Source organism: Harpia harpyja, chromosome 10, assembly GCF_026419915.1.
Source record: "Harpia harpyja isolate bHarHar1 chromosome 10, bHarHar1 primary haplotype, whole genome shotgun sequence".
NCBI lineage: Eukaryota > Metazoa > Chordata > Aves > Accipitriformes > Accipitridae > Harpia > Harpia harpyja.
Genome location: NC_068949.1, coordinates 1,835,903 through 1,902,242, shown reverse-complemented (window position 1 = coordinate 1,902,242; position 66,340 = coordinate 1,835,903). Strand labels below are relative to the sequence as shown.

The window sequence follows — 66,340 nt, the reverse complement described above, 5'->3', positions numbered from 1 at the left end:
GGATGGGCCCAGCAGCCGGCTGCCATGCAGAAGCACGGCAAAGCAGCAAAACGTCCCTCACTCACCAGTCTGCAGCAGCGGGACCATGCACACCTCATCAGAGGTCAGTGGAAGGCTGTCTTCCTCTTCCTCTGCCTCCCAGGCCAGCCGGGGCTGGCTGGGGGGTCTCTGCTCAGTCCTGGGGAAAGAGGAGAGGCCATGTGGGGTGGGCATGGGGCAAGGCCATGCCGCCTGGCCCCAACTCTGCACTGCCTGCAGGGAGAGCCTGGGGGGCCAATGGGGCTGTGCGGGAACCGGGAGATGCGTGGGACAAGCTTTTCAAGGAGCAGCAAATCTGGGGATGGAGGTTTGTGGGCCGGCTGTGAATATTCACAGCCTCACAGGGGGCTGGGCAGAGGCTCATGCCAGAGAAATCACAAAGGGCTTTCATGTTCCTGCACATCTCCCCCCACAGGGTGCCCACCCGGCCCCAGCCCCTCCCTCTTACCCATGTTGGGGACTAGGCGACTTCAGGGAATTGCCTTGGTCCCGCGGGGATGCCGGGGGTGACGGGGAAAGACGAGACATCGCTCAGGGCTCCTTGCCAGCCCTGTGCTCCTGCCCTATCCCGTTGCCGTCCTCCCGGACACTGAAGGGCCGGAGCCACACTGGCACTAGGCAGCACCCACAGTGTCACAGAGGAGGTCACAAAGGGCTCCATTGTCACCTGCCACCCGGGCTGCGTGTGTCCACTAGCACATCCACGCTGTGGCATATAAGCTACACATGAGCATGGCACCCACGGTGCTGCATGCACAAGCTCCTTGGCTTGAACATCTAGGAAGAGGTATCTTTGCATTTGGGAGGAGACAGCATAAAGGAGGAAACGCGGTCCCCACAATACCATCACTGGTGCAGCAGCTCGTGATTCTGCAGCCATCTACACCAGCCTCAAGCTTTCCCTTCCTGACAGGGTCAGTCACATTCATTCCCTGTCATCTTGCCGAACACCCTGTCACTTTACATTCTTGCCCCCTGCTGCAAGTAGAGAAGGAGCAAACATCCCACTGCTAGTGTAGGCTGCAAAACCTGACCTGTAGATTTCTCTCAGTCCTTCTCCAGACCCTCCTCCTATATTTGAGACAGAAAGTTGTAGCTTTGTCTCTTCTACACCTCTACTTCCTATAGAGCTCTGGTTTTCATTTTCCAAATGGCGGGGGTGGGACAGAGCCACCCTCAGCAAGGTGTGGGGTGCCCAGGCAAAGTGGGGCAAGAGACAGAGACACAAAGACACAAATGGTACAAGATCCAAAGTCACAACAGGCAACACAGGCACAGGGTACAGGGCTTATCCGCCAGGTAGGGGTGCTGCCAGCCAGGGGGACCTGCGAAATGGGCCGAGGAACCACTTGGGGGTCACCAAAGGGACCTGCCAAGTCCTGGGGAGGAACAACCCTGTGCTCTCGAGCGAGCTGGGGGGGTGACCAGCTGGAAAGCAGCTTGGCAGGACAAGGTCTGGGAAAGACGTGGACCTTTGCAGGAAAAGACCTTTGCTTCCCAGCCCAGTCCAAGGGCAGGTGAGCAACCGTCGCTCTGCGAGGACATCCATGGCACTTCTTGGATGCTAGCTCATACCCATGTCACCTGATCTGGAAGCAGCTGAAGATCAGACCTACTAGTCAGAAAGCGAGCTGGACACTGTTTTGCTGAGGATTAGCTATGACCTGGACTGCCTGCCATTGTGGAGGGCACATCTGGGCCATCAGGCTGGAGATTGCACAGGCTGTTGCCATCCACATGAGACCTGCACCTTCACCGAAAGATTAGGCAGATGAGGGACAAAGGCGATGTCATTTGGTCAGGCACTCTGAGGCTGCAGAGAGGACAAATGGACGTTCTTACTCCCTAGGAGGTGCTAGTGTTATCTACAAAAACTGAAATGACTCAGAAAGGTCAAGAACAGACTAGCCAAAAGGATGCAAAACCCCTCCTTTGTGTTCACGGGGACAGGACATAGCATATATGGCAATACTATCCTCACCCGTCCTTTGTGTTCATGGCCCAGGACATACCATACAAGGCAATATTCGCCACTCTGCTGCTGGGTCGATGACACTGCTATGCTCGACGGTGGCTCAGCAGAGCTTGCGCAGCCTCAATACCCCTTCCTTTCCCCATGCAGCAGCAAGTGGGCTGGGGGGCACAAAGCCAGGAGGGAACATGGCTGGGATAACTGACCCAGGCTGTCCCTGGGGACAGCCGACACTGCCTGACATCGTGCTCAGCAAGAGAATCTGGGGACAGGAGGAGGAAGGGGGACGTTTAGGGTGACGGGACATTTGTCTTCCCAAGTCACCACTACGTGTGATGGAGCCCTGCTTCCCAGGAAGCATCTGGACATCTGCCTGCCAAGGGAAGGGGTGACTGAGCTCCTCGTTTGGCTTGCGTTGTTCATACAGCTTTGCTTCACTTATTAAACCGCCCTTTCGACCCATGAGTTTATCTCCCTTTACTGGAACTAAGCACATTTGGGAGACATATGTGGAATGACTGCTGGTGGTAACTTATTCGTATGTGTCCCCTCCTCTTAAGGGAAGATAAACCTCCAGGGTGGAATGCAGTGGATATGCAAGGAATCTGTTCCATAACTATTTCCTAAGCAACACAACCTGCAACCTTAGATGTTAGTAACACCAAGGGAGCTTGGTGTGCTGACCCTAAGAGAAGCAACACGGAGGGCGGAGCAGAGTGGACACACCGCGGCCAGGCTCTGTGACATCACCGCAGGGGCAGGGAACTGGAACTACTGGAACAAGAATGGAAGGTCCCTGCATTGAATCCACGGAAGCAAGGAGGTGAAATAATGGGGGTTCTGTCAACCTACTGCCCTACTTCTGGTTTATATCATAAGTGCCCCGTTCTGGAGTACTGACACGGAACTTTGCTCATTATAATCTCATTATAATACCAAAACACACCTCCAACCCCAAAACTACCCGCCTCCAAGGGGCGATCACCCCTCACTGAGCATGCACTCTGAATTTTCTGTAGCATGTACCTTTAAAAGTAAAGCGAGGAGATTTTACACCACTCAGAATAAAGGTATGTATGAATAGAGTCACTCAAGCTCCACCTAAAAAATAAGAAAAGGGCTTATGAGAGGAGGGATGTTGGGGAAGACACGATCACAGACAAGCTGGAGGACATCGCTGACTTCTGGAATCAGTCGACGGGCTGAACCTCTCTTCCCCCCCAGAGGGACGATACTTGGGTGAGATGTGAACACTCAGCTGTACCGAGTGCTTCCCCGGGAAACTCAGAAATCCCTGTAGAGTTTTTCCATAATTTAGTGCGCTTGTAGTCGACTGTATTATTATTTGCACATACTTTGCAGAGAGTGTATTTATCACCGGCAATCCGAAAGAACCTGTACTCCTGTTGCTTTAATAAACTGTACTATTCATTAAAATCTAGCCATGATAGTTTGTTCGTGGGGGTTCATTTCTTCTGTTCTGCAGACCATACCGAGGGGTGTTCCCCACCCCTGAACGCACCCTGCACCACGCGCTGCCTGCACAGTTGGGCTGTGGGGCTGGACGGGTGCAGGGACAGGAAGGCAAACAGGAGCCGCGGTGCTCCAGGAAGCTCCCACACTGCCGCGACGTCAAAATTACCTTCACCCGGGGCCACTCAGGTGACTCTGGGAACCCCAGACATACCACGAGCGGGAACCGCTCTGACCCTGCTTGCGGGGCTGTCCCTGGGGCCGAGCACGCGGGCCCGGGGCTGGCGAACTGGGCCACGGCAGGGCCCGTGGGTGATGACCGAGGTCTCCAGGTTTTCCCCCCAGGACCCAGCCGCCCCGGGAGATACATACCTGCTGATGCTCCTGCAGCTCCCCTGGCCCTTTCCCTGGACCCCCCCTTGCCCCGGCTGCCCCCAGCCCACCTCTCCCCCATTTCTCCTCAGGCCGCTGGGGCTCTGCCCCCTCCGGCCCTGCCCCAGGCCGGCTGTGACTGACAGGCCGCCTCCGGCTCCGCTGATTGGCTCGGCCATGGCCAATGGCACAGCTGTTGCCGGGCGGGCAGGGGCTGCCTCTCCTCACCGAGCCCGCCCCCCTGCAGCTGCTGCTCGGCCAGCCGGGGCAGTGGGCCTGCAGAGAGAGGGCAGGAGGGGAGCTGCCCTGCATTTGCTCAGGGTCAGCACGTCTTTCCCAAAACGCGGGTCTGTCTGTGCTGCCAGCCACAGCCCTGGGCAGGAGGAGCTGCCTGACGGAAGCCACTCGCATCGGCCAGGCCGGCACCCGGCCGGAGACGGGGCTCTGCCCCCGCTGACACCGCCCGTGCTGAGCCCAGCGCCCAGGGCCTTCCTCAGGCCTCGCCTTCCCCCGGGTGGTGAGGAGGAGAGACGCCCTGTCCTGGCGTGGCCCAGAAGGAAGGACAGAAGAAGCATTGCGCTCCCTCAACGGGCCCCCGCTGGGAGCAGTGACTCTTGCGGGCACTAGTGTCATTCTTGGCCAAAGGCTGGTGGGAAGAAGTATGAGGTGTTGGCCTTGGCTGATAAGTAGCGTGGAGTCGGTCTAGAGGCGTGGGTTTTCTTCTGCTTCGGTGGGTCTGGGGCATGAAGAAAATGCCAGTGTCGTTAGCTGCAGTCTGGAAGGCTGTGAAGCATCATTCCAGGGGTATTTAGCGCTGCTGCAGATCAGTCTTCCCCTAACCTGCTGTGATTGGAGAGTTCTTGGGGTTTCTGGCGGTGGTGCTATTTGGACTTGTTTTGTTTGATTGGGTTGGTTTATTTTGCGTTTTGTTTCTTTTGCCAGGGTTTTCCTTTCAGCTCTAGAGTTGGTGCTGGGCAAATGCATGGCGCAGAAATGGATGCAGCTGCTCGTGAATTGGGGAGTGTGGGCTCGCCTGGAAGACCCCCTGGCTTACCCTGAGGGGGTGTGTCTCCTGAGCAGGTAAGAGCCCCAGGGATGCATCTGGCCAACTCCTGCAGGGCTGTGCCCAGGGAAATGGCCGCTGGGACCCTCCCGGCGTGCCCGGGAAGCCGTCGGGAGCTGAAGAATAGTGTCTGCATCGGCGCAAGTGAATTTTGGAGGCCCGGCCTGTGGCCTTCCTGGGTAACTGTGTGTCCCTCGCTTGTGACCCCTGCGCAGGGTCCTGCTCCACGCTGGGCTCGTCTCCCCCCATCTGGTGAAGAACCTCTTGCCGTGGCTGGATTCCTGCTCAGTTAAACTGCGGGTGACAGCTACAGCTTTCTTTGCTGAGGTAAGGCAGGAGATGGGGAAGGAAGGGTTCAGAGGACTTTTACTGAGATACTGCTGCTTGGGATGTCTCTTTTTGTGGGAAGATCCCTGGCGAAGGGCTCCCTGGAGCAGGGTGGCCAGGGGAGCACCTGGCCGGGACCAGGTCCCCACGGCGCTGCCTGTGGTGTTGTTCCAGATCTCTCGGGACCGCAGGACGACAGGGACCTCCGAGTGAGGCAGGCGCTAGAGGAATCCCTCCGCAATGCCTGGCCCCAGCCAGCACCACGGAGTTAATTAAAGCTCATCAAAAGACACCGAAAGGGGAGCGTATCTGTTCTTTCCCTAATAGCACCCCCGCGGTTGGTGAGACAACGTGTGGGTGACACCCAGGCTGGGGGCTGCCAGCTGTGGGGCCCCTCTCAGATCTTCCCGGGCTGGGGACAATGGAGTCATGCCGGGACAGACCCCAGAGCAGGGGTCTCCCTGTGGGGTCCTGGGGCCTTGCCGTGCCCTCCCACTGCCCATGGGGATCTCCTCGCCACCCCTCCCACCGCGGCATGACCACCTCCAGCACCAGCCCGCGCTGGTGCAGGGAACAGCCCAGGACAGCCCCGACCGTATCACCAGCATCTGGCTGGCCCATCGGACCCCTGCCCGTTAACCCAGGCCCCACCGGTGCTGTTCCTCACCCCCAGCGAGCCTCTGCACATCTGCAGGGGGCAGGGGCAGCTCCACACAGGGAGACCACCAGCAGAGACGGGGCTTTGTCCCTTGGGCTGCTGTGCACGCTGGCCCGGCTGCGAGCCCCTGTGAGCCTCAGCCCCCTGTCCCGCGGGTCCCACCCCACGTGTGATCCAAACTGAACGCCTGTCCTTTGTAGTGCCCAGAGCCTCATGTTTCGGGCCGAAATCCCCAGGTTTAGGGTCCAAACCCGCCTTTGATGACCCCCAGCCTTTCCTCAGGGCCCACAGCTCCATCCTGAGGCTCTCAGCCCTAAAGGTGGAGTTGGTTGCCTGGCAACCTCCCCCCAGCAGTCCCTGGGGAGTCAGTGGACCCAGGACAGCCAATCACATTTGAGGAGGCGGGGGCAAGGCATGTGATCGATAGGTAACCCACCAGTCAAGGTTCGAGGCCTGCAGGAAAGGTGGCAAGAGTGCAAAAAGCTGGGCACAGTGCTGGGGGGGGGGCGGTGTTGGTTGGAGGCGGGGCATGCCAGCTCCACCAATCAGAGCTGGCAATAGCAAAGCACACCGGTGACTGATAAGCCGCCTGCCCCATCACGGGATGGGAGGAGCAAGGGAGCAATCTCATGCAGCCAATCGGAGGAAACATCGCCTCAGGGGAGGGCGGGCAGCACACCGCAGCAGGCGGCCAATCACAGAGAGCATCACCTCAGGTGCACCTGGGCAGCCTGAGGCCTGGGGCCAGTCAGAGGCCGCCCTGAGGGAAGGGCGGGCCCCAAACCAGGGCACAGTGACAGCCGAGGGGACCAATCCGAGGCAGCACCGCCTCAAGGGAGGAGACTGACAGCCCTCCCCACCTGTGCTGCCCCATGGGAGAAGAAGGTGGGCTACGCCGGCCACCAGGCCTGGTGCTGGGGCCAGGAGTTTCCTTTAGGCACCTGCAGTGCCGAGGGCTCCGGCAGTCCTGGGAGCTGAGTGTGCCAGGCACAGGGCAAGCGACTGAGCTGGACGTTCTCCAACGGCAGGCATTTGTAGGAGGGGGGCTCGGAGGGAACCCATCTTGCCCTACCGCTGCAGGGGGTCGGGTCCAGGCACGCGGGAGCCCTGGCCCCCTGCACGTCGGGCTTTGCAGTGCCCTCACATGGCCTGAGCCTCCTCCCAACCGCACAGAGCTGCTCAGACCTGCTGCTAACTCCTGGTTCCCCGCCGCTGACTTGCTGCTCGCACCGTAGGCAGTAGCTCCAAGGGGCTGAGCTCTGCCTGCCAGCCTGTTGTATTAGCCGGGACAACATCAAGAGCAACCACGGCAGCTGCTGAAGACAGGCTATTTAGAGAGCATACTCTCCTCTGAGCAAATACAAACCTAACTCTTGACAGCCCGGTTCCCCCAGCAGCCCCCTCCTGCCCCACTCGTGGGAGAGGAGCAAGGTCTGGGCCAGGCGAGGGGCTGGTGGGAAGCTTGTGACACTGGTCAGGAGGTGAGGACCAGCTCCCACAGGGGCAGAGTGCCCCCAGGAGCCCCAGGCCAGCACGGCCCTACTCCTACAGCCGTGGTCCCCCAGGGCATGGCCAGGCTGCACCGTCCCACTGTGCCAGCCCACCTCCGTGGGAGGTGAGGGGTCCCCAGGCTCTGCCTGTGCATGGAGGGCTGGGAGGGGGCCAAGCTCTTGGGGTGCTGGGACCCAGAGCTTGGGCTGTGGGACGTTCCCTGCTCTGGGAGCAGAACAGGCACCATGGGTGACTCACTCCGATGTGGCTGTCCCTGTTGCTGCTCTCAAAACTTCAGGCAGAAATCCCTCCAGAGGCCAGGACAAACCCCACCTCACTTGGGGTGTCCCCGCAATGGCCGGCAGATTTCCCTGCCTTCCCGCCATGGTCTGGCCCCATCGCCCTGCGCCCCAGGGAGCAGAGACGGGTGGGGGCCTTCCAGCAAGGAAGGAGGGCTGAGGGGAAGTCTGCTCATCCAAGGGCCGAAGGCTCTGGGGCACACGGGGGCTTCCTCACCCATTGCACCTCAAGGTGAAGGGCGAGGGGCAGAGCACAGCTGGAGCCAGAGGAGCACAGCTGGAGCTGGGGCTGCCTGACTAGTCCGGGGGGTGGAGGGAGGAGAAGGAGTGGGGAGGGATGTCCATGACTGTTTCTGGGAATGCTGTCTCAGGACCCAGCCTTCACCAGGGCCATGCCTCCCCGTACCCCTTGCCTAAACTTCCCACCCCTTGTTATTGCCCACGACGCTGCCAGCTGGTTTCCAAGGCTGGGCCTGGCAGAGGAGGGAGGAGAGTTGTGGTCGACCCTTTTTGCTCCTCAGGCTGGAGAATGACATCCTTAGCTGAATCAAGAGGGCAGATGCAGAGAGAGGGATGATACTGAAACAAGGAGTTTGGAGAGAGCTGTCTAAGCCCAAGGTCTGCAAGCAAGACTAGGGCAAGGCCTGCCTCTGGTGACTTGGCTTCCCAGGTCACTATGGGATGGAAGGGGACCTTCTGCTGAAGATCTCTCATGGACGGACGTCCCCACCGCAGACATGTAGAGCTCCTCCATGGGGGTTACTCCGGGTGCCTTGGTGGAGGGCAGAGGTGGCCCTAGGCCTGAAAGACCTAGATGAAGGGTGGACAGTGAGGGTTGTGGTGTTTCTCTTCCCAAGTCACCATTACGCGTGAGGAAGCTCCGCTTCCCTGGCAATGGCCAAACATCTGCCTGCCGTTGGGAAGCCCCAGGGAGCTCCCTTCGGGAGTCTCTGTGGCGCAATCGGTTAGCGCGTTCGGCTGTTAACCGAAAGCTTGGTGCTTCGAGCCCACCCAGGGACGCCTCTCCCCTCTTGCCTGCCTATGCCACAGCCTTCTAACATTTAAGGTCCCTTCCAACCCAAAGCGTCCTATGGCTCTAGAAAAAAACACAGGCTCTTCAGTCCCCTCAGCAAAGCCAGCGAGGGAAAGAAAACTGATGGCAGCAGTTCCTTATTCTGATTTGCCTGCCCAGCTTGGGGAGCAGGGCTTAGCTCCCACCTGGGCTCAACCCACCACATAATTTGCCTTAGTTCTACTTTCACTAAAGACACTAACAGTAGCATGCTCTAAAAACATTTCTTCTTCTTGATGGTCATAAGACTCATTTCTCTACTCTTAGTAAACTTAATTGCTTTAATGTTCTGCCTTTCACCTGACTTGATCCCCACCCACTGCTGCTTGTTCTTCTCCAGACTCCTGCCTTCAGGCACAAGGGCCTGGGACACCCCACCAGTATCAGTCCCCTGCCTAAGGAAAAGTCTTCTCTTTTGAGAGAGAAAAGAAGTCCCAGTCTTCCCAGGGACAGAGCTGGGAAGGGCTGTCTAGAGAAAGTCTTTGCTAAAACTGTTTGAGGACCATGAGCAAATTCAAGTGATGGAAAATCCTGCATTTCTGGGCTTGGGGGGGTCCCCAGGGTGCTGCTGCGTCCCCAGCACATGTCCCCATGTCGCAGGAGACCTCTGTGAGGTCACAATGGTTGGGCTCTACATCTTCCTCCTGGGGCTGGTGCTGCCCCAGTTTCTCATGGCTTTTGCCTGGAGGAGCAGCGTGTCGATCCGGGGGATCCTGCTGCCCATGCGGAGGATGAGAGCGCTCACAGGTGAGGGGCTGGTGGGAGGTTGGGGTCTGATACGTGCTGGAGGCAGTGTCTGTCCCAGCCGGGTGCTGGGGGCTGCGTCCCCATCACCACTCATCCTGCTGCCAGGCACGTCCCAGAGGGTCCTGGCTCCATCCTCTCCCGGCCCTCCGTGAGGCAGCTGGGGACCGCTCAGAGGTGACTTGGGCTGGCCGGCTCTTGTCAGGGCTGCCCAGCCCCAGCCCTCCCGGCCTCTCCTTGCGGAGCCCATGTCCATCCCCTGGCCAGCTCAGGGCCCCTGTGCTGGACTCGCTCCAGCGCATTGCTGCCGTTCTGTCACTGAGGAGCCCAGAATGGGCCCAGTCCCCCAAGGTGGTCTTCCCACTGCCGCGGTGAGGGGAAGACTCCCTCCCCTCATCCCACTGACTTCCCTCTTGCCAGTACAGCCCAGCACAGGCTGTTAGTGCTGGGGCAGTCTGGGAAGATCCTCACCCCTCCCTGGTGCGAAGCCCTGCAGCCAGCAAAGCCTTTTCTTTCTTTTCTTGCAGCTCTCTGCCCATGCGTGCGTTCCCAGTCCAGACCTGCGCGTTCTGAGGACAGAGGCAGGGTGACGGGGACTGTCCCTGCGGCCGTCACTACCTTTGTGGCCATCGGGACTTCTCTGCTCAAGCGACTGCAAGACCATGAGGTGAGGTGGGGGTTGAGGGCTCCCCTCCGTGCCCCTGGCTTCCCCGGGTGCCGTGGCAGAGGGGCGTCTCACCTGACAGCACCTCTGCCCTCCTGCAGGCACTTTGTCCCCAGGCGCTGATCCTGCTGCTCAAGCTGGACTAATGCCATTGCTCCCCACTCCTTTCCCCGGGAGCTCCCAGTGCTGGGGCTCCTGCCCGTGCGAGGAGCAACACTGTGCCCCAAGGCGCAGGGTGCTCACGGCTTCCCCTCCTCGGGGCACGGTCTCGTTCCCATGCCTTCCCCTTTGTCACGGTCCATTTGGATCTCTCAAATGTACAGGACAACATATGCTGTGATTTAAACTTTATTTCATGAGCTCATTAAGAAATACAATAAACAAACATGACAAACGGGGGCTCAATTCCCCTTTCCCAGACTCGTCTATCACGTGAAGTCACTTCTTCACCAGTCAAGTCATAAGGTTTCACAGCTTATAATCTGTAACTCTTAATATCGTGCACCTATGAGCAAAAAAAAGCATTAATTACCCAGCCAACGGAGAGAGCGCTCACCCTTCCTCCTCCATCACGGTGCGGGCGTCCCCTGTGTCACACCAGGAAGCATGAAAGCCTCAGCAGTTCAGCTGCTGTTGGATCTGCTTCAAAAGCTTTTTGAGTAAGCTGATGTTTTATACCCTCCAGCTTGGAGGCTGGGTCTATACCATTTCCTTACGTTAGTGGATTCTGAGGAAACTGCCAGACAAAAGGTAATGGCTGCCGGAGACAGCCATCTGCAGCTGGTAATGGCTGCATCATGGCCCTTTAGCTCTCTCTGGCCACCTGTCCTGCCTACGCGGTGCTCTCGCTTTGACCTAATGGTGCTGCTCCCAGCATACATCAGGCCTTAGCATGAGCTGGGTTAGCCAAAATCTAGGCAGGAGTTGAGTGAACAGTCACGCCCTTCCTTGTCCGGCACTTTCCCCCTGACCTCCGCCGTCCCCCGTTTTCAGGAGTGACCTCCCAGGCTCCCACATGGCCTTTTGCCCCGGTGGAGTCGATCTCCCTGTCTGACTCTCTGCTAGTGTCAGAGGCGCCGCGGAAGATCCTGCTGTTCCCCGTGGCTGTCCTGACCGATGCCTGCAACTCGTCCCTCGTGCCTGCGTCACGCAGATGATTTGGGGGGCAGCAGGTCTCTCTCGCGGCTCCCTGGGAACAAGGGCAAAGCAAGTCCCATCCCTCCCCTTTGTGGTCCGTCCCCAGGGTGACCGAGTGGAGACGTACCGGGAGCTGGAGAGCGTCTTGTGGGGAGACGACGGCTGTTTGACGAGTGGCGTTGTGAACCGCCTGATAGCAGAGGCGCTGAGTGACATGCGAGCGGCCCAGGTGAGCTTGTTCTCTTTCAAGGCCACCAAAGCAGCCTGCCTCTGCCCCTGGTTTGGGGGGAAATACAGAGTGGCGCAGAGCTGTTCCTCGGTTGTTCAGACCCGGCAGAGGTCCTAAGGGAGAGGCTCTGGGGACTCGTCATGACAGGGAATTTGGAGAGGGGAGTGTTGTGTTAAGGGGTAAAGCCTTTTGGCAGAAAATAAACCCCCTTGCGTTCCAGCTTGTCCTTAGATGTCAGAGGGGCTGGGGGCGGCTAAACTTAGATTCTGGGTGATGCCCAGTTCAGCACTGTAAGTCCGGTCGCGTTCAATACGTTGAACTATCACGATTACGGATGCACAAATAGCGCATTGTACTTTCAGTTTAGTCGCGTTCAACGAACTATCACGGCTAGATTTTAATGAATAGTGCAGTTTATTAAAGCAAAAGGAGTACAGGTTCTTTTGGATTGCCGGTGATAAATACGCTGTCTGCAAGGCAGGTGCAAATAATAATATAGTCGACTACAAGCGCATTAAATTATGGAAGAAAAAGAGCTCTAAAGAATTCTAAGTTTCCCGGGAAAGCACTCGGTACAGCCGAGTGTTCGAATCTCACCCAAGAGGTGTCCCTCTGGGGGGAAGAGACTGACCCCAGAAGGCAGTGCTGTCCTCCCAACTTGTCCATGATGGTATCTTCCCTAATAGTCCCCCTCTCTTTGGGACTTTTTATACTATTTTCCTATTTAGCTGGAGCTTGAGTGACTCTAGTCATGCATGCCTTTACTTTGATGGGTATTAAGTTCTCTCGCTTTGCTTTTAAAAGGACATGCTAGAAAAAATTCAGAGCACAGGCTTAGTGAGGGGTGGTTGCACTTTGGAGGCAGGTAGCTTTTGGGATGGAGGTGTGTTTTGGTATTATAATGAGCAAAGTTCACCCAGAGGACGTGATTTTGCGTGTCAGTACCCCAGGACAGGACACTTAGGAGATAAATCAGAAGTAGGGCGGCAGGTTGACAGAACCCCCATTATTTTACCTCCTTGCTTCCGTGGATTCAATGCAGGGACCTACCGTTCCTACCGTTCCAGTTCCCTATCCCTGCGATGATATCACAGAGACTGGCCGTGGCGTCTCCACTCCACTCCACCCTCCGTGTTACTTCTCTTAGGGTCAGCACACCAAACTCCCTTGGTGTTGCTAACATCTAAGGTTGCAGGTTACGTTGCATAGAGAATTATTAGGGAACCAATTCCTTGCGTGTCCACTGCATTCCACCCCGGAGGTTTTGCCTTCCCTCAAGGGGGTGCGGGCAACATATTGGTAAGTCACTTCTAGCAATCACTCCACAGGGAGGCAGAGAACTGTGCAGAGAAGCGGACTCGGGGCTCTTTCTACCTGAGCGACAGCTGGGTTCAAGCTCAACACTGTCCTGCTTTGAGGAAGAGCCGTGGCAACCCACCAGCCCCACAGAGGTCCCAGGGGGGTCTTGAGTCTGCGGCAGTTTGTTCCTGGCATCTCCATGGAGAGGGAGAGGGGGCAGCAGCACAGGGCTGTTCTGGGGAAAAGCCTCCCTCATCTCGCCAGGGAACTGCTCGCCTGTCCTAGGGTACGAGAGGCAGCAGCTGCTCGGCCCCGAGCACAGCTGTCCCGAGGGGTCTTGCAGAGGAGATGGGGTCATTCAGCCTGCCCTAGTGCCTCAGCCTTTTTCTCCGGAGTGTTTAACCTGTGACGCTTTTGCAGGGTGTGACAGGTGACGTGAAGATGGCCGCGAGTGACGTCCTGGTAGCTCTGGCCCGCTCCCACTTCCACTTTGTCATGTCGGAGCTCCAGAGCCACCTGAAGGCCATGAGGAAGGTCCCTGATGAGATTGTGCTCCTCACCTTGGGCAAAATGGCCCGCAGATATGGTATGGCACCCTGGGCCTTGGGTAGAGATCTGTGGTAACAAGGAGAAGGGATCCTCCCCCTCCCTAAACGCCCTGTGTTGAACTGGGGGGCTACGGAGTTGCCGTGCCTCCTTGTTCCGTGCCAGGGCCAGCTGGCAGCTCTGCCTTATCAGCCCGATCCCAGTTCCCAAAGGGCGGGAACCTGTTGGAGACAAACCCGCGGGGTCTTGGCCCCGCACCGTCCTCCCCATTTCCCCAAAGGGCTTCCCTGTGTCCCCCCTGGGGAAGGCAGCCCGTCCCACGCCCTCCGGCACGTCCTGCGTGGCCCAGCAGCCCCAGCCCTGGCAGGGATGGACCCCAGTCTCCCGTGTCTCTCACCGACCCTCTCGGTCCCTCTGTCCCTGCCTCCTCTGCAGCCCTGCGGTGCATCCCCTTTGTGGGAATGACGCTGCTCGCCCTGCGCGCCGTGCTGACCCAGGTGGGGAGCGGCGAGGTCCTGCATGCCGTCTGCAGTGGTGAGTGTCGGCTCCTTGGCTGGGGTCCTAGGGGCAGGGGCGGCCTTCGATGCCTCCCTGTGATCTCAGAGGGAACGCGGTGGGTGTGAGCCCGCGGCAATCCCAAACTGCAGCGAGTGTGTAGGAGGAGCGGGGGAAGGCCTGGAGGTTTCTGTGGGCAGGACGCGGCAGCGCTGCACAGAGAAACTCCTGGGTCCCTTCCCATGGTTTCTGTTCCCCCGCTTCCCTCTGGGATTAAACTCCCTGCTCTGAAAGGGCGAGTATGAGGGAAGGGAAGGGAAGGGAAGGGAAGGGAAGGGAAGGGAAGGGAAGGGAAGGGAAGGGAAGGGAAGGGAAGGGAAGGGAAGGGAAGGGAAGGGAAGGGAAGGGAAGGGAAGGGAAGGGAAGGGAAGGGAAGGGAAGGGAAGGGAAGGGAAGGGAAGGGAAGGGAAGGGAAGGGAAGGGAAGGGAAGGGAAGGGAAGGGAAGGGAAGGGAAGGGAAGGGAAGGGAAGGGAAGGGTCTGCAGTGAGAAATGCTAGAGGGGAAGGGGCTGTTGAGGAGAAGGTGCGATGGGTGTGAGGAGGAGAGAAACAGTGGGGTGTTTGAATCCAGGCACCTCAAGAACACAGATTGCCCTCGGATCCAGATCTAGTCCTGGGCTGAGCCCTGCCGAGCCTGGGACTGTCCTTAAAGCAGGCTTGGGCGTGAATGCAAGATACCGTCCCTGCTGCAGACTCTCACATGTTCCCTTCTCCTTTGTCCTGCTGCAGTTCTGGAGCAATGGTCGAAAGGAGTCCATACATACTTGTGCAGCTGGGAGCAATGCCCCTTCCCTCGCAAGGGGGTGGCACAGTTCTGTGAAGCCATTTACCCGGTCTTCCGCTATGTGGTGGCAAATTGGCTGGACTGCAAGGAGGAAGAGGTGAGAAGTGCTGCTTTCCACGCCTGGGGCTGCAGCAGGGATGTCCGTGCCAGTGGGTCCGTCTCTGCCCAGTGGGGTGCGAGCAGAGGGGCGAGGGGCTTCCCGACGGGAAGCAGCCGAGCCTTGGGGCCTTTCTGCAGGGAGGGCTGGGGTACCAGGGTGGGGAAGTGCTCTCTCTCCTCTGGAGCGAGCCCTTCTTCTGCAGGGCAGAAGGGAAAGGGAAACCCCTCCCAGTGGGAAGGGCAGACCGGTGTCCAGGGGATGCTGAGCACTAGGCAGACCTTCAGCCCTCCGAGCGGAGCCTCTCCCTTCCCTCTTCAGGACAAGCAGGCTGTCCTCGGGGCAGTGGCTGCCATGCTGGGGGTCCTTCTGCATGAGGAGCAGCACCGAGAGCATACCTGGGAGCAGCTCCTCTGGCTCCTGCAGCAATACAAGGAGGTCCGAGACACCTCCCGGGTCACCAAGGTGAGATGTTGCGCAGGGCCCGGCGTGGCTGCTGGGGTGGGTCTGTGCGAGTGCTAAGAGGCACTGGGGAGCTGTGGGGTGCCAGGAGAAGCTGGGAAGCCCTTAGAGAAGGAACAGGAAGAGCAGAGGAGGCCTGAGGTTTCCTGGGCTCTTTGGGCAAGAAAAGAGAAACCCGGGGCAGGGCGGGAGGGAGGCAAGAGTCCCTGGGGCTCATCTGCTCGGGAAGGGAGGCATTGCCAGCTCCCTGGGGCTCTGTGTGCAGGAAGAGCTTTGCCCGAATGCCCAGGGCCATGTCCAGTCCCATGCGGTGACTGGCGAGGTCTGATGAGTGGGAAACTGAGTTGTCAAGCCCGGGCTCCGTTCCGAGGAAAGAGACCCTCTTGATGCTGCTCTGCTCATCGGGGTTTTCCCTGGGAGCTGATGTTAGGGACTCCCCTTATCCCAGATGTGCTGGGTTTCTCCCTTCCCAAGTGCCTTTAGGTGGCTTTAGCCTCCTCTTCCCCCCCGTTCTCTTGTAGAGCCTCAGCTATGTCCTGGAGATACTGGTGGGAGTTCAGACCCCAATCCCGCAGAGCACGGCTCTTGCCATCAGCACCGCTGTGCACCGCCAGGTAAGGGGAGCCCTGCGCCCTGCCGCAAGCCTGGGGCCTGCACCCGTGATTGCCGCGGAGGGGAAAGACCTGCCGGCTGGCAGGGCAGAGCAGGGCGTTCCTCCGCTGGGACCTTCCTGCAGGCCCGGAGCACGCCAGGACTTCGATCCAGGTGCCACCTTAAGGCTGCAGGAGGCCTGACCCTGGCTGTTTGGAACGGGCCTGAGGGGCAGCCCAGTTCCCACAGCCATTTCCCTCTCGGCCAAGTCGCAGGAGGACTCTGGAGCGCCAGCACCCTAAGGGCAGCCTTTCAGCGCTGCTCAGCCTCAGCTCCTGGGCAGCCTGGGCTGCCGCAAACCTCTGTGCGTGCCCGGGGCCACCATGGGGTGGGCTGGGTTTCGGCTGTGGGTCCCACGCCCAGAGTGCCCAGGGAGAGGAGAACGGAGAGCACCGTTTCTTTTCAGTCCCTCTCAGCACTGATGCCACTTTCTCTAAAATGGACCTTGTTCCCACAGCTCTCTGATGTGACCGAGGAGCCTGGCCTGGCCCAGAAGGCAGTGCTGTCCCGCTGCATCATGCTGCAGGGTAAGGAGAGGAGACTGGGCGATGGCCCACCGTGCCGTGGCAGCTCTCTCCCTGTCCTTGGCTGTTGGGGACAGCTGCCTGCTGATGCAGAATGCGATTTCTTCCCCGCAGCACGAATGCGCCCCGAGGAGACAGGCATGTTTCTGCACTCCCAGCTGAGCGGTGGGAGTGAGGCCGGTCGCGTGGCAGCCCTGGGCCTGCTGGGAGTGCTGGCCCACTCTGACGGTCAGTGCCACAGAGCAGGGACGCAAGGCAGGGGTTGGGGCTGCTGGGCTGACGGCAGGAACGGGCCGAAAGTGGTGCACCTGCACCCAAAGGGAGCTGCGAAGAGCGGGTCCCCCAGCCGAGCTGACGCCCCGCAACAGGGCTCTCCCCCGGCAGTTAGAAATGCCGGCACACCAGGGACGACGCTCCAAGCTCTGTAACACGGGCAGGCTGGTGGGCGGGCAGGTGGGCTGCTTTGCACAGGAGCTGCTCGTACCCGTGCTGTTTCTCGTGTTCTCTGTGTTGCCATAGCCTTCAGTCCCTGTAAAATAGCCGTGCCTCTGGAAGTGGGGTTGCTGCGGCCACGCCGCTGCTTCCCGTGAAGGCCCCGCTCTTCTGTCCCATTGGAAGCTTCAGGGGATCCCTTCTGCCGCTGGGGCTCTGCCTCAATGCACACCTCTCCGTATCTCTTCCAGGACGTGCGGCGAGAGGGAAGCTGCCCCAGGTGGTGGAGGCCATGTGCTCGTTGTGCAGTGACCCCAGTGCCCAGGTGAACTGGTTTGGGAAGGGAGGGTGCCACCAGGGGAGGCAGAGAAACCCTTTCCCTTGGGACAGAGCCAGGGGGCCTGGGGAAGTGCTGGCGCGTTGCCCAGGTGGTGGCTGATGGCTCGTCCCTGGGGAGAGCTGGCAGAGTGGAGCGGGGAGGTCACTGTGCTCTGTGGGGCAAATGCCCGTCCAGCCTGGTGCTGAAGCCCAGCCCTGACGCCAGGAGCGAAAGCTTCTGCCGTGGCCTTGCCACCTCTCTGCGAGCCACAAAGGCTGCCCCCAAGCAAACCCTTTGGGTTTTGAACAGGAGGGTCATAAGCACACTCCCCCCCTGGCAGGTGCGGAGGGCAGTTCTGGAGTTCAGCAGGGAGCTGCTCAGCTCCGGATCCCAGAGCTGCTGGCCATGGGATGTGGTGGGGCACATCTTCAGCGAGTTCAGCCGGACCTCGGGCAGACTGGTAAGGGCAGAGCAGGACACCCAGGGCTTTTTTTTTTGACCAGTGCCAGGACCCTGCTGAGAGCTCCTGCCGGCGGCCTTGGCCTTGGAGAGCTCCATGCTGCAGAGCCATCGGCGCTGGCACTGCCATCAGAGCCGCTTCCGAATGGCCGTTCCTCGTGGGTGTCTGTGCCGATGTTGGTGGAGATGTCAGTGGATGACGTGGGTTTACACCTCGGCATGCCACCCGGCACTGTGGTGCCGAGCTGTGCCCACAGGCGCCTCCGGCAAAGCCGCCTTGCAAAGGGAGGGTCTTGTAGGGGCAGGACATCTTCCATCCTTAAATGCTGATGGACGGTGAGCAAAACAGAGGCAGTGCAGACAGGCGGGCCTGGCTAGAGGAGCTTTCTGTGGTGTTCTCGTGCTCTGGCCCTCCAAAGCACACCCTGCCCATCCAGTAACAGTCTGGGGGCCCACATCCCTTCTGGCAAGGGGACGGGCCGTTTGGCAGTCCCTGTGGTGAGCATTTCCCAGCATTCAGCCGGGTGCCCAGGAGGTGAAAGCTGGGGACGGCCGAGCCTCCCGCTGACTGGCCGAGGACGTTCCCTCTGGCCGGACCTTCCCTCTAGCTGGGAGATCCATGTGCGTCGCTTTGCTCTGAGGCCCGGGGAGGCTCTGCTTTGGGAGCAGGGCAAAGGAAAGGGCTTCTGGGTGCTCCTCCACATCCGTCGGGCTGGGTGTGCTGCCTCCAGGGCTGGCACTGAGCACAGCCTTGCTGAAGGGCACGTTCCTCACCTCTGCTTTGGTGGCACGACAGCAGCATTTGGGCCCCAGGGGCCCGTGTAGACAAGCAGCGGCACTGTCTGCTCCCAGGCTTCCCAGTCCTTCCCAGGGTCTGGGACCCGGTCCTCGAGCTGGGTCCGTCTGGCCTTCAGGAGGGAGGCGGGCACAGGAGCAAGAGGAGCACTGGTGAGGCGTGCCTGAGCCTCATCAGTTGGGAGCCGAGAGGAACTGGGGGTTTGCCAACTCTGTCTTACAGGTGGCAGGAGGCCTTTTTGCCTGGGAAAACCCAGAGGATAAAGCAATTCGAGCCCTGTGCATGGACATCCTGGGCTCCCTGGACGTCACTCTGAGAGGGATGACCAAAGTAAGTTGCCCTCTGCCCTGCTGCTGTGGCCACTTCTTGCCTTCAGGACATTTTTCCTTGTGCTCCCCCAGGCCCTGAGCCTGTCCCCTCGTGCGCTGAAGCGCACCAGGCTCAGGGAAATGCAGCCCGTCCTTTTCGTCTTCGAGCTGAGTGGAAATGCCAGTGTGGCGAATTGCCCGGTTCTTCTCTGCAGCTCCTGTGGCCGAGGCTGCTGCAGTACGTGGTGCCAGCCCAGTACAGCGGCATGCTGATCCCGCTCTCCCGCTGTCTCCGAGCCCTGGTTGAGAGACGGGAGAGAGCGGGGTGCGAGGAGGAGGAGGAGGAGCCGGATGCCATGGACTCCCAGGAGCAAGGTAGGAGCCCCAGCGAGTGCTGCTGCTGGGTTTGGCCAGGGGTCAGGCCAGCCCGCATCTCCCTGCGCCCCACCAGCCCTGAGCAGGAGCCCAGGAAAAGCAAAGGGCAGAGACAGGCTCTGCTGCTGGGCACGAGGCGCTCTGCCCTGCGTGGCCCCTTGCCCGGCGCAGAGGCCCGGCTCTCCTGCTCGCAGCGCTCTCCTGGTGAGCCGGGGCTCGCTCCTGGCCGTGCTGGAGCTGCCTTCATCTCCTGCTGGGCAGCCCTGGGGAGCCCCCCAGCCAGCGCTATTGCAGCGCAGCTGCTCTCAGCCCTCAGCCCTGTGTGGGGCTATCGGAGGTGTGAGGCTCGTCGGCTCAGCCAGCCTTTCTGCCTCCCCACAGCCCGGCTGCCGGCTCCCCAGGCCCTGCTGGCTCGACTGCTGGTGAGTAGCGGGGCCCTGGGGAAAGAGCTTTTCTGGCCAGGGGTGGTGGGAGATCCTGGGGTAGAGATGCTGTTGAGGCCAGTGCCGGGAGCCCCCAAGCAGGAGGCAGCATGCCCGAGCCCGTCAGGGATCCCACTCCGTTCTCAGGGCTGGCAGCACCCTGGGTGAAGCCATCGGCTGCCTGCTGCCAGCCAAGCGGCACCGAGCTCCCTCCCGAGCTCCCTGCTGGGAGAAGCTGTGGCTCTGGCGGCAGGAGCGACCCTTCTCTCCTGCCCTCCTCTAGGTGGTGGCGGCAGCTCCTTACCCGAGCCGCGAACGCGCAGTCGCTGCCTTGCAGCTGCTGCAGGCCCTCCACGGCAGGATCCACAGAGGCTTGGGGGTGGCGTGGGCGACCGAGATCCCCCTCCTGCTGCAGTACCTGGAAGGTAAAGTGCAGGTGGGGAGGGAGAGGCTGGAGGGGAGGGAGGGGGGCAGGAAAACACAGCTGCCCGGCGCGACGGAGGGGAATTGCCCCCAGTTCCCCAGCACTTGCTCCGCTGCCTTTCCCCTTCCAGGGAGCCGGTGCTGAGGCTGGGGGCAGCTGTCCCCTGGCACCACTTCGGCCCAGGGGATGGACGGGGCCGTTGATGTTCCCTCGGAGGGCAGGTCTTGGCATCACCCAAGGATGGTGTCTGGGAGAGGGACGGGACTGGTGCTCCTGGCGGGGGTGCAGCCCTCGGCTTTGGAGGACCAAGTCCCCAGGCCAGGCGAGGTTTGCAGCAGCTGTCCTCGGCAGTAGCCTGGGAGAAGGGCTGGAAATGGGCAAAAGGCAGTGGGTGGTTCGGGAGAAAACCTGTGTTGGGACCGGGTGCTTGGAGTTGTTCTGGGAGCTGCAGTCGCTCAGTGGGGATCTGCTGCGGTCAGTGCGTCCTTCCCCAGATTGAGTCAATGCCTCTGAGGACTGCCCCTGGGATCCCTCCCGTGTCTTTGGCCTCGCAAGGGCTTTCGCGTAGGCCCTCTCCGGCCTGATGGCCTGGGACTTTTGGGAGGACGGACTGCAGAGGAGAGCGCCGGACTCGTCTTTGGTGTGAGCTTAAATAGCTGCGAGAGCTTTTGCTTCCTCTTGCTTCCTAGGCAGAACTGAGAGCTCCCTGGCCTCTGCAGAGTGGGAGCGCCGTGTGCTTAAGGTACAGCATCCTCGCAGGGGGTGTCACAAATCGAGGGGGGAGAAGAGGGAGCAAAGTTGTGGGAGGAAGCTCGGGGCTGCCTGTGTAGGCACCAGGAGGTGGGGGCACCTCCTGAGCACCCTGCGCCTCCCCCGGCAGTAGGTGCCTGCCCACTCAAGAGGAGCTGCTGCCTGCACACATGCCACGGCTGATGGCTAATGCCTTCTAAGGCTGTGGCATGCGCCTTAGCACTGCCTCCTCCTCTAAGTCCGGCCTGCCGGGGGGTCTCACATGAGGCGTTAGGAGAAAAAAGAGGGCTGGGTGGGGTGGGGGAAGAGACTGCCATTCCCGGCAGCTCTCCCCCGCAGCGTCCCGGGACACGTGAGCCTGGAAAGGTCAAGTGGAACACTCGCTTCCTTTCCTGTTCACCACCAGTTTCTGCGAGCGTCGCTGGAGCCCGTCGAGGACGAGGCCTGGACCGTAGGCCTGAGCCAGGAGCTGAGCCAGCGGCTGGGCAGCTCTGCTGCCGGCTCCTGGGAGAAGGTGTGTGTCCTGCCCGGCACTGGGGCTGGAGCTGGCGCTGGTGCTCTGCCCACGCAGGCAGATTTCACTGCTTTCCTTTCCCTCGTCCCCAAAAGGCGTTTCCCCTGGGCTGCCCCAGCGGCTGGCCACAGCCTGGCATTGTGGCTGGCTCTGCCTGCTCCCGGAGGTGGTCGGGTCCATCTGGGGCCAGCCCTCTCCTGACGGGTCGGGCCGTGACTGCATCTCGGGCTCGGCTTCTTCTCTTTCAGCTTTTCCTGTACAAGGCTCTTGGGACGGTGCTGGCAGCTTGTCAGGACCTCAGACACGTCCAAGGGCAGGTGCTGAGGTTCCTGCGGGACACAAACCCTGTGGAGCTGTCTGAGGCCAAGGTGAGGTGATGCTCCTGTCCTGAGCATCCCCTGGATTTTCCTGGGGGAGAGGGAGGGCTGCTCCTGGCCCAGCTCCAGACCTCCTTGCTTTCCCCGTTGCTGCTGTTTCCTGCTTGCTGCAACGTCCTGCCTGGCCACTGTCGCTGGCCACAGCTGAATGCCTGGACTGGAACCGACTCCCCGTTTCTCTGTGGTTGCAGGGAATGATTTCTGTTGTGTCCCACGCTGCCGAGAGCCACTTCCACCTGGTCCTGGGCACGGTGACTATGTTCTCTGCCGCTTTCACCAGAAACTGGTCCTACCAGGCTTCCACGGGCTGGAAGGTAAAGGAACGAGGGGGTTGCTGGTTGGCTTTCCTTTTTTGGCCGCCTTTCCACTTGTACACCTGCAGCAGCCACACTGTGGCAGCTGCCTTTAGATTAACCTTCTTGGAAGAGCTACCCGAGACCTGTGTTTCAGAGGGGACATCCTGGCCTTGGGGCCCCCGAGGTGTCTTTGGAGAGGATGGGGTTTGGCACCTGGTGGGTCAGAGCCACCCAGCTGGGGCAGCTGCAGCGGTTGCTTGCTTGCTTGCTTGCTTGCAGCCACGTTGCCCTGACTTAACTTCAGCAGGAGCTGGTGACAAGGGGGTGGGCGCAGTGTGACACTCTGCCCCTTCCTCAAAGCTGAGGGCTGGGAGCAGGAGCCTGGTGAGGTCTCGTTGGCTCTGCTCCCCACCTGGGGGCTGTGGGGAAGCCTTTCTGGGCAGGGCAGGGCCCTGCAGAGAGAGCAGTGCAGCCTGGCCTGGGGAGGTGAGCAGACCGGGCTCATCTGCGCCACTGACCCGCACAGGCTGCACGGTTCTGAGCAGGACCGTGACAGGCTATGTCGGGTACCTGTCCGCAGAAAGGTTCCAGACAGCTCCCCGACCTCTCGAGTCAGTGGTATAACAGCCGGCAGCGTGTGCGATGCTGGCTGCACCTCCTCCCTCTCCAAGAGAGAGAACTCAAGCTGCGGGGTGGGAACAACTCCCAGCCCCAGCCCTCGCAGCTTGAGGAGTGGCTTGGGGAGCTGCTGGGAGGTGCTGGGGGAAACAAGGAGCTGGCGAGGGTGCGGGGCAGGGCCTGCCGCAGGAGCCCGCAGGAGTCCCGGGGCTGACGTCTCAGGGCATCTCTGTCGACACAGGTACAGCGGCGGCAGAAGATGGAGAGAACCCAGACCATTCGTGCTGCTCTCATGCGCACCTACGGCGGCATCGCACTGCACGCCCCCAAGGAGCAGCTGCTCACCTGTGTGGATAAAGACATCATGGGCAACATCCTGAGGCTGTCCAGAGATAAACAGAGGGTAGGAGCACAGGGCGCGTAGGGTGGGGATGCCCGGGTGCCCCAGCTCCGGCCCCTCGGGGCTGGGGTGTACCGAGATGGGCGGTCTCTTCCTAAAGACCTCCCAAGGAGGGGTTTGTCCTCAACGTCCAGATGCAAGCCCTCCGTGGGTTCCCCCTGCCCATGCTCCTCTTCCACCTCTCAGCCCTTCAAAGAGTTCAAGGGGTGCTTTGCTCTCTTTGGCCTCAGGACTTGCAGCTCAAGCTCGCCCTGGTGCAGAGCATCGCCGAGGTCAGTTGTGCCATCCAGGCTGTGGGCGACTGCGGCAGCTTTGAGCTCTCCTTAAAGCAGGAGGCGACGCGGACCCTGCTGGTGAGTGTCCGCAGCTGGAGCCGTCACACGGGGGAGTTGTGGGCTGCGCCGTCAGACTGGTTTCCCCAGAGGCACGATGGTCTCTCGGCTTCACGCGAGCTCCTGGAGCTGTGTCCGGAGCTGGTGGGGCCCTTGGGTGCTGGTCCTGGGTGGCTGTGGCTGAGGAGCAGGGTCCCTCCTGCAGTGCCTTTGGGGTTCCGTGGGGGAGATGGGGCAGCATCTGCCCAGGCCTGGCAGCAGAGCCTGTCCCCGGGGCGGCGGGAGGGCTGTCCCGTGTCCCTGCCCGCTGCCAACTCTGCGCTTGTCTCTGGGACTTGCAGGCCTGGATAAAGAGGGAGCCCTGGGACTCGCTGGTGTATGGAGTGTTTCAGGCCCTGGAGGAGTTGAGGTGAGGTCTGTTCCCCAGGCTCTGGGCACTCCCAGTGTGCCCCAGCCCAGCTTGAGCATGGGGCCAGGAGCTGCTGGGGCTGTGGAGTGGGAGGGTGTTCCCCATTCCAGGTGTCTCCCAGAAGAAGGGAGCCCCAGGGGTTCCTTAACCTGCTGGTGGGGGTTTGCCTGCTGCCTGGGAGGAGGTAGGAATTGCTGGAGCTGAAGGCAGTGCTCGCTGGCATGGGCTGGGGGCGTTGGATTTGGGGCCCTCGATTAGGAGGGACCCAGTTGTGGTTTAAGCCACCCTGGAGAGGGCTAGTAAATCCCCTTTCTGTTTTGTCTCCCTTTTTCCTCTGGCCAGCAAGCTGAGGCCGCCTCTGAGCGGGAAGGAAAATCGCAACCTGCTGGCAGTGTGCTGCCAGAGTGTTTTGTCCCATCCTTCCGAGGAGCGGATGAAAAAGGGAAGGAAGAGTGTGAGGGCAGCTGTGAACATGGAGGTACGCACCGGCCAGCGCCTGCCCACCTCTGGGTCAGGATCCCCCCTCAGCACGCCCTGGCAGCCCCCATGATGCATAACCTCAGCTCTCCTTTGCTGCTTTTAGCTTCTGCACAGGAGAGGCATGGAAGATCTGGGCCACCTCATAGAAACCCTTCTGGAGGCTGAGGCGACCTCTGCCTGCTTTGACGACGTGGTCCACGTGAGTAGCCACGGGGCAACAGGGAAAGCGTTGCCAGGGCAGAGAATCGAGACCTTAGTGGGTGATAGGAGGTGGATACCTTTCCCACAGACAAATGGGGCTTTGGCTCCTTGCTCTGGGGCTGTGCATCCGGCCGGGGCTGGGGGACAGGAGCGCCCGGCCACTGCAGCCTCAGGACAGGCAGCGAAGTGGGCCCTGATGGAGGGAAAGCCAAGAGCCAGCCCTGAGCTGGGCGAGAGCAGCCCTGGGGGGAAGGCCAGAGCGGGGAGACGCCAGCAGGGCAGCAAGACCTGACGCAGGGCAGAGGCGGCTGCAGAGCGCGAGGCGGTGAAGGCTGCAGGGCCAGTGCTTGGTGGGGCGGGGGATGCGCCAGGAAGGGGCCAGAGAAGAAGGGAGAGGGAGAGGGATCTCGGGGAGAGAAAGATTCCCGTTGCGAGAGAGATGCACCCTGCCCCAGGTCCTGAAGGGCTGGCTCACCTCAGCCAAAGAATGGGAGCGGGAGAGAGCCCTGCAGGTTTTCACCCACGTGCTGGGCGCTTGCAAGGAGCGATGCGAGCTCATGGTGAGTAGGGACCCTCCGCGTGCCCTGGTGCCCCCTTCCCACCATTCGTGGCCCTGGAAAGGAGCCCTGCCCGGCTGGGTGCTGGGTTTCGGGGCCCCTGGGATTACGGGGCAGCCCTTCTGCCTGCCCTTCTGCCTGGTCGCTGCACAGGGCAGTAGAGGCGGGCGGGCGCTGGGGCTGCCTGCAACCTTTTTCCTGCTGCTGTCCCCTGCAGAGAGGATGTCCCTACAAGCACTTCGGCTCCCTGGTGGGACTGCTGGGGTCTCTGACCAGCGACTGCCTGGCCACGTGCCGCCAGAGGGCATGGGTCTGCCTTGGCTACCTTCTCCAAATGCAAGGTGAGGAGAGCAGGCGCTTCCCAGCCTCGCTCAGCCCGATCCTCCCTGCCTTCCTGGCCTGGCGCCACCGGGGTCCCGTGGAGGGAAGGGGGAGGCAACGTGCTCGGCTGGTTTTGTGCCCCCACCCTGTTAGCCCTCTGCCTCCCGGCCCATCTCAGGAAGGATCCCTGAGAGAGTGTTGTTGAGTCCCACCTCCCCGGGGCGTGCGTGAGGTTGGGTGGTCAGGGCCATCCCTCACTGCTGTCTGAGAGCAGGACATTGTCACCAATGCTGGGGACTGTCCCCCTCCACGTTGCAGGAGAGACAGAGGGTGGTCAGACAGCTCGCTCGGATGAGGTCCCCGACGTTTCAGAGGCGGCCTTCCCCCTCGCTCCCTGCCTTCAGCCTGGAGAGACAGGCAGCTACCCAGGCAGTCTCCAAAGTCATCCCTGGCAGGGAAGAAATCTCCTGTTGAGCACAAGAGAGGAAACCAATTTGCTGCCCAGAGCAAACTGGGCAGGGAGGAGAGATCTGAGCTGCAGGCCCAGAGCGTGCTGCAAAGGGTTGTGTTTGCACCCTTTCCTCTTCAGGCAGCAGGGTCTGCCTGTGCTGAGGAAGTCACAGGGAGGTTTCCTGCCTCCCAGAGACGATGGTGGCCTGTGTGGGAATAGGGGACGCAGCTGCTAGGAGCAGAGGCTGCTGAAACCCTGAAGCCCCAGCAAATGGTTTAAGGAGGAAGAGGGCTCTTTCCAGCCCGGGATATGTCAGCCATTTATGGGGCTCAGGAAATCCCGCTGCCCCACGTTCAGGAGGGCCCTGGCTTTCCCTGTGGCCTTCCCTGCCACCACTTGGGTTCTCCTTTATTGGTATCTGGGGCCAGAGGTTGGCTTTCTGTAGACGTGACTCCTCTCCTGCTGTTTGTTCCAGCCAAGAGAATGAAGGTGCCGCAGACAGATGAGATCTGGTGCCTTTGTGAGGAGCTGAACAGCCCGCACACCGAGACTTCGGCAGAGACCTGCACCGAAATAACAAAGGTAACTGGCCCCAAAACAGTGGGGTGGGGGCCCAGCTCCTGGGCTCCTGCACGTCTCCCTGCTCCCCTCCAGAGTCTCTGTCTCCAGAGCGAGCTGTCCAGGACAGCTGTTGTTAGCAAGTAACAGGAGGCTTTGAGACAAGACCGTCCTTTAGGCACGCTGGAGCAGACACCATGATGTGTGCGTTTGCACACACGTGTGTGTGCGTGAGTGCTCTTGTCAGAATACAAATTCAGTATATAAGCAAACAACAAGGGGTAGACACTTCCAAATCGCTTAGCGGCACCAGATGTAAGCAGCACTGTAGGCACAGCAGGAGGGTCAAGTGACTGGCCCCTCTGTGACTGCTGAACTAACGGTCCCGTCAAGTTGCCTTTCCTTTCGGAATCGCTGGGGCAGAGCTGTGACGCGGGCTCTCCTGTTCCTGACTTCTCTCCAGGCTGTTTGCAGATGCATCCCTGCAGCACAGGCTGTGGACTTTCTGACTGCCGTCCTGGGCAGCTTGCTGCATGTCATGCCCCCATGTGCAAGAGCAGTGTGGAAGTGGGTGTTCGTCTTCCTGGTGGAATGCAGAAAGGAAATAGTCCAGGAGGTAAAGGAGAGCTTTTTTTCCATTAGACTTTGTCTTTTCTCCTGTTGGCTGTTGCACTACACCCTGTGCAGTTGGCATGGGCTCAAGAAATGCCGCCTGTGTGCCGAGCCAAGGGGCTACTGATGGTCCGAGTCGTGCGTTAGCACCCGCTGCTGGCGCCTGCTCCAGCTGGTGACAAGGCTATGGGCACTTCTTGTCCAAAGTCTGCCATTGGTCCGGGTCCTTCCCATGAGTGAGGCACTGGGAGGCACCAACCTTGCCATTCCTCCCCTTCCTCTGGGGTCACTGTCAGTCCTCCCTGCCCCGGGACCCACCTCACCCTTCTCTTTCTTCACTGGTCCCCAATTCCATCTACTCTGAGCTTTGCTGGGCATGCTAGGTTTTCCACAGGTTGGATAGTTGTTCATTGCTCTCATTGCTTTCCCCGACTGTGGGGTTACCCAGCCTGTGAGGTGCCCTTCCTTTAGCCACTAGTTGCTGCCCATCTGTAGCCTGGGAGCCTCTGGCCTCGTGCTGTGCCTGCCCTTTCAAGGCTCCTGTTCTCCGCTCACGCTCTGCTGCGCTCCACTTGGGCTCTAGGGCCACCAGTGGCTCAAGCAGTGCAGACTAACTCAAGTTAGTCTCAGGAGGGTAGAGGCAAGGAAAAGCATCCCTGGAGAACTGGGTTCCTCTGGAAGGAGACACGTGCCCTTGCAGAGGCCCTGCAAGGCATCTTCAGGGTCTCGAAGAGCGTGTTTGTTCGTGGCCTTGCATCGCTACAGACGCATGGGGAGAGTTAGCCAAGCGTTGAGCGTGAAATGGGTCCGAGTCCTCTGTGTGCACACAGGGCACGCAGCTGCTCATACGGTTGGGCCCAGGCACACGCAGCGACTGAGGCTGTGCGTGTGAGCGTGTGCACGTGTGTGCGTGTGTGCGTGCATGCGCACGACTGCCAAGAGCACACTGGGCTCCAGATGTGAGCCAGGGTCAGGCAGGGTGGAAGGCGTGAGGTTTCGAGCTGGATCTGGACTCTGTGTCAAGGGAGCAGGCATCGCTCATGTGCTGAATGACTGTGTCTGGGCCCCACAGGAGGGGGTAAAGGATGCACCGAGCCCTTCTTTCTCCTCTTCTTCCATTCAGGTGCCAAAAATCTTGGACACCCTTTACAGCTACATGCAGCAGAGCACCCACAGGCCCTTCCTGCTCCATGCAGTGTTTCTCCTCACCCGCTTTCACCAGGAGCCCGTAATCAGCAGTCTCCTCCAGAAGAGTCTCTTCATGGACAGGTACGTGCACTACCCACCTCCCCACTGTAGTCAAACAGGGACCCTGCAGCTTCCTTGCCCTGGGGGGTCCCGTTGAGAAGCAGGTCTTTTTTTTCTGCCCGAGCAAGACTGCGTGCTTGTGTCTCTGCTGTGAGTGGGGCGTTGTAAGCCCCATTGCAGGTGAGGAGGTTTGAGGGCACCGCAGGACCGCAAGGATGCGGGCTCAGGGGTGAACGTCTCTTCCCTCGCAGTGACACGGTGGAGCTGTGGAGGAGCCTGGGGAGAAGCATCCTTGGGATTCGGATCCTGAGGTGCTTAGCGGAGAAACTAAACAGAGCAGGAAACGACCGCCCGGGGACGGGCTCCTCCACTTGTGAGCGGCACGACCGTCAGACTGCTCTGGAGACTCTGACGGTACGTTCAACGGCAGACACATTTCTGCAGCTTGGCATCTGCTTGCTAACTCATACTTGGGCGCAAGGGAGTCGGGTGCCCTTTGCGGGTGCCCGTGGAGATTCGCAGGGCGCTGTGCTGGGCCGGCCTCAAGGAGCGTGGGGAGCCAGGCCAGTTTGGTACTCCTGACGCACAAGGCTGTCGCAGAAGTGACAACTGCGGACAGTGACCCCCCACCCCGGGCACGCGGGGGAACCAGGCTGGTGGGAAAAGGCCTTCCCTGAACAGGTGGTTCTTGGTCACGTTTCTCCGCAGATCACCTGTGCCATCTCCGAGGTGGTGCTTGCCCTGAGGAGCACGGAGGAGCTCAGGCAACTGCTTCCCCACCTCCTTCCCAGCCTCCTGAGGTGGGCCAGTGAAATGCTGGGTGAGGAGAGGCTGCTTTTGCTCATGAGCAGCTGGGGAGAACTGTTCCTCGAGTGCCAAATGCACGTGGAGAAGCCGTGCAGGTAAGGAGCCGAAGGGGCAGATGGAGGGGCTGGCTTCAGTTCCCCGTGCCAAGGCATGTGCCTTTGTGCGGCTGAGGGAGGGCTTCGCCTGCCCCACTTCCTACATGTGGAAAGCGGTCGTCGTGGTTGCTTTTACTTCTGTTCCTTCATGGAGAAACTCCAGCTCCCAGGCAGGAAGGTCTTACGCAGCTCATACTGCGGACGGCCGTCATCTTGCCTCCTGCGTACCCTTGCGCGCACAATAGCATTGCGCTCCCTCAAGGGACCCCCGCTGGGAGCAGTGACTCTTGCGGGCACTGGTGTCATTCTTGGCCAAAGGCTGGTGGGAAGAGGTATGAGGTGTTGGCCTTGGCTGATAAGTAGCGTGGAGTCGGTCTAGAGGCGTGGGTTTTCTTCTGCTTCGGTGGGTCTGGGGCATGAAGAAAATGCCGGTGTCGTTAGCTGCAGTCTGGAAGGCTGTGAAGCATCATTCCAGGGGTATTTAGCGCTGCTGCAGATCAGTCTTCCCCTAACCTGCTGTGATTGGAGAGTTCTTGGGGTTTCTGGCGGTGGTGCTATTTGGACTTGTTTTGTTTGATTGGGTTGGTTTATTTTGCGTTTTGTTTCTTTTGCCAGGGTTTTCCTTTCAGCTCTAGAGTTGGTGCTGGGCAAATGCATGGCGCAGAAATGGATGCAGCTGCTCGTGAATTGGGCAGTGTGGGCTCGCCTGGAAGACCCCCTGGCTTACCCTGAGGGGGTGTGTCTCCTGAGCAGGTAAGAGCCCCAGGGATGCATCTGGCCAACTCCTGCAGGGAGTCCTGCTGGGACCCTCCTGGCGTGCCCGGGAAGCCGTCGGGAGCTGAAGAATAGTGTCTGCATCGGCGCAAGTGAATTTTGGAGGCCCGGCCTGTGGCCTTCCTGGGTAACTGTGTGTCCCTCGCTTGTGACCCCTGCACAGGGTCCTGCTCCACGCTGGGCTCGTCTCCCCCTGTCTGGTGAAGAACCTCTTGCCGTGGCTGGATTCCTGCTCAGTTAAACTGCGGGTGACAGCTACAGCTTTCTTTGCTGAGGTAAGGCAGGAGATGGGGAAGGAAGGGTTCAGAGGGCTTTTACTGAGATACTGCTGCTTGGGATGTCTCTTTTTGTGGGAAGATCCCTGGCAAACGGCTCCCTGGAGCAGGGTGGCCAGGGGAGCACCTGGCCGGGACCAGGTCCCCACGGCGCTGCCTGTGGTGTTGTTCCAGATCTCTCGGGACCGCAGGACGACAGGGACCTCCGAGTGAGGCAGGCGCTAGAGGAATCCCTCCGCAATGCCTGGCCCCAGCCAGCACCACGGAGTTAATTAAAGCTCATCAAAAGACACCGAAAGGGGAGCGTATCTGTTCTTTCCCTAATAGCACCCCCGCGGTTGGTGAGACAACGTGTGGGTGACACCCAGGCTGGGGGCTGCCAGCTGTGGGGCCCCTCTCAGATCTTCCCGGGCTGGGGACAATGGAGTCATGCCGGGACAGACCCCAGAGCAGGGGTCTCCCCGTGGGGTCCTGGGGCCTTGCCGTGCCCTCCCACTGCCCATGGGGATCTCCTCGCCACCCCTCCCACCGCGGCATGACCACCTCCAGCACCAGCCCGCGCTGGTGCAGGGAACAGCCCAGGACAGCCCCGACCGTATCACCAGCATCTGGCTGGCCCATCGGACCCCTGCCCGTTAACCCAGGCCCCACCGGTGCTGTTCCTCACCCCCAGCGAGCCTCTGCACATCTGCAGGGGGCAGGGGCAGCTCCACACAGGGAGACCACCAGCAGAGACGGGGCTTTGTCCCTTGGGCTGCTGTGCACGCTGGCCCGGCTGCGAGCCCCTGTGAGCCTCAGCCCCCTGTCCCGCGGGTCCCACCCCACGTGTGATCCAAACTGAACGCCTGTCCTTTGTAGTGCCCAGAGCCTCATGTTTCGGGCCGAAATGCTCAGGTTTAGGGTCCAAACCCGCCTTTGATGACCCCCAGCCTTTCCTCAGGGCCCACAGCTCCATCCTGAGGCTCGCAGCCCTAAAGGTGGAGTTGGTTGCCTGGCAACCTCCCCCCAGCAGTCCCTGGGGAGTCAGTGGACCCAGGACAGCCAATCGCATTTGAGGAGGCGGGGGCAAGGCATGTGATCGATAGGTAACCCACCAGTCAAGGTTCGAGGCCTGCAGGAAAGGTGGCAAGAGTGCAAAAAGCCAGGCACAGTGCTGGGGGGGGGGGGGGGGGCGGTGATGGTTGGAGGCGGGGCATGCCAGCTCCACCAATCAGAGCTGGCAATAGCAAAGCACACAGGTGACTGATAAGCCGCCTGCCCCATCACGGGATGGGAGGAGCAAGGGAGCAATCTCATGCAGCCAATCGGAGGAAACATCGCCTCAGGGGAGGGCGGGCAGCACACCGCAGCAGGTGGCCAATCACAGAGAGCATCACCTCAGGTGCACCTGGGCAGCCTGAGGCCTGGGGCCAGTCAGAGGCCGCCCTGAGGGAAGGGCGGGCCCCAAACCAGGGCACAGTGACAGCCGAGGGGACCAATCCGAGGCAGCACCGCCTCAAGGGAGGAGACTGACAGCCCTCCCCACCTGTGCTGCCCCATGGGAGAAGAAGGTGGGCTACGCCGGCCACCAGGCCTGGTGCTGGGGCCAGGAGTTTCCTTTAGGCACCTGCAGTGCCGAGGGCTCCGGCAGTCCTGGGAGCTGAGTGTGCCAGGCACAGGGCAAGCGACTGAGCTGGACGTTCTCCAACGGCAGGCATTTGTAGGAGGGGGGCTCGGAGGGAACCCATCTTGCCCTACCGCTGCAGGGGGTCGGGTCCAGGCACGCGGGAGCCCTGGCCCCCTGCACGTCGGGCTTTGCAGTGCCCTCACATGGCCTGAGCCTCCTCCCAACCGCACAGAGCTGCTCAGACCTGCTGCTAACTCCTGGTTCCCCGCCGCTGACTTGCTGCTTGCATGGATCGGACGCGTTGGTTCAGCTGCAAGTCGTGAAAGAAAGCAAAGGACCGAGAAGCCAGAGAGACAGGGAGAGAGGTCGCTGCAGAGTGGAGTCCCTGGAGATAAATGTCTTTGGGGGAGGCTTCTCATGTCAGGCCAGGCCAGGCAAACAGATGAAACTGTGGAGTGGGAAGGCTCCCGTAGGCAGTAGCTCCAAGGGGCTGAGCTCTGCCTGCCAGCCTGTTGTATTAGCCGGGACAACATCAAGAGCAACCACGGCAGCTGCTGAAGACAGGCTATTTAGAGAGCATACTCTCCTCTGAGCAAGTACAAGCCTAACTCTTGACAGCCCGGTTCCCCCAGCAGCCCCCTCCTGCCCCACTCGTGGGAGAGGAGCAAGGTCTGGGCCAGGCGAGGGGCTGGTGGGAAGCTTGTGACACTGGTCAGGAGGTGAGGACCAGCTCCCACAGGGGCAGAGTGCCCCCAGGAGCCCCAGGCCAGCACGGCCCTACTCCTACAGCCGTGGTCCCCCAGGGCATGGCCAGGCTGCACCGTCCCACTGTGCCAGCCCACCTCCGTGGGAGGTGAGGGGTCCCCAGGCTCTGCCTGTGCATGGAGGGCTGGGAGGGGGCCAAGCTCTTGGGGTGCTGGGACCCAGAGCTTGGGCTGTGGGACGTTCCCTGCTCTGGGAGCAGAACAGGCACCATGGGCGACTCACTCCGATGTGGCTGTCCCTGTTGCTGCTCTCAAAACTTCAGGCAGAAATCCCTCCAGAGGCCAGGACAAACCCCACCTCACTTGGGGTGTCCCCGCAATGGCTGGCAGATTTCCCTGCCTTTCTGCCATGGTCTGGCCCTATCGCCCTGAGCCCCAGGGAGCAGAGATGGGTGGGGGCCTTCCAGCAAGGAAGGAGGGCTGAGGGGAAGTCTGTTCATCCAAGGGCCGAAGGCTCTGGGACGCACGGGGGCTTCCTCACCCATTGCACCTCAAGGTGAAGGGCGAGGGGCAGAGCACAGCTGGAGCCAGAGGAGCACAGCTGGAGCTGGGGCTGCCTGACTAGTCCGGGGGGTGGAGGGAGGAGAAGGAGTGGGGAGGGATGTCCATGACTCTTTCTGGGAATGCTGTCTCAGGACCCAGCCTTCACCAGGGCCATGCCTCCCCGTACCCCTTGCCTAAACTTCCCACCCCTTGTTATTGCCCACGACGCTGCCAGCTGGTTTCCAAGGCTGGGCCTGGCAGAGGAGGGAGGAGAGTTGTGGTCGACCCTTTTTGCTCCTCAGGCTGGAGAATGACATCCTTAGCTGAATCAAGAGGGCAGACGCGGAGAGAGGGATGATACTGAAACAAGGAGTTTGGAGAGAGCTGTCTAAGCCCAAGGTCTGCAAGCAAGACTAAAGCAAGCCCTGCCTCTGGTGACTTGGCTTCCCAGGTCACTATGGGATGGAAGGGGACCTTCTGCTGAAGATCTCTCATGGACGGACGTCCCCACCGCAGACATGTAGAGCTCCTCCAAGGGGGTTACTCCGGGTGCCTTGGTGGAGGGCAGAGGTGGCCCTAGGCCTGAAAGACCTAGATGAAGGATGGACAGTGAGGGTTGTGGTGTTTCTCTTCCCAAGTCACCATTACGCGTGAGGAAGCTCCGCTTCCCTGGCAATGGCCAAACATCTGCCTGCCGCTGGGAAGCCCCAGGGAGCTCCCTTCGGGAGTCTCTGTGGCGCAATCGGTTAGCGCGTTCGTCTGTTAACCGAAAGGTTGGTGGTTCGAGCCCACCCAGGGACGCCTCTCCCCTCTTGCCTGCCTATGCCACAGCCTTCTAACATTTAAGGTCCCTTCCAACCCAAAGCGTCCTATGGCTCTAGAAAAAAACACAGGCTCTTCAGTCCCCTCAGCAAGGCCAGAGGAGGGAAAGAAAACTGATGGCAGCAGTTCCTTATTCTGATTTGCCTGCCCAGCTTGGGGAGCAGGGCTTAGCTCCCACCTGGGCTCAACCCAGCACATAATTTGCCTTAGTTCTACTTTCACTAAAGACAGTAACAGTAGCGTGCTCTAAAAACATTTCTTCTTCTTGATGGTCATAAGACTCATTTCTCTACTCTTAGTAAACTTAATTGCTTTAATGTTCTGCCTTTCACCTGACTTGATCCCCACCCACTGCTGCTTGTTCTTCTCCAGACTCCTGCCTTCAGGCACAAGGGCCTGGGACACCCCACCAGTATCAGTCCCCTGCCTAAGGAAAAGTCTTCTCTTTTGAGAGAGAAAAGAAGTCCCAGTCTTCCCAGGGACAGAGCTGGGAAGGGCTGTCTAGAGAAATTCTTTGCTAAAACTGTTTGAGGACCATGAGCAAATTCAAGTGATGGAAAATCCTGCATTTCTGGGCTTGGGGGGGTCCCCAGGGTGCTGCTGCGTCCCCAGCACATGTCCCCATGTCGCAGGAGACCTCTGTGAGGTCACAATGGTTGGGCTCTACATCTTCCTCCTGGGGCTGGTGCTGCCCCAGTTTCTCATGGCTTTTGCCTGGAGGAGCAGCGTGTCGATCCGGGGGATCCTGCTGCCCATGCGGAGGATGAGAGCGCTCATAGGTGAGGGGCTGGTGGGAGGTTGGGGTCTGATACGTGCTGGAGGCAGTGTCTGTCCCAGCCGGGTGCTGGGGGCTGCGTCCCCATCACCACTCATCCTGCTGCCAGGCACGTCCCAGAGGGTCCTGGCTCCATCCTCTCCCGGCCCTCCGTGAGGCAGCTGGGGACCGCTCAGAGGTGACTTGGGCTGGCCGGCTCTTGTCAGGGCTGCCCAGCCCCAGCCCTCCCGGCCTCTCCTTGCGGAGCCCATGTCCATCCCCTGGCCAGCTCAGGGCCCCTGTGCTGGACTCGCTCCAGCGCATTGCTGCCGTTCTGTCACTGAGGAGCCCAGAATGGGCCCAGTCCCCCAAGGTGGTCTTCCCACTGCCGCGGTGAGGGGAAGACTCCCTCCCCTCATCCCACTGACTTCCCTCTTGCCAGTACAGCCCAGCACAGGCTGTTAGTGCTGGGGCAGTCTGGGAAGATCCTCACCCCTCCCTGGTGCGAAGCCCTGCAGCCAGCAAAGCCTTTTCTTTCTTTTCTTGCAGCTCTCTGCCCATGCGTGCGTTCCCAGTCCAGACCTGTGCGTTCTGAGGACAGAGGCAGGGTGACGGGGACTGTCCCTGCGGCCGTCACTACCTTTGTGGCCATCGGGACTTCTCTGCTCAAGCGACTGCAAGACCATGAGGTGAGGTGGGGGTTGAGGGCTCCCCTCCATGCCCCTGGCTTCCCCGGGTGCCGTGGCAGAGGGGCGTCTCACCTGACAGCACCTCTGCCCTCCTGCAGGCACTTTGTCCCCAGGCGCTGATCCTGCTGCTCAAGCTGGACTAATGCCATTGCTCCCCACTCCTTTCCCCGGGAGCTCCCAGTGCTGGGGCTCCTGCCCGTGCGAGGAGCAACACTGTGCCCCAAGGCGCAGGGTGCTCACGGCTTCCCCTCCTCGGGGCACGGTCTCGTTCCCATGCCTTCCCCTTTGTCACGGTCCATTTGGATCTCTCAAATGTACAGGACAACATATGCTGTGATTTAAACTTTATTTCATGAGCTCATTAAGAAATACAATAAACAAACATGACAAACGGGGGCTCAATTCCCCTTTCCCAGACTCGTCTATCACGTGAATTCACTTCTTCACCAGTCAAGTCATAAGGTTTCACAGCTTATAATCTGTAACTCTTAATATCGTGCACCTATGAGCAAAAAAAAGCATTAATTACCCAGCCAACGGAGAGAGCGCTCACCCTTCCTCCTCCATCACGGTGCGGGCGTCCCCTGTGTCACACCAGGAAGCATGAAAGCCTCAGCAGTTCAGCTGCTGTTGGATCCGCTTCAAAAGCTTTTTGAGTAAGCTGATGTTTTATACCCTCCAGCTTGGAGGCTGGGTCTATACCATTTCCTTACGTTAGTGGATTCTGAGGAAACTGCCAGACAAAAGGTAATGGCTGCCGGAGACAGCCATCCGCAGCTGGTAATGGCTGCATCATGGCCCTTTAGCTCTCTCTGGCCACCTGTCCTGCCTACGCGGTGCTCTCGCTTTGACCTAATGGTGCTGCTCCCAGCATACATCAGGCCTTAGCATGAGCTGGGTTAGCCAAAATCTAGGCAGGAGTTGAGTGAACAGTCACGCCCTTCCTTGTCCGGCACTTTCCCCCTGACCTCCGCCGTCCCCCGTTTTCAGGAGTGACCTCCCAGGCTCCCACATGGCCTTTTGCCCCGGTGGAGTCGATCTCCCTGTCTGACTCTCTGCTAGTGTCAGAGGCGCCGCGGAAGATCCTGCTGTTCCCCGTGGCTGTCCTGACCGATGCCTGCAACTCGTCCCTCGTGCCTGCGTCACGCAGATGATTTGGGGGGCAGCAGGTCTCTCTCGCGGCTCCCTGGGAACAAGGGCAAAGCAAGTCCCATCCCTCCCCTTTGTGGTCCGTCCCCAGGGTGACCGAGTGGAGACGTACCGGGAGCTGGAGAGCGTCTTGTGGGGAGACGACGGCTGTTTGACGAGTGGCGTTGTGAACCGCCTGATAGCAGAGGCGCTGAGTGACATGCGAGCGGCCCAGGTGAGCTTGTTCTCTTTCAAGGCCACCAAAGCAGCCTGCCTCTGCCCCTGGTTTGGGGGGAAATACAGAGTGGCGCAGAGCTGTTCCTCGGTTGTTCAGACCCGGCAGAGGTCCTAAGGGAGAGGCTCTGGGGACTCGTCATGACAGGGAATTTGGAGAGGGGAGTGTTGTGTTAAGGGGTAAAGCCTTTTGGCAGAAAATAAACCCCCTTGCGTTCCAGCTTGTCCTTAGATGTCAGAGGGGCTGGGGGCGGCTAAGCTTAGATTCTGGGTGATGCCCAGTTCAGCACTGTAAGTCCGGTCGCGTTCAATACGTTGAACTATCACGATTACGGATGCACAAATAGCGCATTGTACTTTCAATTTAGTCGCGTTCAACGAACTATCACGGCTAGATTTTAATGAACAGTGCAGTTTATTAAAGCAAAAGGAGTACAGGTTCTTTTGGATTGCCGGTGATAAATACGCTGTCTGCAAGGCAGGTGCAAATAATAATATAGTCGACTACAAGCGCATTAAATTATGGAAGAAAAAGAGCTCTAAAGAATTCTAAGTTTCCCGGGAAAGCACTCGGTACAGCCGAGTGTTCGAATCTCACCCAAGAGGTGTCCCTCTGGGGGGAAGAGAGGTTCAGCCTGTCGACTGACCCCAGAAGGCAGTGCTGTCCTCCCAACTTGTCCATGATGGTATCTTCCCTAATAGTCCCCCTCTCTTTGGGCCTTTTTATACTATTTTCCTATTTAGCTGGAGCTTGAGTGACTCTAGTCATGCATGCCTTTACTTTGATTGGTATTAAGTTCTCTCGCTTTGCTTTTAAAAGGACATGCTAGAAAAAATTCAGAGCACAGGCTTAGTGAGGGGTGGTTGCACTTTGGAGGCGGGTAGCTTTTGGGATGGAGGTGTGCTTTGGTATTATAATGAGCAAAGTTCACCCAGAGGACATGATTTTGCATGTCAGTACCCCAGGACAGGACACTTAGGAGATAAATCAGAAGTAGGGCAGCAGGTTGACAGAACCCCCATTATTTTACCTCCTTGCTTCCGTGGATTCAATGCAGGGACCTACCGTTCCTACCGTTCCAGTTCCCTATCCCTGCGATGATATCACAGAGACTGGCCGTGGCGTCTCCACTCCACTCCACCCTCCGTGTTACTTCTCTTAGGGTCAGCACACCAAATTCCCTTGGTGTTGCTAACATCTAAGGTTGCAGGTTACGTTGCATAGAGAATTATTAGGGAACCAATTCCTTGCGTGTCCACTGCATTCCACCCCGGAGGTTTTGCCTTCCCTCAAGGGGGTGCGGGCAACATATTGGTAAGTCACTTCTAGCAATCACTCCACAGGGAGGCAGAGATCTGTGCAGAGAAGCGGACTCGGGGCTGTTTCGACCTGAGCGACAGCTGGGTTCAAGCTCAACGCTGTTTGTCCTGCTTTGAGGAAGAGCCGTGGCAACCCACCAGCCCCACAGAGAGGTCCCAGGGGGGTCTTGAGTCTGCGGCAGTTTGTTCCTGGCATCTCCATGGAGAGGGAGAGGGGGCAGCAGCACAGGGCTGTTCTGGGGAAAAGCCTCCCTCATCTCGCCAGGGAACTGCTCGCCTGTCCCGGGGTACGAGAGGCAGCAGCCGCTCGGCCCCGAGCACAGCTGTCCCGAGGGGTCTTGCAGAGGAGATGGGGTCATTCAGCCTGCCCTAGTGCCTCAGCCTTTTTCTCCAGAGTGTTTAACCTGTGACGCTTTTGCAGGGTGTGACAGGTGACGTGAAGATGGCCGCGAGTGACGTCCTGGTAGCTCTGGCCCGCTCCCACTTCCACTTTGTCATGTCGGAGCTCCAGAGCCACCTGAAGGCCATGAGGAAGGTCCCTGATGAGATTGTGCTCCTCACCTTGGGCAAAATGGCCCGCAGATATGGTATGGCACCCTGGGCCTTGGGTAGAGATCTGTGATAACAAGGAGAAGGGATCCTCCCCCTCCCTAAACGCCCTGTGTTGAACTGGGGGGCTACGGAGTTGCCGTGCCTCCTTGTTCCGTGCCAGGGCCAGTTGGCAGCTCTGCCTTATCAGCCCGATCCCAGTTCCCAAAGGGCGGGAACCTGTTGGAGACAAACCCGCGGGGTCTTGGCCCCGCACCGTCCTCCCCATTTCCCCAAAGGGCTTCCCTGTGTCCCCCCTGGGGAAGGCAGCCCGTCCCACGCCCTCCGGCACGTCCTGCGTGGCCCAGCAGCCCCAGCCCTGGCAGGGATGGACCCCAGTCTCCCGTGTCTCTCACCGACCCTCTCGGTCCCTCTGTCCCTGCCTCCTCTGCAGCCCTGCGGTGCATCCCCTTTGTGGGAATGACGCTGCTCGCCCTGCGCGCCGTGCTGACCCAGGTGGGGAGCGGCGAGGTCCTGCATGCCGTCTGCAGTGGTGAGTGTCGGCTCCTTGGCTGGGGTCCTAGGGGCAGGGGCGGCCTTCGATGCCTCCCTGTGATCTCAGAGGGAACGCGGTGGGTGTGAGCCCGCGGCAATCCCAAACTGCAGCGAGTGTGTAGGAGGAGCGGGGGAAGGCCTGGAGGTTTCTGTGGGCAGGACGCGGCAGCGCTGCACAGAGAAACTCCTGGGTCCCTTCCCATGGTTTCTGTTCCCCCGCTTCCCTCTGGGATTAAACTCCCTGCTCTGAAAGGGCGAGTATGAGGGAAGGGAAGGGAAGGGAAGGGAAGGGAAGGGAAGGGAAGGGAAGGGAAGGGAAGGGAAGGGAAGGGAAGGGAAGGGAAGGGAAGGGAAGGGAAGGGAAGGGAAGGGAAGGGAAGGGAAGGGAAGGGAAGGGAAGGGAAGGGAAGGGTCTGCAGTGAGAAATGCTAGAGGGGAAGGGGCTGTTGAGGAGAAGGTGCGATGGGTGTGAGGAGGAGAGAAACAGTGGGGTGTTTGAATCCAGGCACCTCAAGAACACAGATTGCCCTCGGATCCAGATCTAGTCCTGGGCTGAGCCCTGCCGAGCCTGGGACTGTCCTTAAAGCAGGCTTGGGCGTGAATGCAAGATACCGTCCCTGCTGCAGACTCTCACATGTTCCCTTCTCCTTTGTCCTGCTGCAGTTCTGGAGCAATGGTCGAAAGGAGTCCATACATACTTGTGCAGCTGGGAGCAATGCCCCTTCCCTCGCAAGGGGGTGGCACAGTTCTGTGAAGCCATTTACCCGGTCTTCCGCTATGTGGTGGCAAATTGGCTGGACTGCAAGGAGGAAGAGGTGAGAAGTGCTGCTTTCCACGCCTGGGGCTGCAGCAGGGATGTCCGTGCCAGTGGGTCCGTCTCTGCCCAGTGGGGTGCGAGCAGAGGGGCGAGGGGCTTCCCGACGGGAAGCAGCCGAGCCTTGGGGCCTTTCTGCAGAGAGGGCTGGGGTACCAGGGTGGGGAAGTGCTCTCTCTCCTCTGGAGCGAGCCCTTCTTCTGCAGGGCAGAAGGGAAAGGGAAACCCCTCCCAGTGGGAAGGGCAGACTGGTGTCCAGGGGATGCTGAGCACTAGGCAGACCTTCAGCCCTCCGAGCGGAGCCTCTCCCTTCCCTCTTCAGGACAAGCAGGCTGTCCTCGGGGCAGTGGCTGCCATGCTGGGGGTCCTTCTGCATGAGGAGCAGCACCGAGAGCATACCTGGGAGCAGCTCCTCTGGCTCCTGCAGCAATACAAGGAGGTCCGAGACACCTCCCGGGTCACCAAGGTGAGATGTTGCGCAGGGCCCGGCGTGGCTGCTGGGGTGGGTCTGTGCGAGTGCTAAGAGGCACTGGGGAGCTGTGGGGTGCCAGGAGAAGCTGGGAAGCCCTTAGAGAAGGAACAGGAAGAGCAGAGGAGGCCTGAGGTTTCCTGGGCTCTTTGGGCAAGAAAAGAGAAACCCGGGGCAGGGCGGGAGGGAGGCAAGAGTCCCCGGGGCTCATCTGCTCGGGAAGGGAGGCATTGCCAGCTCCCTGGGGCTCTGTGTGCAGGAAGAGCTTTGCCCGAATGCCCAGGGCCATGTCCAGTCCCATGCGGCGACTGGCGAGGTCTGATGAGTGGGAAACTGAGTTGTCAAGCCCGGGCTCCGTTCCGAGGAAAGAGACCCTCTTGATGCTGCTCTGCTCATCGGGGTTTTCCCTGGGAGCTGATGTTAGGGACTCCCCTTATCGCAGATGTTCTGGGTTTCTCCCTTCCCAAGTGCCTTTAGGTGGCTTTAGCCTCCTCTTCCCCCCCGTTCTCTTGTAGAGCCTCAGCTATGTCCTGGAGATACTGGTGGGAGTTCAGACCCCAATCCCGCAGAGCACGGCTCTTGCCATCAGCACCGCTGTGCACCGCCAGGTAAGGGGAGCCCTGCGCCCTGCCGCAAGCCTGGGGCCTGCACCCGTGATTGCCGCGGAGGGGAAAGACCTGCCGGCTGGCAGGGCAGAGCAGGGCGTTCCTCCGCTGGGACCTTCCTGCAGGCCCGGAGCACGCCAGGACTTCGATCCAGGTGCCACCTTAAGGCTGCAGGAGGCCTGATCCTGGCTGTTTGGAACGGGCCTGAGGGGCAGCCCAGTTCCCACAGCCATTTCCCTCTCGGCCAAGTCGCAGGAGGACTCTGGAGCGCCAGCACCCTAAGGGCAGCCTTTCAGCGCTGCTCAGCCTCAGCTCCTGGGCAGCCTGGGCTGCCGCAAACCTCTGTGCGTGCCCGGGGCCACTGTGGGCTGGGCTGGGTTTCGGCTGTGGGTCCCATGCCCAGAGTGCCCAGGGACAGGAGAACGGAGAGCACCGTTTCTTTTCAGTCCCTCTCAGCACTGATGCCACTTTCTCTAAAATGGACCTTGTTCCCACAGCTCTCTGATGTGACCAAGGAGCCTGGCCTGGCCCAGAAGGCAGTGCTGTCCCGCTGCATCATGCTGCAGGGTAAGGAGAGGAGACTGGGCGATGGCCCGCCGTGCCGTGGCAGCTCTCTCCCTGTCCTTGGCTGTTGGGGACAGCTGCCTGCTGATGCAGAATGCGATTTCTTCCCCGCAGCACGAATGCGCCCTGAGGAGACAGGCATGTTTCTGCACTCCCAGCTGAGCGGTGGGAGTGAGGCCGGTCGCGTGGCAGCCCTGGGCCTGCTGGGAGTGCTGGCCCACTCTGACGGTCAGTGCCACAGAGCAGGGACGCAAGGCAGGGGTTGGGGCTGCTGGGCTGACGGCAGGAACGGGCCGAAAGTGGTGCACCTGCACCCAAAGGGAGCTGCGAAGAACGGGTCCCCCAGCCGAGCTGACGCCCTGCAACAGGGCTCTCCCCCGGCAGTTAGAAATGCCGGCACACCAGGAACGATGCTCCAAGCTCTGTAACACGGGCAGGCTGGTGGGCGGGCAGGTGGGCTGCTTTGCACAGGAGCTGCTCGTACCCGTGCTGTTTCTCGTGTTCTCTGTGTTGCCATAGCCTTCAGTCCCTGTAAAATAGCCGTGCCTCTGGAAGTGGGGTTGCTCCGGCCACGCCGCTGCTTCCCGTGAAGCCAGTCAGGCCCCGCTCTTCTGTCCCATTGGAAGCTTCAGGGGATCCCTTCTGCCGCTGGGGCTCTGCCTCAATGCACACCTCTCCGTATCTCTTCCAGCACCTGCGGCGAGAGGGAAGCTGCCCCAGGTGGTGGAGGCCATGTGCTCGTTGTGCAGTGACCCCAGTGCCCAGGTGAACTGGTTTGGGAAGGGAGGGTGCCACCAGGGGAGGCAGAGAAACCCTTTCCCTTGGGACAGAGCCAGGGGGCCTGGGGAAGTGCTGGCGCGTTGCCCAGGTGGTGGCTGATGGCTCGTCCCTGGGGAGAGCTGGCAGAGTGGAGCGGGGAGGTCACTGTGCTCTGTGGGGCAAATGCCCGTCCAGCCTGGTGCTGAAGCCCAGCCCTGACGCCAGGAGCGAAAGCTTCTGCCGTGGCCTTGCCACCTCTCTGCGAGCCACAAAGGCTGCCCCCAAGCAAACCCTTTGGGTTTTGAACAGGAGGGTCATAAGCACACTCCCCCCCTGGCAGGTGCGGAGGGCAGTTCTGGAGTTCAGCAGGGAGCTGCTCAGCTCCGGATCCCAGAGCTGCTGGCCATGGGATGTGGTGGGGCACATCTTCAGCGAGTTCAGCCGGACCTCGGGCAGACTGGTAAGGGCAGAGCAGGACACCCAGGGCTTTTTTTTTTGACCAGTGCCTGGACCCTGCTGAGAGCTCCTGCCGGCAGCCTTGGCCTTGGAGAGCTCCATGCTGCAGAGCCATCGGCGCTGGCACTGCCATCAGAGCCGCTTCCGAATGGCCGTTCCTCGTGGGTGTCTGTGCCGATGTTGGTGGAGATGTCAGTGGATGACGTGGGTTTACACCTCGGCATGCCACCCGGCACTGTGGTGCCGAGCTGTGCCCACAGGCGCCTCCGGCAAAGCCGCCTTGCAAAGGGAGGGTCTTGTAGGGGCAGGACATCTTCCATCCTTAAATGCTGATGGACGGTGAGCAAAACAGAGCCAGTGCAGACAGGCGGGCCTGGCTAGAGGAGCTTTCTGTGGTGTTCTCGTGCTCTGGCCCTCCAAAGCACACCCTGCCCATCCAGTAACAGTCTGGGGGCCCACATCCCTTCTGGCAAGGGGACGGGCCGTTTGGCAGTCCCTGTGGTGAGCATTTCCCAGCATTCAGCCGGGTGCCCAGGAGGTGAAAGCTGGGGACGGCCGAGCCTCCCGCTGACTGGCCGAGGACGTTCCCTCTGGCCGGACCTTCCCTCTAGCTGGGAGATCCATGTGCGTCGCTTTGCTCTGAGGCCCGGGGAGGCTCTGCTTTGGGAGCAGGGCAAAGGAAAGGGCTTCTGGGTGCTCCTCCACATCCGTCGGGCTGGGTGTGCTGCCTCCAGGGCTGGCACTGAGCACAGCCTTGCTGAAGGGCACGTTCCTCACCTCTGCTTTGGTGGCACGACAGCAGCATTTGGGCCCCAGGGGCCCGTGTAGACAAGCAGCGGCACTGTCTGCTCCCAGGCTTCCCAGTCCTTCCCAGGGTCTGGGACCCGGTCCTCGAGCTGGGTCCGTCTGGCCTTCAGGAGGGAGGCGGGCACAGGAGCAAGAGGAGCACTGGTGAGGCGTGCCTGAGCCTCATCAGTTGGGAGCCGAGAGGAACTGGGGGTTTGCCAACTCTGTCTTACAGGTGGCAGGAGGCCTTTTTGCCTGGGAAAACCCAGAGGATAAAGCAATTCGAGCCCTGTGCATGGACATCCTGGGCTCCCTGGACGTCACTCTGAGAGGGATGACCAAAGTAAGTTGCCCTCTGCCCTGCTGCTGTGGCCACTTCTTGCCTTCAGGACATTTTTCCTTGTGCTCCCCCAGGCCCTGAGCCTGTCCCCTCGTGTGCTGAAGCGCACCAGGCTCAGGGAAATGCAGCCCGTCCTTTTCGTCTTCGAGCTGAGTGGAAATGCCAGTGTGGCGAATTGCCCGGTTCTTCTCTGCAGCTCCTGTGGCCGAGGCTGCTGCAGTACGTGGTGCCAGCCCAGTACAGCGGCATGCTGATCCCGCTCTCCCGCTGTGTCCGAGCCCTGGTTGAGAGACGGGAGAGAGCGGGGTGCGAGGAGGAGGAGGAGGAGCCGGATGCCATGGAATCCCAGGAGCAAGGTAGGAGCCCCAGCGAGTGCTGCTGCTGGGTTTGGCCAGGGGTCAGGCCAGCCCGCATCTCCCTGCGCCCCACCAGCCCTGAGCAGGAGCCCAGGAAAAGCAAAGGGCAGAGACAGGCTCTGCTGCTGGGCACGAGGCACTCTGCCCTGCGTGGCCCCTTGCCCGGCGCAGAGGCCCGGCTCTCCTGCTCGCAGCGCTCTCCTGGTGAGCCGGGGCTCGCTCCTGGCCGTGCTGGAGCTGCCTTCATCTCCTGCTGGGCAGCCCTGGGGAGCCCCCCAGCCAGTGCTATTGCAGCGCAGCTGCTCTCAGCCCTCAGCCCTGTGTGGGGCTATCGGAGGTGTGAGGCTCGTCGGCTCAGCCAGCCTTTCTGCCTCCCCACAGCCCGGCTGCCGGCTCCCCAGGCCCTGCTGGCTCGACTGCTGGTGAGTAGCGGGGCCCTGGGGAAAGAGCTTTTCTGGCCAGGGGTGGTGGGAGATCCCGGGGTAGAGATGCTGTTGAGGCCAGTGCCGGGAGCCCCCAAGCAGGAGGCAGCATGCCCGAGCCCGTCAGGGATCCCACTCCGTTCTCAGGGCTGGCAGCACCCTGGGTGAAGCCATCGGCTGCCTGCTGCCAGCCAAGCGGCACCGAGCTCCCTCCCGAGCTCCCTGCTGGGAGAAGCTGTGGCTCTGGCGGCAGGAGCGACCCTTCTCTCCTGCCCTCCTCTAGGTGGTGGCGGCAGCTCCTTACCCGAGCCGCGAACGCGCAGTCGCTGCCTTGCAGCTGCTGCAGGCCCTCCACGGCAGGATCCACAGAGGCTTGGGGGTGGCGTGGGCGACCGAGATCCCCCTCCTGCTGCAGTACCTGGAAGGTAAAGTGCAGGTGGGGAGGGAGAGGCTGGAGGGGAGGGAGGGGGGCAGGAAAACGCAGCTGCCCGGCGCGACGGAGGGGAATTGCCCCCAGTTCCCCAGCACTTGCTCCGCTGCCTTTCCCCTTCCAGGGAGCCGGTGCTGAGGCTGGGGGCAGCTGTCCCCTGGCACCAGTTCGGCCCAGGGGATGGACGGGGCCGTTGATGTCCCCTCGGAGGGCAGGTCTTGGCATCACCCAAGGATGGTGTCTGGGAGAGGGATGGGACTGGTGCTCCTGGCGGGGGTGCAGCCCTCGGCTTTGGAGGACCAAGTCCCCAGGCCAGGCGAGGTTTGCAGCAGCTGTCCTCGGCAGTAGCCTGGGAGAAGGGCTGGAAATGGGCAAAAGGCAGTGGGTGGTTCGGGAGAAAACGTGTGTTGGGACCGGGTGGTTGGAGTTGTTCTGGGAGCTGCAGTCGCTCAGTGGGGATCTGCTGCGGTCAGTGCGTCCTTCCCCAGATTGAGTCAATGCCTCTGAGGACTGCCCCTGGGATCCCTCCCGTGTCTTTGGCCTCGCAAGGGCTTTCGCGTAGGCCCTCTCCGGCCTGATGGCCTGGGACTTTTGGGAGGTCGGACTGCAGAGGAGAGCGCCGGACTCGTCTTTGGTGTGAGCTTAAATAGCTGCGAGAGCTTTTGCTTCCTCTTGCTTCCTAGGCAGAACTGAGAGCTCCCTGGCCTCTGCAGAGTGGGAGCGCCGTGTGCTTAAGGTACAGCATCCTCGCAGGGGGTGTCACAAATCGAGGGGGGAGATGAGGGAGCAAAGTTGTGGGAGGAAGCTCGGGGCTGCCTGTGTAGGCACCAGGAGGTGGGGGCACCTCCTGAGCACCCTGCGCCTCCCCCGGCAGTAGGTGCCTGCCCACTCAAGAGGAGCTGCTGCCTGCACACATGCCACGGCTGATGGCTAATGCCTTCTAACGCTGTGGCACGCGCCTTAGCACTGCCTCCTCCTCTAAGTCCGGCCTGCCGGGGGGTCTCACATGAGGCGTTAGGAGAAAAAAGAGGGTTGGGTGGGGTGGGGGAAGAGACTGCCGTTCCCGGCAGCTCTCCCCCGCAGCGTCCCGGGACACGTGAGCCTGGAAAGGTCAAGTGGAACACTCGCTTCCTTTCCTGTTCACACCAGTTTCTGCGAGCGTCGCTGGAGCCCGTCGAGGACGAGGCCTGGACCGTAGGCCTGAGCCAGGAGCTGAGCCAGCGGCTGGGCAGCTCTGCTGCCGGCTCCTGGGAGAAGGTGTGTGTCCTGCCCGGCACTGGGGCTGGAGCTGGCGCTGGTGCTCTGCCCACGCAGGCAGATTTCACTGCTTTCCTTTCCCTCGTCCCCAAAAGGCATTTCCCCTGGGCTGCCCCAGCGGCTGGCCACAGCCTGGCATCGTGGCCGGCTCTGCCTGCTCCCGGAGGTGGTCGGGTCCATCTGGGGCCAGCCCTCTCCTGACGGGTCGGGCCGTGACTGCATCTCGGGCTCGGCTTCTTCTCTTTCAGCTTTTCCTGTACAAGGCTCTTGGGACGGTGCTGGCAGCTTGTCAGGACCTCAGACACGTCCAAGGGCAGGTGCTGAGGTTCCTGCGGGACACAAACCCTGTGGAGCTGTCTGAGGCCAAGGTGAGGTGATGCTCCTGTCCTGAGCATCCCCTGGATTTTCCTGGGGGAGAGGGAGGGCTGCTCCTGGCCCAGCTCCAGACCTCCTTGCTTTCCCCGTTGCTGCTGTTTCCTGCTTGCTGCAACGTCCTGCCTGGCCACTGTCGCTGGCCACGGCTGAATGCCTGGACTGGAACCGACTCCCCGTTTCTCTGTGGTTGCAGGGAATGATTTCTGTTGTGTCCCACGCTGCCGAGAGCCACTTCCACCTGGTCCTGGGCACGGTGACTATGTTCTCTGCCACTTTCACCAGAAACTGGTCCTACCAGGCTTCCACGGGCTGGAAGGTAAAGGAACGAGGGGGTTGCTGGTTGGCTTTCCTTTTTTGGCCGCCTTTCCACTTGTACACCTGCAGCAGCCACACTGTGGCAGCTGCCTTTAGATTAACCTTCTTGGAAGAGCTACCCGAGACCTGTGTTTCAGAGGGGACATCCTGGCCTTGGGGCCCCCGAGGTGTCTTTGGAGAGGATGGGGTTTGGCACCTGGTGGGTCAGAGCCACCCAGCTGGGGCAGCTGCAGCGGTTGCTTGCTTGCTTGCTTGCTTGCAGCCACGTTGCCCTGACTTAACTTCAGCAGGAGCTGGTGACAAGGGGGTGGGCGCAGTGTGACACTCTGCCCCTTCCTCAAAGCTGAGGGCTGGGAGCAGGAGCCTGGTGAGGTCTCGTTGGCTCTGCTCCCCACCTGGGGGCTGTGGGGAAGCCTTTCTGGGCAGGGCAGGGCCCTGCAGAGAGAGCAGTGCAGCCTGGCCTGGGGAGGTGAGCAGACCGGGCTCATCTGCGCCACTGACCCGCACAGGCTGCACGGTTCTGAGCAGGACCGTGACAGGCTATGTCGGGTACCTGTCCGCAGAAAGGTTCCAGACAGCTCCCCGACCTCTCGAGTCAGTGGTATAACAGCCGGCAGCGTGTGCGATGCTGGCTGCACCTCCTCCCTCTCCAAGAGAGAGAACTCAAGCTGCGGGGTGGGAACAACTCCCAGCCCCAGCCCTCGCAGCTTGAGGAGTGGCTTGGGGAGCTGCTGGGAGGTGCTGGGGGAAACAAGGAGCTGGCGAGGGTGCGGGGCAGGGCCTGCCGCAGGAGCCCGCAGGAGTCCCGGGGCTGACGTCTCAGGGCATCTCTGTCGACACAGGTACAGCGGCGGCAGAAGATGGAGAGAACCCAGACCATTCGTGCTGCTCTCATGCGCACCTACGGCGGCATCGCACTGCACGCCCCCAAGGAGCAGCTGCTCACCTGTGTGGATAAAGACATCATGGGCAACATCCTGAGGCTGTCCAGAGATAAACAGAGGGTAGGAGCACAGGGCGCGTAGGGTGGGGATGCCCGGGTGCCCCAGCTCCGGCCCCTCGGGGCTGGGGTGTACCGAGATGGGCGGTCTCTTCCTAAAGACCTCCCAAGGAGGGGTTTGTCCTCAACGTCCAGATGCAAGCCCTCCGTGGGTTCCCCCTGCCCATGCTCCTCTTCCACCTCTCAGCCCTTCAAAGAGTTCAAGGGGTGCTTTGCTCTCTTTGGCCTCAGGACTTGCAGCTCAAGCTCGCCCTGGTGCAGAGCATCGCCGAGGTCAGTTGTGCCATCCAGGCTGTGGGCGACTGCGGCAGCTTTGAGCTCTCCTTAAAGCAGGAGGCGACGCGGACCCTGCTGGTGAGTGTCCGCAGCTGGAGCCGTCACACGGGGGAGTTGTGGGCTGCGCCGTCAGACTGGTTTCCCCAGAGGCACGATGGTCTCTCGGCTTCACGCGAGCTCCTGGAGCTGTGTCCGGAGCTGGTGGGGCCCTTGGGTGCTGGTCCTGGGTGGCTGTGGCTGAGGAGCAGGGTCCCTCCTGTAGTGCCTTTGGGGTTCCGTGGGGGAGATGGGGCAGCGTCTGCCCAGGCCTGGCAGCAGAGCCTGTCCCCGGGGCGGCGGGAGGGCTGTCCCGTGTCCCTGCCCGCTGCCAACTCTGCGCTTGTCTCTGGGACTTGCAGGCCTGGATAAAGAGGGAGCCCTGGGACTCGCTGGTGTATGGAGTGTTTCAGGCTCTGGAGGAGTTGAGGTGAGGTCTGTTCCCCAGGCTCTGGGCACTCCCAGTGTGCCCCAGCCCAGCTTGAGCATGGGGCCAGGAGCTGCTGGGGCTGTGGAGTGGGAGGGTGTTCCCCATTCCAGGTGTCTCCCAGAAGAAGGGAGCCCCAGGGGTTCCTTAACCTGCTGGTGGGGGTTTGCCTGCTGCCTGGGAGGAGGTAGGAATTGCTGGAGCTGAAGGCAGTGCTCGCTGGCATGGGCTGGGGGCGTTGGATTTGGGGCCCTCGATTAGGAGGGACCCAGTTGTGGTTTAAGCCACCCTGGAGAGGGCTAGTAAATCCCCTTTCTGTTTTGTCTCCCTTTTTCCTCTGGCCAGCAAGCTGAGGCCGCCTCTGAGCGGGAAGGAAAATCGCAACCTGCTGGCAGTGTGCTGCCAGAGTGTTTTGTCCCATCCTTCCGAGGAGCGGATGAAAAAGGGAAGGAAGAGTGTGAGGGCAGCTGTGAACATGGAGGTACGCACCGGCCAGCGCCTGCCCACCTCTGGGTCAGGATCCCCCCTCAGCACGCCCTGGCAGCCCCCATGATGCATAACCTCAGCTCTCCTTTGCTGCTTTTAGCTTCTGCACAGGAGAGGCATGGAAGATCTGGGCCACCTCATAGAAACCCTTCTGGAGGCTGAGGCGACCTCTGCCTGCTTTGACGACGTGGTCCACGTGAGTAGCCACGGGGCAACAGGGAAAGCGTTGCCAGGGCAGAGAATCGAGACCTTAGTGGGTGATAGGAGGTGGATACCTTTCCCACAGACAAATGGGGCTTTGGCTCCTTGCTCTGGGGCTGTGCATCCGGCCGGGGCTGGGGGACAGGAGCGCCCGGCCACTGCAGCCTCAGGACAGGCAGCGAAGTGGGCCCTGATGGAGGGAAAGCCAAGAGCCAGCCCTGAGCTGGGCGAGAGCAGCCCTGGGGGGAAGGCCAGAGCGGGGAGACGCCAGCAGGGCAGCAAGACCTGACGCAGGGCAGAGGCGGCTGCAGAGCGCGAGGCGGTGAAGGCTGCGGGGCCAGTGCTTGGTGGGGCGGGGGATGCGCCAGGAAGGGGCCAGAGAAGAAGGGAGAGGGAGAGGGATCTCGGGGAGAGAAAGATTCCCGTTGCGAGAGAGATGCACCCTGCCCCAGGTCCTGAAGGGCTGGCTCACCTCAGCCAAAGAATGGGAGCGGGAGAGAGCCCTGCAGGTTTTCACCCACGTGCTGGGCGCTTGCAAGGAGCGATGCGAGCTCATGGTGAGTAGGGACCCTCCGCGTGCCCTGGTGCCCCCTTCCCACCATTCGTGGCCCTGGAAAGGAGCCCTGCCCGGCTGGGTGCTGGGTTTCGGGGCCCCTGGGATTACGGGGCAGCCCTTCTGCCTGCCCTTCTGCCTGGTCGCTGCGCAGGGCAGTAGAGGCGAGCGGGCGCTGGGGCTGCCTGCAACCTTTTTCCTGCTGCTGTCCCCTGCAGAGAGGATGTCCCTACAAGCACTTCGGCTCCCTGGTGGGACTGCTGGGGTCTCTGACCAGCGACTGCCTGGCCACGTGCCGCCAGAGGGCATGGGTCTGCCTTGGCTACCTTCTCCAAATGCAAGGTGAGGAGAGCAGGCGCTTCCCAGCCTCGCTCAGCCCGATCCTCCCTGCCTTCCTGGCCTGGCGCCACCGGGGTCCCGTGGAGGGAAGGGGGAGGCAACGTGCTCGGCTGGTTTTGTGCCCCCACCCTGTTAGCCCTCTGCCTCCCGGCCCATCTCAGGAAGGATCCCTGAGAGAGTGTTGTTGAGTCCCACCTCCCCGGGGCGTGCGTGAGGTTGGGTGGTCAGGGCCATCCCTCACTGCTGTCTGAGAGCAGGACATTGTCACCAATGCTGGGGACTGTCCCCCTCCACGTTGCAGGAGAGACAGAGGGTGGTCAGACAGCTCGCTCGGATGAGGTCCCTGACGTTTCAGAGGCTGCCTTCCCCCTCGCTCCCTGCCCTCAGCCTGGAGAGACAGGCAGCTACCCAGGCAGTCTCCAAAGTCATCCCTGGCAGGGAAGAAATCTCCTGTTGAGCACAAGAGAGGAAACCAATTTGCTGCCCAGAGCAAACTGGGCAGGGAGGAGGGATCTGAGCTGCAGGCCCAGAGCGTGCTGCAAAGGGTTGTGTTTGCACCCTTTCCTCTTCAGGCAGCAGGGTCTGCCTGTGCTGAGGAAATCACAGGGAGGTTTCCTGCCTCCCAGAGACGATGGTGGCCTGTGTGGGAATAGGGGACGCAGCTGCTAGGAGCAGAGGCTGCTGAAACCCTGAAGCCCCAGCAAATGGTTTAAGGAGGAAGAGGGCTCTTTCCAGCCCGGGATATGTCAGCCATTTATGGGGCTCAGGAAATCCCGCTGCCCCACGTTCAGGAGGGCCCTGGCTTTCCCTGTGGCCTTCCCTGCCACCACTTGGGTTCTCCTTTATTGGTATCTGGGGCCAGAGGTTGGCTTTCTGTAGACGTGACTCCTCTCCTGCTGTTTGTTCCAGCCAAGAGAATGAAGGTGCCGCAGACAGATGAGATCTGGTGCCTTTGTGAGGAGCTGAACAGCCCGCACACCGAGACTTCGGCAGAGACCTGTACCGAAATAACAAAGGTAACTGGCCCCAAAACAGTGGGGTGGGGGCCCAGCTCCTGGGCTCCTGCACGTCTCCCTGCTCCCCTCCAGAGTCTCTGTCTCCAGAGCGAGCTGTCCAGGACAGCTGTTGTTAGCAAGTAACAGGAGGCTTTGAGACAAGACCGTCCTTTAGGCACGCTGGAGCAGACACCATGATGTGTGCGTTTGCACACACGTGTGTGTGCGTGAGTGCTCTTGTCAGAATACAAATTCAGTATATAAGCAAACAACAAGGGGTAGACACTTCCAAATCGCTTAGCGGCACCAGATGTAAGCAGCACTGTAGGCACAGCAGGAGGGTCAAGTGACTGGCCCCTCTGTGACTGCTGAACTAACGGTCCCGTCAAGTTGCCTTTCCTTTCGGAATCGCTGGGGCAGAGCTGTGACGCAGGCTCTCCTGTTCCTGACTTCTCTCCAGGCTGTTTGCAGATGCATCCCTGCAGCACAGGCTGTGGACTTTCTGACTGCCGTCCTGGGCAGCTTGCTGCATGTCATGCCCCCATGTGCAAGAGCAGTGTGGAAGTGGGTGTTCGTCTTCCTGGTGGAATGCAGAAAGGAAATAGTCCAGGAGGTAAAGGAGAGCTTTTTTTCCATTAGACTTTGTCTTTTCTCCTGTTGGCTGTTGCACTACACCCTGTGCAGTTGGCATGGGCTCAAGAAATGCCGCCTGTGTGCCGAGCCAAGGGGCTACTGATGGTCCGAGTCGTGCGTTAGCACCCGCTGCTGGCGCCTGCTCCAGCTGGTGACAAGGCTATGGGCACTTCTTGTCCAAAGTCTGCCATTGGTCCGGGTCCTTCCCATGAGTGAGGCACTGGGAGGCACCAACCTTGCCATTCCTCCCCTTCCTCTGGGGTCACTGTCAGTCCTCCCTGCCCCGGGACCCACCTCACCCTTCTCTTTCTTCACTGGTCCCCAATTCCATCTACTCTGAGCTTTGCTGGGCATGCTAGGTTTTTCCACAGGTTGGATAGTTGTTCATTGCTCTCATTGCTTTCCCGACTGTGGGGTTACCCAGCCTGTGAGGTGCCCTTCCTTTAGCCACTAGTTGCTGCCCATCTGTAGCCTGGGAGCCTCTGGCCTCGTGCTGTGCCTGCCCTTTCAAGGCTCCTGTTCTCCGCTCACGCTCTGCTGCGCTCCACTTGGGCTCTAGGGCCACCAGTGGCTCAAGCAGTGCAGACTAACTCAAGTTAGTCTCAGGAGGGTAGAGGCAAGGAAAAGCATCCCTGGAGAACTGGGTTCCTCTGGAAGGAGACACGTGCCCTTGCAGAGGCCCTGCAAGGCATCTTCAGGGTCTCGAAGAGCGTGTTTGTTCGTGGCCTTGCATCGCTACAGACGCATGGGGAGAGTTAGCCAAGCGTTGAGCGTGAAATGGGTCCGAGTCCTCTGTGTGCACACAGGGCACGCAGCTGCTCATACGGTTGGGCCCAGGGCACACGCAGCGACTGAGGCTGTGCGTGTGAGCGTGTGCACGTGTGTGCGTGTGTGCGTGCATGCGCACGACTGCCAAGAGCACACTGGGCTCCAGATGTGAGCCAGGGTCAGGCAGGGGTGGAAGGCGTGAGGTTTCGAGCTGGATCTGGACTCTGTGTCAAGGGAGCAGGCATCGCTCATGTGCTGAATGACTGTGTCTGGGCCCCACAGGAGGGGGTAAAGGATGCACCGAGCCCTTCTTTCTCCTCTTCTTCCATTCAGGTGCCAAAAATCTTGGACACCCTTTACAGCTACATGCAGCAGAGCACCCACAGTGCCCTTCCTGCTCCATGCAGTGTTTCTCCTCACCCGCTTTCACCAGGAGCCCGTAATCAGCAGTCTCCTCCAGAAGAGTCTCTTCATGGACAGGTACGTGCACTACCCACCTCCCCACTGTAGTCAAACAGGGACCCTGCAGCTTCCTTGCCCTGGGGGGTCCCGTTGAGAAGCAGGTCTTTTTTTTCTGCCCGAGCAAGACTGCGTGCTTGTGTCTCTGCTGTGAGTGGGGCGTTGTAAGCCCATTGCAGGTGAGGAGGTTTGAGGGGCACCGCAGGACCGCAAGGATGCGGGCTCAGGGTGAACGTCTCTTCCCTCGCAGTGACACGGTGGAGCTGTGGGAGGAGCCTGGGGAGAAGCATCCTTGGGATTCGGATCCTGAGGTGCTTAGCGGAGAAACTAAACAGAGCAGGAAACGACCGCCCGGGGACGGGCTCCTCCACTTGTGAGCGGCACGACCGTCAGACTGCTCTGGAGACTCTGACGGTACGTTCAACGGCAGACACATTTCTGCAGCTTGGCATCTGCTTGCTAACTCATACTTGGGCGCAAGGGAGTCGGGTGCCCTTTGCGGGTGCCCGTGGAGATTCGCAGGGCGCTGTGCTGGGCCGGCCTCAAGGAGCGTGGGGAGCCAGGCCAGTTTGGTACTCCTGACGCACAAGGCTGTCGCAGAAGTGACAACTGCGGACAGTGACCCCCCACCCCGGGCACGCGGGGGAACCAGGCTGGTGGGAAAAGGCCTTCCCTGAACAGGTGGTTCTTGGTCACGTTTCTCCGCAGATCACCTGTGCCATCTCCGAGGTGGTGCTTGCCCTGAGGAGCACGGAGGAGCTCAGGCAACTGCTTCCCCACCTCCTTCCCAGCCTCCTGAGGTGGGCCAGTGAAATGCTGGGTGAGGAGAGGCTGCTTTTGCTCATGAGCAGCTGGGGAGAACTGTTCCTCGAGTGCCAAATGCACGTGGAGAAGCCGTGCAGGTAAGGAGCCGAAGGGGCAGATGGAGGGGCTGGCTTCAGTTCCCCGTGCCAAGGCATGTGCCTTTGTGCGGCTGAGGGAGGGCTTCGCCTGCCCCACTTCCTACATGTGGAAAGCGGTCGTCGTGGTTGCTTTTACTTCTGTTCCTTCATGGAGAAACTCCAGCTCCCAGGCAGGAAGGTCTTACGCAGCTCATACTGCGGACGGCCGTCATCTTGCCTCCTGCGTACCCTTGCGCGCACAATAGCATTGCGCTCCCTCAAGGGACCCCCGCTGGGAGCAGTGACTCTTGCGGGCACTGGTGTCATTCTTGGCCAAAGGCTGGTGGGAAGAGGTATGAGGTGTTGGCCTTGGCTGATAAGTAGCGTGGAGTCGGTCTAGAGGCGTGGGTTTTCTTCTGCTTCGGTGGGTCTGGGGCATGAAGAAAATGCCGGTGTCGTTAGCATGCTAGTCTGGAAGGCTGTGAAGCATCATTCCAGGGGTATTTAGCGCTGCTGCAGATCAGTCTTCCCCTAACCTGCTGTGATTGGAGAGTTCTTGGGTTTCTGGCGGTGGTGCTATTTGGACTTGTTTTGTTTGATTGGGTTGGTTTATTTTGCGTTTTGTTTCTTTTGCCAGGGTTTTCCTTTCAGCTCTAGAGTTGGTGCTGGGCAAATGCATGGCGCAGAAATGGATGCAGCTGCTCGTGAATTGGGCAGTGTGGGCTCGCCTGGAAGACCCCCTGGCTTACCCTGAGGGGGTGTGTCTCCTGAGCAGGTAAGAGCCCCAGGGATGCATCTGGCCAACTCCTGCAGGGAGTCCTGCTGGGACCCTCCCGGCGTGCCCGGGAAGCCGTCGGGAGCTGAAGAATAGTGTCTGCATCGGCGCAAGTGAATTTTGGAGGCCCGGCCTGTGGCCTTCCTGGGTAACTGTGTGTCCCTCGCTTGTGACCCCTGCACAGGGTCCTGCTCCACGCTGGGCTCGTCTCCCCCCTGTCTGGTGAAGAACCTCTTGCCGTGGCTGGATTCCTGCTCAGTTAAACTGCGGGTGACAGCTACAGCTTTCTTTGCTGAGGTAAGGCAGGAGATGGGGAAGGAAGGGTTCAGAGGGCTTTTACTGAGATACTGCTGCTTGGGATGTCTCTTTTTGTGGGAAGATCCCTGGCAAACGGCTCCCTGGAGCAGGGTGGCCAGGGGAGCACCTGGCCGGGACCAGGTCCCCAACGGCGCTGCCTGTGGTGTTGTTCCAGATCTCTCGGGACCGCAGGACGACAGGGACCTCCGAGTGAGGCAGGCGCTAGAGGAATCCCTCCGCAATGCCTGGCCCCAGCCAGCACCACGGAGTTAATTAAAGCTCATCAAAAGACACCGAAAGGGGAGCGTATCTGTTCTTTCCCTAATAGCACCCCCGCGGTTGGTGAGACAACGTGTGGGTGACACCCAGGCTGGGGGCTGCCAGCTGTGGGGCCCCTCTCAGATCTTCCCGGGCTGGGGACAATGGAGTCATGCCGGGACAGACCCCAGAGCAGGGGTCTCCCCGTGGGGTCCTGGGGCCTTGCCGTGCCCTCCCACTGCCCATGGGGATCTCCTCGCCACCCCTCCCACCGCGGCATGACCACCTCCAGCACCAGCCCGCGCTGGTGCAGGGAACAGCCCAGGACAGCCCCGACCGTATCACCAGCATCTGGCTGGCCCATCGGACCCCTGCCCGTTAACCCAGGCCCCACCGGTGCTGTTCCTCACCCCCAGCGAGCCTCTGCACATCTGCAGGGGGCAGGGGCAGCTCCACACAGGGAGACCACCAGCAGAGACGGGGCTTTGTCCCTTGGGCTGCTGTGCACGCTGGCCCGGCTGCGAGCCCCTGTGAGCCTCAGCCCCCTGTCCCGCGGGTCCCACCCCACGTGTGATCCAAACTGAACGCCTGTCCTTTGTAGTGCCCAGAGCCTCATGTTTCGGGCCGAAATGCTCAGGTTTAGGGTCCAAACCCGCCTTTGATGACCCCCAGCCTTTCCTCAGGGCCCACAGCTCCATCCTGAGGCTCGCAGCCCTAAAGGTGGAGTTGGTTGCCTGGCAACCTCCCCCCAGCAGTCCCTGGGGAGTCAGTGGACCCAGGACAGCCAATCGCATTTGAGGAGGCGGGGGCAAGGCATGTGATCGATAGGTAACCCACCAGTCAAGGTTCGAGGCCTGCAGGAAAGGTGGCAAGAGTGCAAAAAGCCAGGCACAGTGCTGGGGGGGGGGGGGGGGCGGTGATGGTTGGAGGCGGGGCATGCCAGCTCCACCAATCAGAGCTGGCAATAGCAAAGCACACAGGTGACTGATAAGCCGCCTGCCCCATCACGGGATGGGAGGAGCAAGGGAGCAATCTCATGCAGCCAATCGGAGGAAACATCGCCTCAGGGGAGGGCGGGCAGCACACCGCAGCAGGTGGCCAATCACAGAGAGCATCACCTCAGGTGCACCTGGGCAGCCTGAGGCCTGGGGCCAGTCAGAGGCCGCCCTGAGGGAAGGGCGGGCCCCAAACCAGGGCACAGTGACAGCCGAGGGGACCAATCCGAGGCAGCACCGCCTCAAGGGAGGAGACTGACAGCCCTCCCCACCTGTGCTGCCCCATGGGAGAAGAAGGTGGGCTACGCCGGCCACCAGGCCTGGTGCTGGGGCCAGGAGTTTCCTTTAGGCACCTGCAGTGCCGAGGGCTCCGGCAGTCCTGGGAGCTGAGTGTGCCAGGCACAGGGCAAGCGACTGAGCTGGACGTTCTCCAACGGCAGGCATTTGTAGGAGGGGGGCTCGGAGGGAACCCATCTTGCCCTACCGCTGCAGGGGGTCGGGTCCAGGCACGCGGGAGCCCTGGCCCCCTGCACGTCGGGCTTTGCAGTGCCCTCACATGGCCTGAGCCTCCTCCCAACCGCACAGAGCTGCTCAGACCTGCTGCTAACTCCTGGTTCCCCGCCGCTGACTTGCTGCTTGCATGGATCGGACGCGTTGGTTCAGCTGCAAGTCGTGAAAGAAAGCAAAGGACCGAGAAGCCAGAGAGACAGGGAGAGAGGTCGCTGCAGAGTGGAGTCCCTGGAGATAAATGTCTTTGGGGGAGGCTTCTCATGTCAGCTCAGGCCAGGCAAACAGATGAAACTGTGGAGTGGGAAGGCTCCCGTAGGCAGTAGCTCAAAGGGGCTGAGCTCTGCCTGCCAGCCTGTTGTATTAGCCGGGACAACATCAAGAGCAACCACGGCAGCCGCTGAAGACAGGCTATTTAGAGAGCATACTCTCCTCTGAGCAAGTACAAGCCTAACTCTTGACAGCCCGGTTCCCCCAGCAGCCCCCTCCTGCCCCACTCGTGGGAGAGGAACAAGCTCTGGGCCAGGCGAGGGGCTGGTGGGAAGCTTGTGACACTGGTCAGGAGGTGAGGACCAGCTCCCACAGGGGCACAGTGCCCCCAGGAGCCCCAGGCCAGCACGGCCCTACTCCTACAGCCGTGGTCCCCCAGGGCATGGCCAGGCTGCACCGTCCCACCGTGCCAGCCCACCTCCGTGGGAGGTGAGGGGTCCCCAGGCTCTGCCTGTGCATGGAGGGCTGGGAGGGGGCCAAGCTCTTGGGGTGCTGGGACCCAGAGCTTGGGCTGTGGGACGTTCCCTGCTCTGGGAGCAGAACAGGCACCATGGGCGACTCACTCCGATGTGGCTGTCCCTGTTGCTGCTCTCAAAACTTCAGGCAGAAATCCCTCCAGAGGCCAGGACAAACCCCACCTCACTTGGGGTGTCCCCGCAATGGCCGGCAGATTTCCCTGCCTTCCCGCCATGGTCTGGCCCCATCGTGCTGCGCCCCAGGGAGCAGAGACGGGTGGGGGCCTTCCAGCAAGGAAGGAGGGCTGAGGGGAAGTCTGCTCATCCAAGGGCCGAAGGCTCTGGGACACACGGGGGCTTCCTCACCCATTGCACCTCAAGGTGAAGGGTGAGGGGCAGAGCACAGCTGGAGCCAGAGGAGCACAGCTGGAGCTGGGGCTGCCTGACTAGTCTGGGGGGTGGAGGGAGGAGAAGGTGTGGGGAGGGATGTCCATGACTGTTTCTGGGAATGCTGTCTCAGGCCCCAGCCTTCACCAGGGCCATGCCTCCCCGTGCCCCTTGCCTAAACTTCCCATGTCCCTTGCCTAAACTTCCCACCCCTTGTTATTGCCCACGACGATGCCAGCTGGATTCCAAGGCTGGGCCTGGCAGAGGAGGGAGGAGAGTTGTGGTCGACCCTTTTTGCTCCTCAGGCTGGAGAATGACATCCTTGGCTGAATCAACAGGGCAGACGCGGAGAGAGGGATGATACTGAAACAAGGAGTTTGGAGAGCTGTCTAAGCTCAAGGTCTGCGAGCAAGACTAGGGCAAGCCCTGCCTCTGGTGACTTGGCTTCCCAGGTCACTATGGGATGGAAGGGGACCTTCTGCTGAAGATCTCTCATGGACGGACGTCCCCACCGCAGACATGTAGAGCTCCTCCAAGGGGGTTACTCCGGGTGCGTCAGTGGAGGGCAGAGGTGGCCCTAGGCCTGAAAGACCTAGATGAAGGGTGGGCAGTGAGGGTTGTGGTGTTTCTCTTCCCAAGTCACCATTCCGTGTGAGGAAGCTCTGCTTCCCTGGCAATGGCCAAACATCTGCCTGCCGTTGGGAAGCCCCAGGGAGCTCCCTTCGGGAGTCTGTGTGGCGCAATCGGTTAGCGCGTTCGGCTGTTAACCGAAAGGTTGGTGCTTCGAGCCCACCCAGGGACACCTCTCCCCTCTTGCCTGCCTATGCCACAGCCTTCTAACATTTAAGGTCCCTTCCAACCCAAAGCGTCCTATGGCTCTAGAAAAAAAACACAGGCTCTTCAGTCCCCTCAGCAAGGCCAGAGGAGGGAAAGAAAACTGATGGCAGCAGTTCCTTATTCTGATTTGCCTGCCCAGCTTGGGGAGCAGGGCTTAGCTCCCACCTGGGCTCAACCCAGCACATAATTTGCCTTAGTTCTACTTTCACTAAAGACAGTAACAGTAGCGTGCTCTAAAAACATTTCTTCTTCTTCTTGATGGTCCTAAGACTCATTTCTCAACTCTTAGTAAACTTAATTGCTTTAATGTTCTGCCTTTCACCTGACTTGATCCCCATCCACTGCTGCTTGTTCTTCTCCAGACTCCTGCCTTCAGGCACAAGGGCCTGGGACACCCCACCAGTATCAGTCCCCTGCCTAAGGAAAAGTCTTCTCCTCTGGAGCCCAAGGCTCCGCCACTTGCTCTCCTCACCCCCCCGGCATCTGGGACCCCACCATCTCATGGTCACTACAGCCAAGGATGACACTGATTATCACATCCCTGTCCACATCTTCCTTGTTTGCCAGTACTGGAGCCAGGTGAAGCACCCAGGGCCCTTGCTGGCCCACCTAGGAGCTGTCTGAAGAAGTTGTCCCGAGATCCTCCAGACTGTTTGCACCCTGTTGGACCCGGTCCATGAATGCCAGGGCAATTACAGTCTCCAACAGGAACTGGCTCATTGACCTGCAGTCTTCCTTGGGCTGCTGACAGAAGACTTTTCCTGCTTCCTCACCCGCATGGAGAGGTTCAGAACTGCCAGCATGATGTCACCCTTACTGCTTCCTCTAATCCTCAGTGACAGAAGCTAACCCATCCTGGAAGAGCTCCATACATCTGAGCTGCCCCTTCACACAGGGCCAGCCCCACGCTCACCTTCCCTGGCACTCTCTTCTGCAGATCCTCTATCCCTCTTTTGCAGCACCCCAGGTGAGCAAGCTGTCCCACCACGTCTAATTTCATCCAAAACCTTCACAGTGCTGTGAGGCTCCAGCTCCTCCTGCCTGGGCACGTTTGGGCTGCAGCATCTCAGCCGTGGCACCGGGGCTGGGCACAGACTCCTTGCAGGCAGATACGGTAACAGGGACCCAAGGATCCCACGCTGCTTCACACGCTAGAGTGTTTGACAGATGTGCATGCAACAAGGAACTGAGCTGCCCACAGACTGCCCTGCTGTCTGCAAGGCCAGAGAAGCGCGGCTGGGGAATGACACCGTGTCCAGAGAGGCGTTTGGTGACTCTGCAGAAACTCTGCAGGGCTGTGGGCCTTGTAGGACAAACTCCAGGAAGGAGAGAGTGCTGCAGAGAAAGTGTTTGGAGGTGGACACCTTCTGGTCCGTCCCCACTGTGACTGTGGACATTACCATCATCATCTTCCTTCTGCACGCCATCAGGCATGGGAGGAGAGGTTCAGAGAGAGGAGAACGGTCCAGGGTGGAGAACACAAGCACAGGGCTGGGCACCCTGCTGTGGCCTGCCTCCTTGTCCTGCGGCACCACCAAGGGATGGACCTTGCGTCTGTGGCATGGTGTTGCTGTTCAGGCGATGGCAGACAGGCACCGGACCCCTTTGGGAGGCCCTGGGGTGCCTGCCCCACACCAGCTCCACCAGGGCACGGCTCCCCTGGAGGTCCTGTGCTGTGTTTGCCTGCTGAGTGCAGTTGTATTTGGCACTCTAGGCACCTGGCGTGGCACCGGAGGCTTTTTTCTTAATGCCATTAAGTAAATGAAAATAAATAAGGTGTCTTCAGCACAGGGATGTGGACGTGTCTTAGCTTTGCCATGACTGGTACTCTAGTAAATGCAGTGGAGAGAGAGAGACTCCTGGGTCTCCTTCTGGTGCGCCCCTGTGCTTGGTCAGCCCAAGAGCTCCGTGTCCTCCAGAGATATATGTGACAAGGTGCATTCAGGTGCCCTGAACGTACAGGTCCGGTGTCATGCAGGATGGCCAAGGATATCCCCATTCCCCCTCTGGACCTCAGCTGACGCTCAGGAAGGATGTGGGTATTCTCAGAGATTTTCCACCGGAGCTTGCAAACACTTGCATACGTCTTAGACGAACCCTGGCCCCTCGGTCATCAGCAAGTGTCTGTGGGTGAACAATCGAGTGCCCACAGAACAAAGACCAGAGAATCAGAGCAGGGGCTCACCTGCAGGCAATGCTTTTGTGCCCCTGGAATTGAAGCAAGAGGAATCCCAGCTCCTCTGGCTGTGTGGGGTGTATGGGGGGAGCTGAATCCTGCTTCTTCCAGCTGGGGATGACATGCCTGCATTGCCTCAGCTGAACAACAGCTCTGCAAAGGGGAAGCCAAACCCTCCCTGCCTGAGTGTCCTCTTTGTTACGGGACAGGAACGGCGGTGTCCAGAGGGGAACTTCGATGCCTCTCGCAGACAACCACGCACTGTTAGGACTATTTCTGCCGCAGGAATCAGTCCCTCTCCGCTGTTGAGAGAAACCACCACAGCTCATAACCCAGTAAGTCTCTGGCTGCAGGGCAATATACCGGAGTTTCCTGGAGGGGTCTCCTACAGCTGGCACATCCCAGAGCAGATAGGATCTGGCAGGATGGCTCTCAGGGTTTCTTTCGCGTGGAGAAGGATGTGCAGCAGAGCAGGGCTTCCCTGCTGCAGCCTCTGAGGGACAGGGCATCACAGGTCCCTTTTCCCGGGGTTGACTGCAGGGCTGTGAAGCCGGGCGTGCACCCAGGGGTGCCCAGGGCTGTCCTTCAGAGCAGGGTCCCTGCACCCCAGGGCTCTGTGTGCCGGGGCTCTGCTCCCCACGGCACTCTGGGGAGAAGCTGTGGGTGGAAGGAGGAACCCCCGGCAGGGAAGGGTCCTTGTGCTGTTGGGAGGGTGCTGCAGGGATCAGGTCTGTTCACAGATCCAGATCACCCCTAGGACATTTCTGAGGGGAGTTTTCACAAGAGTTGTCGATGCAGCATTTATTATAAAGACAAAGAGCTTTCCTGAGTTTCCACTTTCAATTTCCCACTGCTGCTGAGGGTTGGGGAGAGGAGAGAAATGGGAAAGGAGATCACAGAGTCACGGAGCAGGAAGATGCTGAGCAGCCTTCCCCTGTGACAGGTGCCTCTCAGGTGAGTGAGGATGTGCATGTAGTGATAGTCCCCCCTGCCCCTCTGTCGTGACCACGTCTGCAGCCGAAGGGCAGATGGAGGGCAATAGTTTGGAAGGCAGGTTCTGTCCCAGTGGTGACTCATTCAGACCCGGTCACCTCTGTTCAAAAGGGTAAAACCAGAAAAAGGAAATCCCTCCCAGGGCACATTTCCAGAGGCAGGTGGCCCAAGTGCTAATGTCATTTCTCCCTTCAGGACGTAGAGACTGTTCCCACAGGGGCATTTCATCCAGGCTCCTGCACTCAGCCCAGGGTGTCTCTTGTCAGTGACCACCTTGAAATACGGGGCTTTTTGCTGCTTCTGTCTGCCAGCTGCTGTAGAGCGGGTCTGACTCCTGAGGAGCCCATCGGATGAGGCTCCTCCTCCTCATGGCACAGTCAGCCAGAGTAAATCAGAACAAAATCAGAACTGCCGTCCCTTTGTACTCGGCACTGGTGAGACCACACCTCCAATACTGTGTTGAGTTTTGGGTGCCTCAATACAAGAAAGACATTGCGGTGCTGGAGTGCGTCCAGAGAAGGGCAACGAAGCTGGTGAAGGGTCTAGAGAACAATTCTTATGAGGATCAGCTGAGGGAACTGGGATTTTTTAGTCTGGAGAAGAGGATGCTGAGGGGAGACCTTATCGCTCTCTACAACTACCTGAAAGGAGGTTGTAGCAAGGTGGGGGTCATTCTCTTTTCCCAGGAAATAAGTGATAGGACAAGAGGAAACAGCCTGAAGTTGGACCAGGGGAGGTTTAGATTGGATATTAGGAAAAATTTATTCACTGAAAGTGTTGTCAAGCATTGGAGCAGGCTCACCAGGGAAGTAGTTGAGTCACCATCCCTGGATGTATTTAAAAGATGTGTAGATGTGGTGCTTAGGGACCTGGTTTACTGATGGACTTGGCAGTGTTAGGTTTACGGTTGGAGTCAGTGATCTTAAGGATCTTTTCCAACCTAAATGATTCTATGATTCTGTGACTGGGGGGAGCAGCATGAAGTTCCTCTTGAGAAGGGCAGAAACAATGTGGGCGGTTTCTCTGAGAAACAGAACAGGTTTTCCTCAGAGAAGCCTGCATTGACTTGTCCATGTATTTTTCTCCTGGTACGGCACGCAAATCCCAGAGGCAGCAAATGTCCAACAGCAGCTCCATCACCCAGTTCCTCCTCCTGGCGTTCGCAGACACGCGGGAGCTGCAGCTCTTGCACTTTGGGCTCTTCCTGGGCATCTACCTGGCTGCTCTCCTGGGCAATGGGCTCATCATCATCGCTGTAGCCTGCGACCAGCACCTCCACACCCCCATGTACTTCTTCCTCCTCAACCTCTCCCTCCTCGACCTGGGCTCTATCTCCACCACTCTTCCCAAATCCATGGCCAATGCCCTTTTGGATACCAGGGCCATTTCCTATGCAGGATGTTCTGCCCAGGTCTTTCTGTTTGTCTTTGTGATGTCCTCAGAGTTTTCTCTCCTCACTGTCATGGCCTATGACCGCTTCATTACCATCTGCAAACCCCTGCACTATGGGACCCTCCTGGGCAGCAGAGCTTGTGCCAACATGGCAGCAGCTGCCTGGGGCAGTGGTTTCCTCTATGCCATGCTGCACACTGCCAATACATTTTCACTGCTGCTCTGCCAAGGCAATGCCGTGAACCAGTTCTTCTGTGAAATCCCCCAGATCCTCAAGCTCTCCTGCTCAGACTCCTACCTCAGGGAAGTTGGGCTTCTTGTGGTTAGTGCTCTCGTATTTTGGGGCTGTTTTGTTTTCATTGTGCTGTCCTATGTGCAGATCTTCAGGGCTGTGCTGAGGATCCCCTCTGAGCAGGGACGCCACAAAGCCTTTTCCACGTGCCTGCCTCACCTGGCCGTGGTCTCTCTTTTTCTCAGCACTGGCATGTTTGCCTACCTGAAGCCCCCCTCCATCTCTTCCCCATCCCTGGACCTGGTCATGGCAGATCTGTACTCCGTGGTGCCCCCAGCAGTGAACCCCCTCATCTACAGCATGAGGAACCGGGAGCTCAAGGATGCCATTAGGAAACTGATTTCATCAACACCTTTGTAGTAGTGATAAACTTCCCATCTCTCTCCAGAAATGTCTTGCAGGCTATCCCATAGAAGTCTTGACCTTCTTCTTCTTCTTCTCATTATAATTTCTCTTTAGAATGTGACTACAGCAATGTTTGTTTTCTTCTACTGAGGCGTGAACTTGCTCTCTGTCACCTGGAGCCGGTATAAAGGTGTCGACCACTGGGTCAGAGTTGAATCCCTCATAGCATCTAACAGAATGGGATCTCCTGTGTGCCATGGGCTTTTCTTCCAATGCTGGTGTCAGGAGTAGGCATGAGCGATTGCACCCCCAGAAGGACGTTGGTCAGGATTCTGCATGGCTGCAGGAGCAGAAACCTGTCAGTCACGCTGTTACCCGTTAGCAACTGAGGAAGGGATTTCAGACTCACCCATCAGTGTCTGGTGACAGTGGAGGCAATGACTGGTCACTGTGTTTCATACTTGGGGTTCTCCCCTATTGACTTGGCAGACGACATCATTCTCGAGGGTAACTGGAGCTGCCTGGAGAGCCTGAGGGATCTCCAGGGACAGTGCATGCCTCCAGTAGGCAGTGAGTAGAGCCCCACGAATTGAGAGATCACCGAAGGTGGAGACACCCACAGGTAAAGTGTGGAACTGAGGTATCCCTGGGGAAAGAAGAACTCTGCAATCCCAGGGGAGGCAGCAGGGACCCGGCAGTTTGGCGAAGGTAGGCTGGAGAACGATTAATGTCACCCTTATGCAGCGGAGGCCCACTCACGTGTAGTGTTAATGCACAAGAAGGACTTGGGTCCCTCAGAATCATTCCATCAGGGCTTGCAGACACTTGTACATGTCTTGGACCACCCCGGCACCTCAAAAGCCTCCAGGTCTTTAGCATAAGCAGCTAACTGCCACCCTCCCTCCCCACTGATTAAAGAGGATATTCAGACCAGGGGCTCACATACAAGCACCTCTTTTGTGCACTCTTGAACTGTGGCAGGAGGAATCCCAGCTCCTGTGGGCCTGTGGGGTGCGTGGGGGGAGTTGAATACCCATCCAGGCCAAGGGTTTCTAACCAGTGGTAGGATATCTGCCTTGGCTCAGCTGAATCACTGCCCTACTGTCCTGGTTTCAGCTGGGACAGAGTTAATTTTCTTTCTAGTAGCTGGTAGAGTGTTGTGGTTTGGGTTCAGTATGAGAAGAATATTGATAACACACTGATGTTTTCAGTTGTTGCTAAAGTAGCGTTTAGTCTAAAGTCAAGGAGTTTTCAGCTTCTCATGCCCAGCCAGTGAGAAAGCTGGAGGGGCACAAGAAGTTGGCACAGGACGCAGCCAGGGCAGCTGACCCCAGCTGGCCAAAGGGATATTCCATACCATGTGACGTCATGCCCAGTATATAAACTGGGGGGAGTGGGGGTGGGGGGATCACCGCTTAGGGACTAATTGGGCATCGGTTGGCGGGTGGGGAGCAATTGCATTGTGCATCACTTGCATATTCCAATCCTTTTATTATTATAGTCATTTTATTATTGTTATTATTAGTTTCTTCCTTTCTGTTCTATTAAACTGTTCTTAACCCACAAGTCTTACCTTTGTTTTCATCTTACCTTTTTTTTCCCCGATTCCCTCCCCATCCCTCTGGGTGGTGGGGGAGTGAGTGAGTGGCTGCGTGGTGCTTAGTTGCTGGCTGGGGTTAAACCACAACACCTACACAGGGGAAAATGTACCTCTGGCTGCCACTGCCTAGGTGTCCAGCCAAGAAAAGTAAAAGAAGTAGGGGTTAACAGAGGAAGAATCTCCACCTCTCTTTGGTACCCCTTCTCTGATAAGCCAAATCACACTGCTGGAATTAGCTGCTCTCTGCTCTTTGGAGAAGGAGCTCAAGGAGGCACTGAGCAAATGGATTTCATAGCCATTTTTCACCTGTAATAACTTGCTAAGCCCTGTGTAGTCATGACACCCGTGGTATCTCAGGTCAGTTCTGCATTCTGCTTGGTGTTCATTGCTATTGTTGTCTATGTGATCCTCATGTTCATAGAGAAATGTCTGGATTCATCCCAACTCTGCTAATGCATAAACCTGTTGTGTCTGACCTTGAAGCATGTTGCGTATGTTTACAACATTGTCACAGCTGACTCCCCAGTACTATCTCTTTAAAAAATGTCATCTCACTGCAGAGATCTTCAGGGCAGGTCCTGAAGACCGGGCTATAATTCAAAAGATCATGCAAAGAATACAGGGAATAAATGGCACCCAAAAAGATCCTCTGGCTTGGCTTTGGTTCCGCAGTGGCCTGAAGGATGAGCTCAGCATCCTAGAGTGATATGATGGGGACCCAGGTCTGGATCCAGGGCTCAGGTGTCAGTGCCTAGTGCAAACAGAGGTGGACAATTGTCTCATAGTTACCTGCCTTGAGCTGCCACAC

The 66,340-nt window shown here is 59.7% G+C and overlaps 4 protein-coding genes across 4 annotated transcripts; all 4 read left to right on the top strand.

Moving 5' to 3' along the window:
- Positions 1 to 13,280: 13,280 nt before the first annotated feature.
- LOC128147316 (maestro heat-like repeat-containing protein family member 2B) lies at positions 13,281 to 26,404 on the top strand. The gene is made up of 26 exons (XM_052799778.1): positions 13,281 to 13,425; positions 13,821 to 13,919; positions 14,670 to 14,821; positions 15,143 to 15,286; positions 15,805 to 15,897; positions 16,392 to 16,461; positions 16,573 to 16,686; positions 17,142 to 17,215; positions 17,550 to 17,669; positions 18,687 to 18,794; positions 18,988 to 19,147; positions 19,529 to 19,569; positions 19,853 to 19,994; positions 20,683 to 20,735; positions 21,150 to 21,257; positions 21,506 to 21,625; positions 21,826 to 21,948; positions 22,790 to 22,968; positions 23,049 to 23,301; positions 23,622 to 23,689; positions 24,032 to 24,167; positions 24,273 to 24,651; positions 24,731 to 24,930; positions 25,145 to 25,268; positions 26,175 to 26,281; positions 26,369 to 26,404. The coding sequence occupies exons 1-26, from the start codon at positions 13,281 to 13,283 to the stop codon at positions 26,402 to 26,404; spliced, it is 3,348 nt and encodes a 1,115-aa protein (XP_052655738.1).
- A 243-nt stretch (positions 26,405 to 26,647) lies between these two features.
- LOC128147315 (maestro heat-like repeat-containing protein family member 2B) lies at positions 26,648 to 35,329 on the top strand. Its single transcript, XM_052799777.1, has 9 exons — positions 26,648 to 26,873; positions 27,993 to 28,138; positions 28,369 to 28,531; positions 28,826 to 29,019; positions 29,635 to 29,772; positions 29,848 to 29,885; positions 34,376 to 34,522; positions 35,047 to 35,186; positions 35,285 to 35,329. Exons 1-9 carry the CDS (start codon positions 26,796 to 26,798, stop codon positions 35,327 to 35,329), a joined length of 1,089 nt encoding a protein of 362 aa, XP_052655737.1. The 5' UTR covers positions 26,648 to 26,795.
- A 1,190-nt stretch (positions 35,330 to 36,519) lies between these two features.
- On the top strand, positions 36,520 to 60,755 carry LOC128147314 (maestro heat-like repeat-containing protein family member 2B). Its single transcript, XM_052799776.1, has 34 exons — positions 36,520 to 36,549; positions 38,290 to 38,455; positions 38,851 to 38,939; positions 39,578 to 39,766; positions 40,088 to 40,231; positions 40,750 to 40,842; positions 41,337 to 41,406; positions 41,518 to 41,631; positions 42,095 to 42,168; positions 42,503 to 42,622; positions 43,640 to 43,747; positions 43,941 to 44,522; positions 44,806 to 44,947; positions 45,636 to 45,688; positions 46,102 to 46,209; positions 46,458 to 46,577; positions 46,778 to 46,900; positions 47,742 to 47,920; positions 48,001 to 48,253; positions 48,574 to 48,641; positions 48,752 to 48,825; positions 48,923 to 49,119; positions 49,225 to 49,320; positions 49,778 to 49,882; positions 50,097 to 50,220; positions 51,127 to 51,233; positions 51,673 to 51,825; positions 52,947 to 53,093; positions 53,242 to 53,251; positions 53,323 to 53,486; positions 53,781 to 53,974; positions 54,591 to 54,728; positions 60,045 to 60,164; positions 60,713 to 60,755. The coding sequence occupies exons 1-34, from the start codon at positions 36,535 to 36,537 to the stop codon at positions 60,753 to 60,755; spliced, it is 4,482 nt and encodes a 1,493-aa protein (XP_052655736.1). The 5' UTR covers positions 36,520 to 36,534.
- Positions 60,756 to 63,008: 2,253 nt separating this feature from the next.
- On the top strand, positions 63,009 to 63,947 carry LOC128147205 (olfactory receptor 14C36-like). Its single transcript, XM_052799605.1, has one exon. It carries the CDS (start codon positions 63,021 to 63,023, stop codon positions 63,945 to 63,947), a length of 927 nt encoding a protein of 308 aa, XP_052655565.1. The 5' UTR covers positions 63,009 to 63,020.
- Positions 63,948 to 66,340: the final 2,393 nt, after the last annotated feature.

Excerpts from the sequence above, each read along its gene's own strand:
- LOC128147316 (XM_052799778.1), top strand. The coding sequence starts at position 13,281 with ATGGCCGCGAGTGACGTCCTGGTAGCTCTGGCCCGCTCCCACTTCCAC. Across the intron at positions 19,570-19,852 it reads CCCTGCTGGCTCGACTGCTG|GTGGTGGCGGCAGCTCCTTA; the intron begins GTGAGTAGCGGG and ends GCCCTCCTCTAG. Across the intron at positions 26,282-26,368 it reads CCTGCACCGAAATAACAAAG|AGCGAGCTGTCCAGGACAGC; the intron begins GTAACTGGCCCC and ends CTCTGTCTCCAG.
- LOC128147315 (XM_052799777.1), top strand. The coding sequence starts at position 26,796 with ATGCCCCCATGTGCAAGAGCAGTGTGGAAGTGGGTGTTCGTCTTCCTG. Across the intron at positions 28,532-28,825 it reads CTGCTCTGGAGACTCTGACG|ATCACCTGTGCCATCTCCGA; the intron begins GTACGTTCAACG and ends GTTTCTCCGCAG. Across the intron at positions 29,886-34,375 it reads TAGTGTCTGCATCGGCGCAA|GAGACCTCTGTGAGGTCACA; the intron begins GTGAATTTTGGA and ends CCCATGTCGCAG.
- LOC128147314 (XM_052799776.1), top strand. Across the intron at positions 41,632-42,094 it reads AGTGCTGGCCCACTCTGACG|CACCTGCGGCGAGAGGGAAG; the intron begins GTCAGTGCCACA and ends TATCTCTTCCAG. Across the intron at positions 48,254-48,573 it reads AGGCGACGCGGACCCTGCTG|GCCTGGATAAAGAGGGAGCC; the intron begins GTGAGTGTCCGC and ends TGGGACTTGCAG.
- LOC128147205 (XM_052799605.1), top strand. The coding sequence starts at position 63,021 with ATGTCCAACAGCAGCTCCATCACCCAGTTCCTCCTCCTGGCGTTCGCA.